The 52902-nt window shown below is 41.9% G+C and overlaps 2 protein-coding genes and 2 pseudogenes across 2 annotated transcripts; all 4 read left to right on the plus strand.

The window, feature by feature from the left end:
* The first annotated feature begins 14793 nt into the window (after nt 1-14793).
* LOC107505728 lies at nt 14794-15581 on the plus strand (annotated as a pseudogene).
* Nucleotides 15582-31561: 15980 nt separating this feature from the next.
* On the plus strand, nt 31562-33231 carry LOC107505731 (melanoma-associated antigen B2-like). The gene has a single exon (XM_016136018.2). The coding sequence runs from the start codon at nt 31719-31721 to the stop codon at nt 32748-32750; it is 1032 nt and encodes a 343-aa protein (XP_015991504.2). The 5' UTR covers nt 31562-31718; the 3' UTR covers nt 32751-33231.
* A 7116-nt stretch (nt 33232-40347) lies between these two features.
* On the plus strand, nt 40348-41296 carry LOC107510240 (melanoma-associated antigen B3-like). Its single transcript, XM_036227261.1, is given in 2 exon segments — nt 40348-40518; nt 40520-41296. Coding segments are annotated over 2 exon segments (948 nt in total).
* Nucleotides 41297-43769: 2473 nt separating this feature from the next.
* Nucleotides 43770-47248, plus strand: LOC107505730 (annotated as a pseudogene).
* The last annotated feature ends 5654 nt before the right edge of the window (nt 47249-52902 follow it).

Raw genomic sequence — 52902 nt, forward strand, 5'->3', positions numbered from 1 at the left:
ATGAAAACCCAGGATCTACAACTAAGAATACTTTATCCAGCAAAGCTATCATTTAGAGTTGAAGGACAGATAAAGAGCTTCCCAGACAAAAATAAACTCAGGGAATTTATCAACACCAAGCCAATATTACAGGAAATGTTGGAGGGACTTCTTTAGGAAGAAAAAAACATATATCAAAAACAGGAATAAAGAATGGTAACAACTACATTCCTATAAATAAGTACCTTAAATGGAAAAGAATTAAGTGCTCCAACCAAAAGATTGAGTGACTGAATGGATAAGAAAACAAGACCCCTACATATGCTGCCTACAAGAGACTCCAGATTAAAAGACAGACACAGACTAAAAGGAAAGAGATGGAAAAAGATATTGCCTTGATGGACCTAGAAGGTATTTAAATCAGACAGAGAAAGATAAACAATATATGGTGTTATCTATATATGGAATCTAAGGAATAAAAAGAACGAACTAATAAAAAAAAGACACAAATATAGTGGACAATTTGGTGTCAGACAGAAGGGAGGGAGCCCTGAGGGCTGGAAGAATGAGGTGAAGGGCTAAAGAAGTACAAATTGGTAGCTAATGGATGGTCACAGGAATGTGGAGCGCGGCAGAGAGAATGCAGTTAGAATTAATACATTGGCTAGGTGGAGGGTCAGGAGGGAAGGAGCAACTGAGATGATCCTTTTATGAACCATATAGATGTCTAACCAGTGTACTATATACTTGAAACTAATTAAAATAAATAAGTTTAATAAAAAACCAACCTTCCACTTTATTGATACTGTGTTGTATGTGTTTTCTGTTCTATCATTTTGTTCTTTTTCTTTTTCATGCTTTCTTTGACTTTATCTTGTTATTTTATTTCTAACATCTTAAAGTGTATGTCTAGTTCATTAATTATCTTCTATAATATACACATTTAAAGCTATACGTTTGTTTCTAAATATTCCTTAACTACAGCTCATCTGTAACAGTTTAAACTGTTAATTATTATTACTTCGAAATATTTTCTAAATTCCATTTTGATTTTCTTCTTGGACTAGAGGATTTAGAAATACTTCTCTTTTACAAACTTGTGCAAGTATTTTAGTTTTCTTGTTTTTGTTGCCACTATTGCTTAAGATCTCTGATTTAATTGTATGCTCTGTGTGGTGTCAAACTTTTGAAACCAATTGAAAAAATTATGAAACAAAATGGTCAATTTTAAAAAAATGTTTTATTTATGTTTGAAAAGAATGAGTACACTACAAGTTTTGGTATAGTGTTTTATATTTCTGTTAAGTAAAATTTGTAAATCATAGTTAAATCTTCTACATTCTTGGTGTTTCTTATTTGCTTGTTTTACTATTTTTGACAAATACCTTTTTTTCATTTTTTCACTATAATTTTATGTTTTATTATTTTCTCCTTTCTGTTGATTTTTTAACATTTTACCAGCTTTACTGAAATATAATAAACAATTAATTGAAATATAATAGACAAATAGTTGCTTGTATTTATATTGTACAATTCAATGAGTTTTTTCATGTATAATTGGCATACAAAAATATATTAGTTTCAGTTGTACAGCACAGTGATAAGAGATCTATATAACTCACAAAGTGATCACCCCACTAAATCTAGTACCTCTCTTCCCCCTTACATATTTATTGCAACATTGTTGACTATTTCTTTATTTTATACTTTACATCTCCATGTCTATTCTGTGATTATCCATTTGTACTTCTTAATCCCTAGCCCATTTTTACTGGCCCCCGAACCCCCTCCAGTCTAGTAGCCCTCAAAATATTATCTGTATCTATGAGTTTGTTTCTGTTGTTGTTGTTTATTTTGTTCTTTAGATTCCACATGTATGCAAAATCATGTGATATTTGTCTTTCTCTATCTGACTTCATTTAGCACAATACCCTCTAGGTCCATCAAGGCAATATCTTTTTACATCCCTTTCCTTTGGCATTTTTATTATGATGTGTCTTGGAGTGGGCCTCTTTGGGTTCAACTTTCTTGGGACTCTCTGAGCTTCCTTGTGTTGTATGTCTATTTCCTTCACCAGGTTAGGGAAGTTTTCCATCATTATTTCTTAAAATAGCTCTTCAACTTCTTGTTCTCCCTCTTGTCCTTCAGGTACCCCTATGACACAGACGTTTTTACATTTAATTTTATCCCATAGGCTCCTTAAAAAATTATTATAGTCTTGGCTTCTTTTTTCTTGCCATTCTATTTGAGTGTTCTTGGCTTCCCCATCCTCTATATCAGTGATTCGACCCCCTTTTTTATTCACTTTGTTGATTACCTCTAATATTCTCTTCCTCTCAGATAATGTGTTCTTCATTTCTGACTGGTTCCCTTTTATAATTTTCATTTCTATTTTTAGGGTTTTTTGTCGTTGTTAAAGTTCTCACTGAGTTCATCTACACTTCCCTTAAGTTCATTGAGCATCTTTATAACCAGTATTTGGAATTCTGCATCTGTTAGATTGCTCGATCTCATTTTTCCTTGATCTCTGTTCCGTTCTGTCACATGGTTTCTGCTTCTTTGTCTTCCTATTTTGACTGCCTTTCTGTGTCTGTTTCTATGTACTAAGCTAAGCTCCTAAGTCTCCAGGTCTCATTAGTGTGGCTTTGTGTGGTAGGTGTCCAGTGGCACAGTCCTGAGAGCGGTTCAGCTACAGGCCAAGTTGAGCCCCAGCATGTGACCCTCCAGGGCCACCTTGTTAAGATTCAGCAGCAATTCACAGATGCTGTGCTTATAGTTGCCTCAAGAAACCACACCAGAAACTGAGGCCAGCTGCCACCAGTGTGGGTCCTGGAGCTGCTCAGCAAGGGACACAGGACTCATCGAGGATACAACTATATATGGCTTGGGTGGAGCCATGAGTTGGGGGAGGTGGAGAGTCAGGGAATCCTCTGGGTGTAGCGATCTCTGTTACCCACTTTGATGGCCTATGAACTACGGTAGTGCTGTGTCCACACGCTGGTAGGAGGGGAGGGCTCAGTAGAGGAACAATGGATACCGCCAGCACTTCTGCCTGGGAGAGAGCCTCACCTCCAGCCCTCACTTTGACAACTCAGTGTTCCCCTGTAACTCCCTGTTGCCCTCCTGAGCATTTGACCTGACACCAGTGCTCAGAGCGAATGAGTCTATCACTGCAAAAGTCCACTCGCAAACTTGGCCTCTTTAAGAGGCATCTGCAGCTATTGTGGCCACAGCCTCTGTCCCACTCAGCTGCTCAGGACCTGGCAACCTTGCATCTTCACCGCCTCCTACCTTCTACTATTGCAGGGTGATTAAATTATTTCTCTCTCTAGTTATAAGGCTTATGTTCATCTAGATCCCAGGTGACTTTGCTTGCCGTTTGCTCCATGTTTCTGTCACAACTTTGATTTGGTCGCAAGAGGAAAGAACAAAGCCTCTATCATCTATGCCATTTTGCCCAATCTTCCCTCCTGTTGATTCTTGTTTCTTATGTTTTGAATCTATATTATTAAGTGTATACAAAATTATTTTTATAACTTCATCATGAATACATTATTTATTATAATGATGTGACCTTTTCTGTGAAAGTCTATTTCATGCAAAATTAATACAGGTACATAGACTTTCTTGAATTCGCTATTTGCATGCTAATTTATTTTTATTATATTATTTTCAACTTTTCTGTATTCTCATATTTTATACAAATTCATTAAAAATGACATATAGTTGGGTTTAGTTATTTTTTTCAGTCTGACAATCTTTGCTTTTTAAGTGGAGCACTTAATACTTCTTATTTAATGTAATTTTTAATTTATGTTTCTCTTCTTATCTTCTTTTTGAGGGGTAGATATTAATATTTTATCTTTCCTTGTTTTCCACTCACTTAAAAATTATACAATCTGTTTCTAGTCTATTATTTGTTACCATAGAAATGACAATAATATACCAAATGCATCAAATTATGAAATTGATCAGGACTTTTACCTTCCTCCTAGAAAATTTGAGTATTCTAAAATAACAATTTCACTAACACCCTTCCTAACACATTATTTAACTATATTTTAATTCTAATTTATAATTGCGTGAGACACGACATAATTATCTTGAGTTTAGTCAGCATTATTTTAGATTTACACTCACACTTACCATTCTTTGCAGTTTTCATTATTTTTGTATCTCGAGACTTCTGTCTGAGATTATATCACTTCTTTCTGAGTAACTTCCTTAGACTTAGTCTAGAAAATTAGGATCTGTTTTTGGTAAACTCTCCCATGTTTGTTTATTTGCTTCACTGTTTTGGCTTGAAAATGTCTTTATTTTAACCTCATTCTTCAAAGTTATTTTCCCTTTTTACAATCTTAGGTTAACAGTTAACATGCTAAAAATATCATTCTGTTGTCTCTGTCGTCTGTATTTTTTTCTGTAAAAGTCATTCTAACTCTTATGTTTTTCATGGTTTTTTTTACATATTACTCTTACTATTTTCTCCTTGTCTTTAGTGTTCTGCATTTCTACTCTGATGTGTCTAATTGTGGAATCTAGTATTTACTCCGTGGGGAATTAATCAGTCTTCCTAAGTCTATGGAATGATGTCTTTATTCTCTCCAGAATTTTTTCAGTCTTTAAATCTTCCAATATCTCCCCTGCCACATTCTCTTCCTTTTCTCTCCTTGACATTGTGGTTTTATGTATGTTGAACCTTCACACACAACCTTGTATGTTCTTCAACCACTCCTTCATATTTTATACCTAAATAGACAACCATTATGCAAATACATTCTGAACCTATATAATTCCTCTTGAATTATCAACAATATACTAATTTTCTCCTCAGTCATGTCTGCTTGTAAACTTGTTTATGAATTTCTTAAACTTGGTTATATTATTTTTATTTTCTAGAAGTTATACTTGGTTATTTTTTAATCTGATTTTTTAAAAATATCTGTTCCTTGTTGATACTTTTAATGATGAGGTTTTAAAAATTATAATAAGCATTGTTTATGGCCAATTTATCCTCCCTGCTTAAACAACTAAATTACTGAACAAAATATATGAAATAAGAGTTTCCAGACATTGTACAACATGTAGCAAGATGACCTTTTGAAGAAGAGAAATAAATGAGATAGTCTAAACTCACTGCCTGAAGAGAAATTCTAGGCCACAGTGCAGGAAGAGAGAAACCAAACAGAGCTTTTTTTCTATTTTAGTTTAGGAAACAGTTAATAATCCATGAGGTCAAGGTGGATAGGATTTGCAGGGTGGAGAAGCAGAGGAGACAACTGTTAAAAGGACAGCCCCGAAGGTCTACAGAGAGTTCTCCTCCAGTCTTCATTTGAATGCCAGTGAGCACGTGTATGTAAGGAACTACCTAAGGCCAGGGAAAGAAACTTTAGGGCCTGGAATAGTTCATGTAACCACCAGAAGAGTGGAAAAACCTCATTATTCCCAGGGATAAGGCTGAATGGTTAAGATACCTTAGTATCTAATTAGTGGAGTATAAAATAGCCCTAAACTAAATATTTGTCTGGTTCTGCTTCACAAAGCTTAAAAATAAGCCTTAAAGAAATCAAACTCTTTTGAAATAACTGTGCTCCAGAAAAAACAAACTTAAGGATAATTATAAGTATACTATACATATATAGATATATAAATCCATTTCCCAAGAAGGTAAAATCACAATGTCTGTATTCAATAAAAAATTATTAGTCATGCAAAAAATCAGAAAAAGATGACTTATAATGATGAGAAAAAAATTTATGGAAAGAACATAAATGACACAGATGATGAAGTTAGTATATAAGGACATTAAAATGGTTATGATGACTATATTTTATATATTTAAGAAGGCAGAGCAAAGTATTAGCATGTTAAGGAGAGACATGGAACGTATTTTTCCATGACCCAAAGTGAACATGTAGAGATAAATAAACAATTTCTGACATGAAAAATACATTAGATGGAATTAACAGCAGATTAGGCACTCACTCAGAAGAAAAGATTAATTATCTTAAAGACATAATAATAGAAATAAAACAAGAGAGAAAAAAATGAAATAAAAAATAGAGCACCAGTGAGCTCTGGACAGCTTCAAGTGGCCAAATATATGTATAATTAGAGTCCTCAAAGGAGAAGAAAGTGGGTGGGAGAAACATGTTAAAAATGGCCAAAATTTTTCCAAATATGATTTAAAAGTAGAAAAACTATAAACCACAGATGCAAGAATCTCAATGAGTCCCAGGATCTACAAATATTAAAATACCAAGGTATAGGATAGTCAGATTGTTCAAAACTAGAAATAAATATTAAATTCTTGAAAGCAGCCAGAGAAATGTGTACGGATAGAGATAAGAATGACAGATAACTGCTCATAAAATACTGCAGTCCAGAAGTTAGTGGAGCAATGTCCTAAAAATACTGAAGGAAAAAAAAAGGACAACCAATATGGGGTTGGCATAATAGAAATAGGTCTCATCTTAGCCTGAATAAGAGGGTCCCAGTTCAATATAAAGAGAATGTCTACTATAGTTCCTAAATAAGTTAGGCACCAAATTTTGTGGGTTTTTTTCCTCTTTTTCCCTATTGAAACATTTTTAAAAGTTCAAGGTAGCCTCTACTGATAAATGCCTAAAACAAAAGGAAATTCAGAGTTGTGCTTTTCTCTCTTAATTCCCATGTTCCCTTATGTTCTTGTCTGGTAATTATGTATTCTCTTAACATCACTTTGATATTTTTAGTTTATTTTCAGTGGGAGGATGGTCTGAATAACCTAGCTTCTCCTTATTTCAGGCAAAGTAATTAGTAATTTTCATGGCCATTCTCCATATTGTTATAATGTATAGTGAACATTTTATTATTTAAAGTTCATGGTTTATATAATTAATCATATTGGAGATATCCAATAACATAAACAGTTGAATACATAATTAAAAGGCAGAATATATGGAAAACAAAGATAGCAATTAGATACCAGTCTTCATTCCTCTGCAGTATAGCAACTTGTAACTCAAAGACCATTCCTACTGTGTGTGGGCAAGACAATCTGATATGTGGGGGACAGGCACCATTAAAAGAGAAAAAGTAAAAACTTTATAAAGTTTAATTTATTCCTCATTTTAAGTTACAAATAAATATTAATAAATTTCTAATATTGTCTACTAATCTCAGTAGTTCATATTGTTTAAAGTTGGACCATATAGATTGTGATTTTGAAGTTAAAATGGTCAAATATTAGCAATTTCATATGGTTTGACTTAATTCAACCCATTTCAAGGACCATTGATATAGTCAAAAGAGCATAGAATTGGGAGGTAGAACTTTAATTCCACCATTTAGCTGTCCTTGTAGCTTTTCAGACATTGCTTCTCATCTCTGAGCCTCTGAAATATTGTAAGGTTAAAACAATATGACTTTCCTAAAATGATTACCAAATTACGGCACAGCAGGAGATCCATTTAGAACGGTGGTTAAGATAGTGGTCCAGGCATCAGTCAACTGTGGGATCCAACTCTGACTCTATCATCCACTAGATTAGTCACCTTGGTAAAATTACATGAAACAGAGATAAAAATAATACCCACACCAAGGTATTGCAATAAAGATTAAATGTACGTGTTTGTAAAATGTTTATAAAAGTGACATGTAGTAAACAAGTAAGTATTTATTTTTTTATTATAGCAGGATATCATTTAAAATTAACAGCTTCCCTTCACCTTCTTCAAGTGGACACAATCGAGAAATGCAAACAGAAGCAAAATTAGTGTAAATGGGTATCATTATTCATCTATAATCCAGTGACATTATTGAAAAGAATAGACATCTGGAATTCCAATCGTGATTGAAAAAAAGGTTCATATTCATAAGAAGGCAAAGGACTATAAGTGTAACAATTATTCATTAATGTAGGAAATGGCCGTGCCAAAGAATACAAACATTTCCATTTACATTAGGTGCAAAGTCGAGCAACTGCTTTAAAAGTTACTTGGAGTTTTTCAATAATACACTTTGCTTTCCCAATGTAGAAATTTGGCACACTAAATTGTTGAAATCCTCTGTATTCTTTCTCCACATGGCTTCTGCTCTGAGGAAAATGTAGCATAAGGGGCTCACAGCTAGAGTTACTATCAAAAGCTAGGCAAGCAGAGAAATATTCATGCTCCTATAGGATGCTGCAATTATGGAATATAATAGCAATTTAGGCCAAATGTTGAATCCTGCAAGCATTCAGTTCGAAATGTTTGCCCCAACTTTGTTTTATACTACACATATTTTGCAGTTTTGTAGCCTTCTTAACAGAGGTTCCTAAATTGTCTTGGTTTATGGCACCCTTAGTTTCTGTAATTTTTTCATGGATCCCTAGGCCAAAAGAAATATTTAGTAGTTCTGTTTATTAAGAAGTTAGATTCAAACAACTTAATAAGTATTTATATCCTAACAACGTCTCAAAACTTGGAATCAGACTGGATACTGTGACCCTCATTTCCAGTTCCATATTTATTTTGGCAACAGCACCAACTTTTTATCACAACTATCAGAATTCTAGGTTTGCAAAAATATGACATCATCAATATGAATGTAATTCACAGAGTATCCCACAGAGGTCTTTGAGTTTGCCTTGAAATTTTAAACTAGCCTGTGGTGTTTCTGTAAGTTTTCTGTGTCACCCCAGGACACTTTGGCACATGGTTTGGAAACTCCAGCACTATACTATTTACTATATATTTAAAGTTAATTCAAATAGGTATTCACTATGGATGGACCAGTTGCAGTTTGAATCTAGATATCATTTTCTACCTTTTAAAGTGTATTTTATTTAGAAAGAGGCTGGATGATGGTATTTGAATAAGTAAATGTTAGGAGTTACATTACAACTCATTATAAAATATTTATTGAGACTGTTGAATGGCAAAGGTGGTGAAGGAGGCAAACAGAATTATATGTTCTTCTAAAAGTTTAGTGTATTTGAGTAAATAGTTTATACATATCTGATCTGATTGTGTCATTTTTCTTAGTGAACTTTGTTAATATCTTCCCTATATCTCCACTGCATAGTCCTTCACAATTTGGGTTCCCTTTTGTTCCTGCTCATCCCCTCTTTTTCTGATACTACATCTCTCCCCCTGCCTCCCATCTCTTCACATTCAAGTATAATCATCTCGCCATCACCCTAATAAGCAGCATGATTTCTAACTCCCTGTCTTTACCCATATTTCCTGTCTGGTGAAATAAATTTCCCCCCATTCTTCACTTAACAAACTCCCACTCACCCTTGTAAACCAGCTCAAATATTTTTCTTAGTGAAATCTTTCCCTACCCTTAACCTGACTACTCTTCTCCTTTCAGGAAAAACTGCTCATTCATTTCCATTTCTTCTTATAATACTCAGTACATATGTCTGTGCTTCTATCAATGTTCAATAAGAGAAGAACACTTGGGGAGAGGATAAATAGAGAAAGACATAGATCTAGATCTAGATCTAGATCTAGATATGCATGGGATTTCATAAAGGGATTCGACTTTTCATAAATGCTGGGGGAGAAGGTTAAACAGTCTGTGTGAGGCAGTTATCATGGTGATAACTTCATAAGGTATATAAATGTTGAATAATTATTGTACACCTGAAACTAATATAATATTGTATATCAACTATACTTTAATTTTTTTTAAAGAATGAATAATGACTGTGTCTAAGAATAATGCAAATGACCTTGGAGGGAACTGTTATGCCTTTCTAAAATTTACCCTAAATCCTGAAACCCTGCATAGTAATGGTAGATTGGGAAGCATTATGACATAAAAGAGAAAGTAAAAGCTTTGCCATTTTTAACTGGTTAAAACCCTGAGTTAAAATCCTGGCTTTGAATTAATTTATTAGTTGTTTAATCTTAAGATATTTAACATTTTTGAACCTAAATGTTCTTACCTATAAATGGGAATAAGAATGACTGCCTCATAACCTATGTTTATCACATAGTTGTCACTCTTTAAATTTTAGTTCCCTCTTGTTATTTGAAGACCCAGAAACAAAACTTTTAGGCAAGAAGTTACCTGCAAAGAATTTTTTAAAAGTGTCCAATGGATTCTAAAATATAATGTATATAAATGAAAATGAACTATATAAAAATGGTATTTAACTAGTAAGTCAGCATTTATTTTTATAATTTAATTGAAGCTAATTTAAAGAATGCTTTTATTGTCATATATGTCCAAAAAAGTAGTGACTCAATTATATTTAACTAAAAAATAAGTCATCAAATAACCCTATAAACACAATTTATAAATTTGAAAGTTCTATATACATAATAAAATTTTGATAGACTTAAATATTTTAATTTCATCCTTAAGGTATTAGGCTATATAAGATATGTTAAGTATATGCTTTTGGAAATAACAAGAAACACTTCTTGCTTGCTACCTTGTTATATAACCAAATGTTTAGTACTTACAATGTACTGTTTGATGCTATTAATTATTTTTTCCTATTTATACATTTGTTTGTTCATTTATTCATTATTCAACAAAAATCTGTGAGTCCCTATTATCTGTCAGGTTTTATATGAAGCTGTATGGATATATTGTAAGTAAGATGTGGTCCCTGTCTGCAGGAGCACATGTTCTAGGGGCAAAGTCATACACCAAAATGACTGACTGTAGTGAGGCAAATGCTCCCAATGACTGTGGTGTATTTGTGTTTGTCAACTTAGCCAAGTTTAAATTATGTTTCCCAGAATTTCCTCTTCTGCATAGGTCCATATTTATGTAGACCACAGGAGACATACCGTGGGAGATTTAGAAGGCAGAATTAAAGCAGCTTCCATCTTGGTTATATGCTTTAAAGGTCTGTGTAGGTCATGAGACTCTGTTGCAGCTCACGTAAGCTTCTCTGTGAGCTCACAGGATTGGTGTGGAGCACCAGCGGGGGCCGGAGCTTCTCCTCCAATTTCTCTGTCTCTCAGGCCAGATGAATGTTTAGCCCCATGATGATAAGCACCAGATTCTCCTGCAGAACACCCCCATTGCCAAAGTTGGAAGTTTGAGGTAGTGAGAGATCAACCTTGGCTCTAGTAAGTTCTCATTAGTTTAAGCTCGATTTCACAGATTCCACTGTGTCCTTACTTCCCCAATGTCTTCCCTTTTGTCTGCCTTCTCTACAGACTTCAAGCTCCACATTTTTATTTTTATTTTTTCTTTCTACAACATTCTAAATATTAACACACAGAACCATATGGATTAAATATTATTTTTGTCATGAGTAGGTAGGTTTAAAAGGGATCAGAAAGAAAAAAATGTTGCCTTGACACTATAGAAAAAAATGAGACTGGAGACAATCCTTATTTTACTATTGTTTAGCAAGAAGGCAATATAGCAAAGTGATCAAAATTCAAGTGAGATCTAACATCAAATTACCTGTGTTCAAATCACAGATCTGTTGGAGAGTGGCTGTATAATTTGAACAAATTACTAGACTTTTTGGAGTCTTCCTATGTGAAAGGGTATCATGATTGTACATGTCCCATATGTTCATTTTAAAGAATAAGTAAGATAAAATGTAGTCTCTCTAAGTGCTGATTTGAAAAATCTCCAAAATACATTGTTAAAGAGAAAAGCACGATGCAGATCAGGGGATATATAATATGTCACCTCCTGTGTGAGAAGAGGGGAAGGGACAAAATGTAATAATTTCTTATATTTGCATTAAGAAACACTAGAAGGATACATAGAAAAAAACAATATAAATAGTTATATCTACCTGTGAGGGTGGTTGAGTGTGAAGAACTGGGTGGAAGGATTAGGATGGGAGAGAGACTTTTCACTACATACCTTTTTATTTTGTTCTGATTGTTGAAAAATGTGAATGTACCAGTTGGTCAAATATAAATAAATAAATACAAAAAAGAAAAAAATGTAGTATTCTTAATATAGCACCAGGCACTTAATAACACACTAGAGATAGATTAGTTAATCTTATTTTCGACGCTAATGAGTAAATAGGCTTAAAGACAGATGGTATCTTTCCCATCTCATCTGGGAAACTCCTTTATATATATCAAAGCTCATCTTTAACATCGTCTTTCCTAACAAGTCTTCTATGACTCCCCAGGAAGACCTGGGTGCCTTTTACTTGTGCTCCCATAACACCTTGTTTCCAATTCTATGTTAGAATTGTGAAGGGTTACAGGCAACTCTCTTTCCAGTGGCTACTAAATCAATTGTCTTAAGTTTGCTAAATGCAAATGCTAAGGCAAAGATTCAGATGCAACTGATTGATTTAGGAAATATCCCTGAGAGAAACTGGAAAGGTGAATGGGGAGACCAGAATAGACAGCCTAACAAAGAAAGGTGTAATTTCAGGTTAAGTCTCACTCTCAGTCTGATTCTACAGGGAGCTCTGGCGTATAAATTATAACTTTGACTTTGTCATTCTTTAAGGTGAGAAAGCTAGGCTTTCATACTACCCTTCTAATTGTTAGTAGTTGGCAAAGGACTTAGGATGGGGCATAAATTTGCAGATACTTGAAGCTCTCTGCAGGCAGTGTTTTGAGGAAAGGTCTCAGGTGAGAGCCATTAAAAACAAAGCACACAGAAGATGGGCCATAGGGGCATACAAGTCAAAGAGGGGAGGAATCTGGATGTAAAACCAATGGTGTTCTTTCTTAATTAACTTTTACTCTTTTAATAACTTTATTCCCAACCTTCCTACACCTCTACATTGCTTCCAGTTCCTGGCTCAAGGCCAAGAGGTGTTGTCCTCAGAAGTCCCTTTCTATAATAAATATTATTCCAACTTACAGCAGTAACCAGAGTTCCTTGTGGCCGTCAGCCTGGAACAATGTTAACATACCCTGCAGGAGTCTCTCTGATGGCTGACATCTCTGGTGCTGCTGCTGCTGCTGTTGTTGCTGCTGCTCCCCACCCCCCACCCCCGGAACATCTGCTATGGCCTGGAGTTGTTGCCAGAATCCTTAGGCAGGCACTTTGCTACTCTTCTTGCCCCATTAAAACACCTTTCCAACCTTTATGGCTGATTTTATGGCTGCCGATGCCTCTTCTGCTCTACAATAACTGACACAGGGTAGTAAGTCTGGCTTCCTTTAAATACTACTAACCACAGACACCTAGATGGCCACTTGCCTCCTCTATTTTTTTTGAAGACTTGTTACCCAATATTTATGGCTAAATCTTTTTAAAGTTTTTTTTAAATTAAATGTATTGGGGTGACATTGGCTAATAAAATCATATAGGTTTCAAATGTACAATTCGATAATACGTCATATGTATATTACATTGTGAGTTCACCACTCAAAGTTAAATTTCCTTCCGTCACCATATATTTTACCCTCTCTACTCCTATCTATCTCTCTCCTCCTTCGTTCTCTCTGGTAACCACTAGTCCAGTGTTTGTGTCCCTGAGCCCCTGTTTGTCATGTTTGTTGCCTTCAGTTTTATATCCCACATATAAGTGCAATCATATGGTTCTCAACTTTTTGGCTGACTTATTTTGCTTAGCATGATAATCTCAAGATCCATCCATGTTGTTGCAAATGGCAGTATTTCACCTCTTCTTCTGTCTGAGTAGTATTCCAATGTATATATTTACCACATCTTTATCCAATCACCTATAGAAGGGCACTTCATTTTTTTTTCCATGTCTCGGTCACCGTGAATAATGCTGCAATGAACATCAAGGTGCACATATCTTTACTGATAAATGTTTTCAAATTTTGGGGTAGATACCCAGAAGACAGATTGCTGGGTAATATGAGAATTCTATTCTTAATAGTGACCTCCGTTACCCAATTCCATAACATCTCAGCTATGGTGGCGCTGTGTCTGTACACTGGGAGTGGGGAGGGCTTCACAGAGAGACAATGGATACCACCAGCACTTCTGCCCAGGAGAGAGCCTTGCCTCTGGCCCTTGCTCCAACAACTCAGTGTCCCTCTGTAACTCTCTGGTGCCCCCTGGGTAGCCAACTGGTTGCTAGTACTCACAGCAAGTGAGTCTGTCACTGCGAAAGTCTGGTCGCAGATACGGACCCTTTAAGAAGAGCATCTGCAGCTGCCATAGCCTCTGATCCACTCAGCCCCTAGGGAGAGGGCAGCCTCTTGTCTTCACCCCCTCCCACCTCCTACCATTGCAGGGTGATGTCTTATTTCTCTACATAGTTATAAGGCTTATGTTCATTCAGATCCCAGGCGACTCTGCTTGCTGTTTGCTCCATGTTTCCACCACAACTTTGATGTAGTCGCAAGAGGAAATTAACAAAGCCCCTGTTTTATGCCATTTTGCCTGGTGTCCTCTTAATCCTATATTTCTTTACTTGTCTGTCTCCCTGACTATACTCTAAGCTTCCTGAATACAGGATTTTGTCTGATCACTTTTGTATCCAAAACGTTAACTACAATTTTTGGCACAGAGTTGCTCCTCAGTGAACATTTGTTAAGTGAATGAATGAATGAACAAAGGATGGAGAGGGAAGACATTTTTGAAGTCTTTATATATAAATTTATATTTAAACTACTAAGGATCACACATTGTCCAGCTAAAATTCTGACACTCAAAATGAGGTTGAAAGGATTGCCTAATATCATGGGCTGGCCAAGATTTTTTCTTGTTCTAAGCTCCAGACTTTGCAAATTTGACATACCTGTCTGCATCCACTGTGCTAAAGTTCTTTAAAGACAAAAAGTAGCTGCACCTTCCAGAGTAGTGTGTAAGATGTACTGGAAAGATCTGAATATTTCCTATGTCAAGAAATGGGCTTTTAGAGTCTGTCAGCACTGCTGGAGAGGACGCACAGACCACCGCTGCGAGGACATGGCCTGCTGCCCACGAAGCCTCGCGCGAGTACCTGAGCCACTGTCATTCTGACATCCGCCCACCCTCCTTCTACTCCAAACCTGCCACCATGCCTCCGCGAGATGGAACCTCAGGCTCATGTGCAGAGCATAGGGCAGGTGCAGGAAGGCAAAGCCCTGGGAGGGCCCAGCAAAGCCATCAGACAATCGCAGACCTGACAGCTTTCCTATAGCTGAAGGCCTAAAGCCCCATTCTAGATGTACAGCCTGGGAAAGTGCAGCTGAAAAAATGAAATAAGGACTAGAATTAACAAAGAAATTGCAAGATATAAAAGAAAACTCCTCATAACTGACTTTAAAATAGAGAGGAAATCATCATCAGGAAGCTTAGATTCAAGGAGTCTACGTCTGCAGTGACTGCTGACTTGGATACAGATGAAAGTGGCCTGATGAGAAGACAGAAGCAAAACAACAATGGAAGGAACACCATTGCCTATGATAGCTATGTTAAAGAAGTCCCAAGGCACTTTCAAAAATTTGAGATTCATCCCAAGACCCTCAACAAAATCAAGAAGTATGGTCAACGATTGTGGGACCAGCACACCAAATTCTGGAAGGTGGCTCTGCATTTTGGGGATCCTTCAGCTGAAGAAGGATGTTTTTCAAGAAATACATTCTATAGACCTTGGGGAAATGGAGACAGAATCCACAGAAAGCAGCTCCAAGTCCCAGATGAGCTCTCACAATATCTTTGCTAAGTATCCTGGCACACCCACCAAAGTTAGACTTGGAAGCTTGTTCAACTGAATTCTTGAAAGATTTCTCAGTTATGACCTAACTGGTGCCATGTGGAGGCCTCTGAGAGCAAGCTGCTTCTACCTGGCTATGTGGAGGGCCATGCAAGCATGTGTCATGCATTTGTAATTGGGTGGTTTCTGTTAATACTTTATTATCTCATGGTGAATTGTTATTTATGCTTTATTTTCTTGAGAAACTTTTATGTATAGTGAGTGAATTTTGCATGTTTTGAATCATAAATGGAACTAAATCCCATGAAAATTGAACTTAAAACAATCTTGCAACAAATTTAATTGCTTAATCCCCACCATCCTCCAAGTTAACCTGACAAGCATACTTTAACTGGTTTTCCACAGGTATTTCAAATGCTAAGTTGCCACTTGTCAGATGACTGGTTTGGGTTTAACCGTATGTTTACAGGACCAATCTAGTATCAGCTTTCCTTACTGGTATCTGGTAAGTATTCTCAGAATCAGACAACTTTAATATCTTCATGGAAATTTAATTTTTGGCCTTTTGTCAGTATGTCAGGGTAGCTTTTTCCCTCATACAGAGCACAGAACAGTCAAAGATATTAAATTGAGCTGTTAAATTAATAGATTTTATGTAAGTTTTACAGCCTTAATTTGTTACTTGGAAATAGGGCTAGGTAGGCCTTCTACCAAGTATATTTCAAGAGTTAAGGTAGCAGAGGGATTTTTTTAATTTGCATATCTTCTTTTTTTATTTTTATTTTTATTTTGGACCCCTTTTACCCCATCTACCTTCCTCCTCCTCCCTCTCTGCTAACAGAGGGATCTAGAAAGAATATTTTTTACAGTTAACTTGCCATGTAAAATTTCTGTAAATGATCATGTATACAAATTTTCTGTTCAAATACTTAATTGTAAACTTCTTGCTACGACTGTTAGTGTTTCTCTCGCTTATATATGGAATGACATTGCAAAAAATAAAAAGTAAATAACCTTAAAAAAACAACATGAGCTTTTAAACACTTGTTGGATCCAATTCTGGTAATGTTTGGCTTTAAAAAAATAATCTAGAAGATTATTATTTTCTGTCCCTGCAGTGCCATTAGATGACTGCTGCCTCAGCCTTTTGCAAGCAATTATGACAAGTTTTAAAATCAAGTAGCAGTGCAGGAGTGCAGAGCTGGTTCTCTAATGCAGTTTGACTTCATGCCTTAGGATTTCTGAATCCTTTGTTATGTAGTTCTTGATGGACTTTCTAAAGAATATTTAGTAATAAAAGTATTCTGCTGTTGACTTTCATATATTCAAACATTTTTCCATTTTTTGAAATATAGTCTAAAAATTCTGGCTGCATGTTAGGAGTAAGTCTAATAACTTAAATACTCCCATCATAGAAAATAGCTATTCAGATAATCACCCTGTCCCTCTAAGTTTCATAAGCTATATTTACTCCCATATGCCTTTTTATAAGGTTCTATAAAAGAGTCTGAAAGACAAATGCCTTACTAAATTTTTTGTTTAATAATTCTAAAGGGGAAATTTAGGTCAAGAACAAACAGATAACACATATTTTCCTCCAAAATAATCAAGAAGTGAATTTCAAAAGTCTGGAGATTTGATACCCTCAAGTGGAGACAAACTTGCCTTGTATTCATTCTTAAGAAGCCACTCTAGATATACTCATGGAACAATATCAGATTGAGCAGAAATTCAGCTAACTTTTCCTTTTTTCATTCCTTTTTCACTCCTGAGCCTTCATCTCCTTCTCTCTTTCTCTATAATCTTGAGCACCTTCATTTGACCCTGCCACTCTTCCTTTTACTAAGCTCTTGCTTTCTGTGAAGAGAGCTGTTTCACTTCTTTCAATTCTTGCTTTGCAGGACTTCAATATGTTCAAAGGAAACAATGGTCTAACTTTCCCAAAGAGTTAAATCATTCCCCTGGTGAAAGGGGCCTGCTATGATAGTATTCCAAGCTGCTAGGGTATTTCCTGTAAAAGAAAGTTCAAAGTTAGTGGAAAAATAAGGAAAGATCCAAAAGTTGCACTGAGACTAAGAGTTATTTAGGAGCAGTTACTGTTCACATGCAGGTTTAAAATTCAGTTAGCACCTTTCTTCTAAATATCTGGTAAGCATAAATTGAAATGTGTATCTCAATCTGTAAAATGGCTAGGTGCTTTTTGCGAGAAGAAATGTAATAGAGGATTAATTTGGTGATAATATTCTTTATTGGCTTTTTAAGTAGAAACATGGCATATAATATGTTTATTAAGAAGGGACCTAAGAGATGATTTCAGACTCATAACCTCATTTTGTAAAAAAGAAAATTGTCCTCTAAAGAGATCATAGTGTCTTTTCATGGTAACTCAGCTAAACTGGGAGACGTGAAACTAAAACTCGGGACTCCTGATTCCTATAATAGTCTTCTCATTTGAACAGTCAAGTCGATGAATTTGCAAGCTGTTTGCTAATTTAGGGATTCTTACACTGGGATCTTTGGAAAGGATGCATAGGCCTTCTATCATTTCAGATAAATTTCAGTGTGAATGTGCATCTTCCCCTGGGGTGGGGGGAGCATAGTTTTCAAAAGACTCTGAGTGGCCCATACTCCTTGCCCACATGGAAAACAAGATATAAAAATTTTTAAGCTAAATAAGTGTTTGTTTGTTTGTTTTATCTTAATATAAATATCATAGATTCATGTTTTAATGCTATATCTTCCTTCTCTCATCCATCCCCATATGAAATTAATCTAGCTTCAGTTCTAGTTCAGTCATCCATGGAGAAGGCAAAGGACTTATAGAATGAAAAAAAAAATGATTCCATGTACCTTGATCATACAAAATCAATTCGTTAAGAGATTTTTGTTTTACACACTCTGACTACCATTTTCTTACCATTTATCCAACTCACCCTCCAACTGCAAACTCCTTCCTGGGGAACTGTCAAAAAAAAATCTAACTTATAAGTATACTATATCATAGTAAAGCAGCTCTTTTAGGCAACTAAAGACCTCTTGGAAAAAATTAGCAAAGGGGTTTGTTGCTTGCTATTTTTTATTTATCCATCTAAATTCCTTTATTATATGTTGTTAATGCTTGTAGCATAGTTGCCTTTTTGATAATTTTCTTTCCTCAGCTAATATGACACCATTCTCTCTCCAGTTGGCTCTGATTCCCCTTTTTCTCTCCCATCTGTTGACTCTAGACATCTCAAAATCTTTAGTTCTTGACCTTCTTTATATATATATATAATATGTTATACATATTTCCTCAGGTAGTTCATTCATTTTGAAGATTTAAATGTGTTCTTTCCACCAAGGAATCTCAAATACGTCTCTCCAGCCTCTTTCCTAACATATTTCCAGCCACTCAGATTTAAAGCCCAGTTGACTATATATTCCTCCACTTACTATGGACCATCTTCACATATCCTCAAAGGAAATGAATCTCTCGTTTACAAATTGAATCTCCCTTCTATATCCCAAGTATCTGACAGTAGCACCAGCATTTTCACTATTTCCAAATTAAAATATTAAAACTACTTTTTGAGATCCTATTTTTTTTTCATTGACAGCATCCAAAAACTGTCCACATCCTATTTGTTTTTCCAATGTATAACTTTTGTTTCATTAATTTATTTAATAAACAAAAATTTTTATGAGAATCTACTAGGTGCCAGATGATTATTAGGTGCTACATGAAGGAACCAAGATAAATGAGACTCCGTTTTAGCCCTCTAAGAGATTACTGTCTAACAATGAGTATGAAGCATATTTACAAATAGGTACAATGCAAGTCCTTAATAGCATTGACAGTAGCGATCCCTGGCTTCAATTATGCCTCAATCATGCCTTGATGTTATTGACTTTTGCCCAAATTCATACTCATTTATAGAGTTTATTCCAGACATTCTAGTTCTATATACCTTACTTTGTATATATTTTCCTACTTTTTCACTCATGATCCTTTCAACTATGTGACTTATTTGATGTTTTTTCTCTTCTGGGCCTATGTGTAGAAGGATATGAGTTTGTAATCCTCCTGTTGATCCAGTGGAGTTTTTTTTTTTTGAACCTGCCCTTTGGCAATCAGCATCACTCAGAGGATAACCGGGACATGTACTTTTTTACCTGAAAAGCTGAGTTTAATTAACTGGAGCTCCCTTTCTCCAACTCTCTCTGCCTTTGAAAAGCTGAGATTATTTACTGCTTCAGCTCTAGCTGTGTTTCTCTCATTGGAGGAGATCTGTCTTTAACAGTTAGGTTAAGGATATCCTTTTAGGCCTCATAAGACACCTAGGTCACTTCTGAGAACACTTTGGTATGCTACAAGCTGTGGTATAGTGATTCCTAGACCCATATTAATGAAAAGGGAATGACTGCCCAATAAATAGAAAAATAGGCCCAGTGTTTGGCAGCCAAGTGCAAGAAGGAAAAATGTCAAAACCTTAGCACCCATGCCCATTGATTTTCTACTCTTCTAATATTCATATTCTACAGGTATTGTAATTGAGCTCTCAGCTCCCTTGAAGTTCCTATACTGCTATCATGAGTGTTTTATGCAACATTCCATATTGTCTGTTAACTGCTATGTCACACAATTAGTTGAATGAAGAGAAGACAACAAATCACTCATGCCTAGTTTTTGAGCTTTGGTCAATTTCAGTTAACAGGCAAAAAGTTGTCAAAGTAAAAACCTATTCTTAAAACCAGGCATATTTGTTTATATTTCTTCTGCTATTAATTAACCCATGGAAGCATCATTTTCACATTTTTAAAAAATAAGAAATCCATTTTATTCAAATCCTGCTAAGATTTTATAAGAAAACAGTTGTTGAAACACGATTTTGTTTATTTTGAGGCTAAGATTTTACAGATCATTTATAAATAAAGAAGACAGAAGAGGTAATAGCTATATTCTTAGTTGAATCTTGTTTCTAACCTGAAAGATTACCAAATTGACTAATGAAACAAAGGTGGCAAATGTAATTATCTACCTTTGAAAGGATTCCTTCTGATTTGTGTGTGTGTGTGTTACTGCCTGATTTGCAATTTTATATTTTATCTTCTAGGAAATCTCACCTTTCAATTCTGTTTAGAAAACAGAAATTCAACATCCCTTCAAATATTCATTCCTGTAACTCTGATGGTTGGGGGTGGGGGAGGTGGAGGAGGTGGTCACTGAGAAGAATTGTAAGGGTATAGTGACATCTACAGGTAGCACGTTAAATAGGACGGGTTACCCTCTGCTGAAGAATGGCTTGTTCCAAGCCTCTCTGCCTTGATATTCCTTTAAATGTTTCTTGTCCATGGTAACCAACAGGAAAGGTTTAACCAATTAAACTAACAGCTGATGTTAGAGATCTTGCTAAAATTAAAATCCATGTAATAAATGAGGCTTTGTTTTACCTATTTTCTTAAGCATAGTTTATTTTCATTTTCAAAATGGGAATAACAGTTTGATCAGCAGTTCATTATGAAAATCTGTATAAAGCATACATGTATACTTGATAAAAGTAGCCACTGCTACTAGGAAGCATACATGTATACTTGATAAAAGTAGCCACTGCTACTAGGAATCACTTTGCCACAGCTTATAGCATACCAAAGTGTTCTCAGAAGTGACCTAGGTGTCTCGATGGAAATCATGGAGAAAGAACATGCCAATTAGAAATTCAGAAAGTCATTTTTGGTTCTCAATGATAAAAGAGTCAAAATAAAACTTTTTGGAAAGTCTGTTCCAATAGTAACGACTCAGGTTAACATTATGTCAGAAGTTATTCATACATTTTCTTAACGACAAGGGTCAGGAGAACACTAACAGTGCAAGTAACTGAATAATAAAGTGTAATCAAATTAGGCTCTTTGGTGTCAATTACTTTTGCTACATAACAAATCAGGGAAGGAAAAGGATAAAATTTAAGCTCCTTGTAGGGTGAGATTACGTGTTATAATTCTTTGTATTTCTCGTGGTGGCTAGACATGTATAGCAAGCATTTGGTCAATTAGAAAAAAATAAATACGGATTACCCTAAAATATATATCTTTCCTCCAACAATTTCTAGTGTTTTTTTTCATTTCTGTGCTTTTGTTAATAAGTTTTTGTTTTGTAACCTAGAATATCCTTTCTTTGTCTGAATATAATAACCTCTACTAGATGAAATGTATTGTTCTCTATGAAGTCTTCCCTGCATAAGTGAAAATAGAGATTTCTTCTCTTTGAATTCTCATAACACTCTCTTATGTCATCCGTCATCTTTTACCTTGATATTAAAATATTTATGTATCTTAGTTCTCCTTAGATACCTTGAGGAGAGGGGCAATTCTGCACATATTTTGGCCCCTCTTTAATTCTTCCCCCCTCCACTTCTACCCCTGACCTATAGATGTTGCCATTTCCCCTTAAGAACTGGATCTCTGAAGGCAGGGTGTCTCCTCCCACATGCTCACAGGGTGCACCCAGGGCATGGTTCATGGTTACACCTGGGGCACAAACCCAGTACTTTCTGCGTGTAAAGCAGACATGCCAACCACTACACTACAGAGCCACCCTTCTTGATATTTTTATTTATGTGCCTAGTACACCTTGGGTGCTTGATAAGTATTTGTCGAATAAATGAAGTAAAATATTCATCTTATGGAAGTTAAATAACAATTTAAGAATTAGACGATAAGGTAGTATTTATAAAAATGAGTTCACACAGCCAACTGGTCCTTGTTTCATGAAGTCTTCTTTATTTCAAAAGATTTCCTCTTTTGTCATAAATCAAAATCTTAAATACCATTTAGGATTTCACTTTATACTAATCTGAGTAGGAAGAATAGTATTAAACGCACATGGATGATTGAAGAGAGGGAGACAGCAGAGCCGTCTGAATTCCCTCCTTTTGGCATCAGAAAAAAATGTGTGAGCTTCCAATGGTCACTACCAAGATTACCTGGCTACAGCAATTTCTCTAATAGTCCAATCAAGGAAGCTTTCTATCAGGTGAGGCACCTCAGTAACAGGAGGCTATAGGATGTTCTACTACATGGGGGCCTCTCCTATCAAGGAACAACATGATAGAGAAGTTTCTTGAAGACTCATGAAAAACCTACATGTGTGTCCAATGTACATGTGTATCTAATAACAGGTAAGTATTTGGGCACTGCCACACAGAGGGCATCTTCAGCTTTTCAACATTAATCAGGGAAGCAAGAATAGCTACAGAGTGGATGAATTTTAGAGAAGAGAAAGAGGTGTCTGAGAGCCAAACCCTGCCCACACTTCACAGCACAAACCAAATAAGACTGCCACTCAAGTCTGATCTGAGGGTAAGGAAAGAGATGAGATTTAAAACAACTTTGAAATTTATACTTTGATTTGAACTAAATTTTAATAACCAAAAGTGGCCAAAAAGCTATAGAATCTTCGTAAGATCATATTGCTGTACTGGAAAGGCAGCTCCCACTGGCATGAGAGAAGACAGTAAATGGAAACCCTACAGCCACTATATCTTTAGATTCCACCAAACTCAACCTTCTCAATGAACCCAGTTACATTAGTCAACATAAAACTGTCTTAGTCTGCTAGGACTGCCACAACAAAATATCATAGACTAAGTAGCTTAAAAAACAGAAGTGAATTTGATCAGTTTTAGAGGCAGGGAAGTCCAAGATCAAGGGTCTGGCAGTGTTCAGTTTCTGGTGAGAGCTCTCTTCTTCGCTTGCAGGTGCCAAGATGCAACACCCATTCACGATAATATACCTCAGTCAACTAGGAATAGAGGGGAACTTTCTTCAACTTGATAAAGGATATCTACAAAAAAAAAGTACAACTAACATCATTCTTTTTTTAAGTTTATTTTTCAATTATAGTTGACATACAATATTATATTAGTTTCAGTTATACAACATAGTGACAACTAACAACCATTCTTAATGGTGAGAAACTAGATACTTTCCTCCTAAGATTAGGAACAAGGCAAAGATGTTCCCTCTCATCACTCCTTATCAAAATTTACCAGAACACCTACCTAATGCAATAAAACAAGAAAAGAAAGGGAAATAAAATGTATACGGATAGGATAGGGAAGAAGGGAATAAAACTGTCTTTGTTTGCTAATGACATGATTGTCTATGCAGAGGAAGAGAGGGAGAAAAGGAGCGAGGGATAAAAGGGAAGAATTTGTATAGGTCAGCATTGTACAATAAAGTTTTCTATATTGATGGAAATGTTCTATATCTCTGCTGTCTAATATGGGAGCTACATATGACTACTGAACATTTGAAACATGGATAGAGCAGCTAAAGAACTGAATTTTTATTTTTATTTAATTTTGATTCATTTAAATTTAAATAGCCACATGTGGCTAATGACTACTGTATTGAACAAAACAGATATACATAATTTTCTCAACTGAAAAAATTCAACGTTTTAAAAATATCCATTGAGTAAGTCATCACTGAGAGTCTACTACATTTCAAATATTAACTTTGAATTTTCTGAGTAAAAAAGAAGTAAAATCTGTACTCCTCTTAGAAATTCATTTGAAGGAAAAGGAAAATGGGTATTGAGCAATTAAGTAACAACTGAAATGTAACCTATTCTCATAACCACTTTCAACTGTCAGTATAAGGCTATAAAGAAAATAATAAGTATAGAAGTGAAAAGAGGTTAATAAATATATGAAGAATTCTTTAAAAGGAATGGAAAAAAATATTATATGTGACCTAAAACCTGTTTTTAGCTACCAAAAAATTCTAAATATTAATAGTGTCTCAGCAAGTTTTCAAGTAACATTTTGAGCCATTTTTATTTTATTTATAATGACACAAGTTGGACAGTTTGAGGCCTCTATTTTAATAAATGTCTACAGCTAGCTAAAAAATGTTCATTACCGAAGTTTGAAAACTTGCCAGTTGAAAATGATCACCAAAAATTTTCATAGAGTTCCAAAATAACTATGGGCTTCTGATCAGTATGTTTGAATTTAAATGGAAAACACTTTTTTCTTTTGGAGAAACCTTAATTTCCAATAGTTTAGTACTTCTTAATGAAATGCTAATAAGACATCAGTGTGGTAATGAGGTAACAGTGTGACTTCAAAATTGACTTCTTAGAATTTCTTGAGATTTCTTTTTTAAATCTAGATTACAAGACCCTCTTAATTCAGGAGTTTCAGTGGGCCTGGAAATCAGTATCCTCAATAAATTCCCCAAGTGATTTTGATTACCAAGGGAGAATGGAACCAACTCACAACTTTTACTGTCCATTGCTTTCCAACAGCTAATGCTAAAGAACCTACCACTTCCCCAGTGCCCTGTCATTTTGCCCATTTCAAGTGTTCCCATTTCTCATCCCACTCCTTCCAACACATGCAAATCCCCTTGTCCCCAACATTATTTCTGGGACTCTCTGCAGCATGATTCTGTACTCCAGACATGTGAAAGGACTCTGAATTTAACAAAGATCTCCTTTAATCTAAACAGCACTTCAGTTAAAACAGAGCTCCATTGGAGTTGGGGGAAAATGGCATAGATGATAGAGGCTTTGTTCACCCCTCTTGTAACCACATCAAAGTTGCGACAGAAACACAGCACAAACAGCAAGCAGTCTCCTGTGGTCTAGATGAACAGAAGCTCTACAGCTAGGGAGAGAAATACTTAATCACCCTGCAACAGTAGAAGGCAGGAGGGGGCAAACATGCAAGGCTGCCAGGTCTGAGAGGCTGAGTGAGACAGAGACTGCAGCAGCGACAGCTATAGATGCCTCTTAAAGGGGCCATGTCGACAAGCAGACTTTTACGATGATGCACCTGCTTGCTCTCTCTGAGCACCAGCACCAGGTCAGTTGCTTGGAGGGCACCAGGGACTTACAGGGAAACACTGAGTTGTCAGATTGAGGGGTGGAGGTGAGGCTCTCTCCTGCGCAGAAGTGCCTGAGGTATCTGTTGATCCTCTGTTGCACCCTCCTCCATTCCAGTACCCATACACAGCACACAGCACCCCCCATAGATGAGATATCATAAAATTGGATAACAGAGGTTGCTCTGGCCAGAGGACTCCCAGAAACTCTGCCTCCCCAACTGAAGGAGCAACCCGAGCCACATCCAGGCATAGCCTCAGTGAGTCAGGTGCTCCCTGCTGAGCAGCACCAAGACTCACACTGGTGGCAGCTGGCCTCCGTTTCTGGTGTGGCTTTTTGAGGCAATTATAAGCATAGCATCTGTGAATTGCTTGATGAATCTTAACAGGTAGCCCCAGAGGGGCACAGGCTGGGGCTCAAATTCACCCACACCTGAACCCCTTTTAGGCTGTGCTGCTGGACACCTACTACACAACACCATGCTAATAAGACCAAGAGACTTAGAAGCTTTGATTAATACATAAAAACAGACATAGAAAGGCAGACAAAATAGGAAGACAAATAAGCAGAAACCATATGATAGAATAGAACAGAGATCCACGAGTAATGGAATCAAGCAATCTAACAGATGCAGAGTTCAAAACACTGCTTGTAAAGAGGCTCAATGAACTCAGGGGAAGTGTAGATGAACTCAGTGAAAACTTTAACAAAGAGACAAAAAAAACTAAAAATGGAAATGAAAATTATAAAAGGGAACTAGTCAGAAATAAAGAATGCATCTTCTGAGATGAAGACAATATTAGAAGGAATCAACAAAGTGAATAAAGAGGATAGAACCACTGATATAGAAGATGGGGAAGGCAAAAACACCCAATCAGAACAGCATGAAAAAAGAAGCCAAGACTATAATAATAATTTAAGGATCCTATGGGACACAATTAAATGTAAAAATATCCATGTCATAGGGATACCTGAGGGAAAACAAGATGTCAAAGAGCTATTTGAAGAAATAATGGTGGAAAACTTCCCTCACCTGGTGAAGGAAATAGACATACAACCCCGGGAAGCTCAGAGAGTCCCAAAAAGAGATGAGTCCAAAGAGGCCCACACCAAGACATATCATAATTAAAATGCCAAAGGTTAAAGACAAAGAGAGGATCTTAAAATCAGTCAGAGAAAAGCAATTTCCTATAAGGGAGCACCCATAACACTGGCAGCTGATTTCTCAAAAGAAACTATGCAGGAAAGAAGGACCTGGCACAAAATATTCAACATGATGAAAACCCAGGATCTACAACTAAGAATACTTTATCCAGCAAAGCTATCATTTAGAGTTGAAGGACAGATAAAGAGCTTCCCAGACAAAAATGAGTCAAAGGAATTTATCAACACCAAGCCAGTATTCCAGGAAATGTTAGAGGGACTTCTTTAAGAAGAAAAAAACATGTATCAAAAACAGGAATAAAGAATGGTAATAACTACATTCCTATCAACAAGTATCTCAAATGGAAAAGAATTAAGTGTTCCAACCAAAAGAGAGAGTGGCTGAATGGATAAGAAAACAAAACCCCTATTTATGTGGCCTACAAGAGACTAGCTTCAGATTAAAAGACACACAGAGACTAAAAGGAAGGAGATGGAAAAAGATATTGCCTTGATGGCCCTGGAGGGTATTGTGCTGAATGAAATAAGTCAGATATAGAAAGACAAATATTGCATGATTTCACGTACATATTGAATCGAACAAAATCAACAACAACAACAAAAGTTGAAATAAACTCATAGGTACAAAGAATATTTTGAGGGATACTAGATGGGAAGGCATGAGGGGGCACAGAGAAAATGGGCAAAGGGATTAAGAAGTACAAATGGATAGTTACCATATAGATATGGAGGTATAAAGTGTAGCATAAGAAAAATAGTTAATAATATTGTAATAAATATGTGGGAGGAAGAGGTGCACTAGATTTAGTAGGGTGATCACTTTGTGATCTATATAGATCTCTAATCATTATGCTGTACAACTTAAAATAATATATTATTGTATACTAACTATAATAAAAAAATCATTGAATTGTACAATGTAAATATGAGCAACTGATTGTCTATTTCAATAAAGCCAGAAAAACAGAGCTCTCTTAATTTTGATATCATCTATTTACTAAATTATATTGTAATATCTCTTGTATATTTTGTTAATTGCTTGAAATTTTTCTAAATTTTGAATACTTGATGTTTTTTGTCATCAAGGAAAATCGTTTTCATGGCTCTTAGTGTAGACTCCATTTTGTTCTCCAAATAGCTTACCTGTGTGTTCACCTTCAGTCAGGAACTGAAAGCCAGGGATGTCTCAGTTCTACTACCAATTTGGGCTTGGATACATATTTGATGTAATCCAGAACTTAAAACCTCCATCTCTCTAGATCACAGACACTTGATCTAGACCCCAAGTTTTCAGTCACAAGTGTCATATCAAATCCAACTCTAAATAAATATCTAAAAAATGTAGGCCACTTAGTCATTGTGTAATTAAGAGATGTTGAAGTCTGGAGAAAAATTACATTCTGCATTAGGTGTTCTCTGTCAATCACTGACAAAGCCTGAAGTTCAAATCCTGATGATGGATTTTGTTTCTTTTATTCTTTCTCTTTGAATATTTTATGCAATTTTTAAGCTATTTTCTCCCTAGGGTTCCTTTTTTAGAAGAAAAATTACTGTCAACAGCTTAAGCAAAGCCCTGCAGTATTCAAACATGTAATCATTAAATGAAGAAAAGTAGGGAGGAATAATTTAAGGAGCGGCATTCTTTTCTTGGGGCTGAGTTTCTTTACCCATCTGCAAAATGAAAAGAAGTAACTAGGTGGTAGGATTCTGCCATTGTTCACTAGGTGATTTGTGTATGCCAAGCTGAGATTTTTTTTCAGTCTTCCAAAATTGCCTAATGACAAGTAAAAAAAAAATAGTTTGATAACAGCAGATGTTTCTGAGTAGTAGAGATTTATATTGTTATTGTTTAGTTTTCTTTGTGATTTTCCTATTTTCTTGAATTTCTACAATGATCATTTTAAACATTAAACATTAATATTTTTGAATAGCCTTTTGTAATGACAAGGAAAAAATTCATTAGAAAAAACATAAGAATGAGTCTCTAAGACAAAACTGGCACTTTGAAAAATGATTATCTATTAACCATCAACTTAGATGTTTTTTTGTTGTGGGTTTCTTGCTCTATAATGAGAGAATGGAATGTTGTAGCACTTTGTTAAAAAACCTGGAGTTGTCTCCCAATATCAATGGCTACTCTAAAGATATGTTTTCAACTCAACAGATTTTTAGAAGTCACAAAGCCCTGCTCCAATTCCCTGATGAATGATTTTATGATATTTTTAAATCATACGCATATGAAATTATCATAGAAGGAAATATTAAAACACTAAAATTCCATTGGAGAGGCATTGCTAAAATATGTGCCAGAGTCACAGGTTTCAGAAATGATTATATTTAATGTCTTTATTAATTAGCCAGTACATGATTAAAACACTGTATTACTGACATTCATGAGTTTTGTTCCACTGGAAGATGAAGACACTAATAAATACTAAAATTATCCAAGATATTCAATAAATATAGCTCTAACTATATTACTCATATGCTGTTTTTTTAAATGTCATCTATCTTGAACCAACATCTTATTTCTCTTTTATTTGAAAATGCTTTGAAATATAGCATTTAAGAAAGTAACTTGATCAAATTGACGTCTAATTGTCTGTATACCTTAAATCCAAATCACAAGATAAAGGCTGGGTTTGTGTTGTAGCTTTGCCTAAGAAATTGCTTTAGTTTTAAATTTTATTTGAACTGTAAAGAGGAAAAGGGTGTGCGTTTTCACCTAAAATGGACTTCTACAGGCATCTCTGGGTCATTGCTCTAAGACTCTGTGTCCATTCCTGGCCTTTGTCTTTCCCAGTTAAATCTACTATGTATGTCCTCTGCAGGAACATGGTTTGCTCCAGTTTCTGTATGAATCATTATAAGAATAGCAGAAAGAATATGAATAAGCTCAACATCAAAAGGAGCCAGGATTAGGTTATTTAAAAACTGCAATACCATGTACCACTTGGAGGAATTGTAGGTACTTGCGTAGCTTCCACCTTATGACATTCTTTCTCCACTTCCACTATGTAAAGCCAGTTTATAAGATGGAATTTCCCCCTATAGTTCCAAACACTCTCATTCTCCACTGAGGCTGAACACTGACCTGGTACTCACACTTTTCTGATTAGATTTCCTATAGCTGGCTGGCTCTAGTCTATTTTTCCCCTGTGAAGGTTTGGGGACTGAGAAAATATGCATCTACTTTCCTTTCAGTAGCCCTACTGAAGTCATTCTTTGGGATATTTAGGGTGATCTATATTTAGCATGACATTTAGATTGTATCTCCCAGTGACCAAGCATATGAAGCAAGTTTTTTTTTTTTTGGATGCGATTGAGTGCTATTGACTCTAAACTGAAATTTTGGGAAAGTAACTGAAGAGGTGATATTTCATGTCACTTCCTAAAGAGATACCATTGCACTTTAGATATCATCAATATAGGCACTAAAGGTGAAATTTTGTTTTAAAAATGTTCCTGGACTGTATTCTTGTCCTCTCCAAGGGCCACCACACTTTCACCAAAAACATTTGGAAAAAACATAAGCCAAGAATCTCTGTTCAGTCTTCTCATATGGTTTCTGCTTGGCAGCCACACTAATCAGCAAAATGGGAGTGCTGCCAAGGCTTAAAAAGACACACATTGAACAGCTTCACTAACAACTGAGGATGCGAACGCAAACAGGACAGAAAGGATCCCATCAGCCCTCAACACTGGGTGTCCCATGACAAGGAGGTGAACTAAGGCTACCGCCTTTCATTTGTATTCCTGGGTACCTTGGAGCTTAGAGGTGAAATTGGACAGTGGCAGGGGGAGGTTGCCCAGGAACTTCTCGGTGTTGTCAGGATAATACAGGAAATGAAGTCAAAGGACCACAAAGAGTAGAACACAGGGGTCACCACTACCAGACTTTGCTGTCACCTGAGAAAACCCAAGGAGAGCACATGGGATTCAAGATGAGACTTCCATGACAGGTGCTTCGGATCTCCGAAGGGACAGTAAGGGGACAGACTGGCCAGAACCGTATCAAGGGGGCCACGGTGAATTTTCTCTGTTTTCGGCACTGGTGGACCTCAAAAATACATGTGCCAGTCATTAGTGCCCCTCAGTCCCCACTCGAGGTACAGGGAAGTGGAGGTCTTGGTCTGAGCGGTGTGTTCCCACGGAGCAGATGGAGAAATCTTAGAACCTGTCAGAGTCCAGGTTTGACCCTGAGTTGGGATCCTGCGTGGGACCGCCTGCCGTAGGGCCTCCACCTGCTTGCAGCAGCTCCCACATTTGGGAAACCAGACTTGGTCAGATAAGGTCCGCTTCACTGTCTCCTATTGGGACTGAGAGTGGTTGGCTCTTACCATGAGGAGTTCTGTACCTGCACCCACGTTGAAGAATCTGAGTAAGGACTCAAGGTTACCCAACAACCCTGAACAGAGGGGACATCAAAGATGTATCCCAACCCTTTGAAATCAGCCCAAGGAATGTCGGGGAAGGGCCTTCAGGGTGAGCATGCCCCTATCTTCATATCAGGACTGCGGGAGGTCAAGTCCTTAGTGTGAAGGCAGCCACACCGGTCTTTGAAAGAGGAGTGCTGCCAAGCCTGCCAAGGACCCACGGTGAGGAGCTTGACTGACTCTGAGGATCCAGATGCACTCAGGACAGAAAGGATCCTGCTCAGCTGTCAGCACAGTGTGTCCCAAATTGGGAGGTAGATTGAGGCGTCCGTATTTCATTTGTATAACTAGGTCCGTTTAATCTTTGAGGTGTCAATATCAGAGTGGTAGAGGTGAGCGTACCCAGTTCCTGCCCAGTGTTGACAGGATAATACAGAAGATGAACACAGACGACCGCACAGGGCAGACACAGGGGCCCCCACTGCCAGCGCCTGCTGTCACCGGACTGAACCCAGGGCTGGGTGCGTAGGAGACAGCGTGAGGCTCTCACGATGGGTTCTATGGTTCACGTAGGGGATTGTCAGGGGACGACTAGCCAGGAGAACAGGAGCCTTGTGGGTTCCCAGAGCAGTGCCCACAGGGTAACCTGTAAAGGAGGCCTTCAGTGAAGTCAAGGGCGATCCTCCCTGTCGGAGGTGCTCACCTCAGGTCATTCTCTATCCAGCAGGTGCGAAATCACCTGCCCACCGGGCCACAGTCCTGTCTGCTGTCCGGGACCACAGCCACCATGCCTCGTGGTCAGAAGAGTAAGCTCCGTGCTCGGGAGAAGCGCCGCCAGAACAGAGCTGAGGCCCAAGGTCTTAAGAGTGCTCAGGAAGCCACAGCAGAGGAAGAGGCCACTGCCTCCTCCCCTCCTGTTACTGGGGATGGTGCCTCGAGCTCTTCTGCTGCTGGCAGTCTCCAGGCACCTGCAAGTGTCCCAGCTCCCACCAGTGCCGCTGCGGGTGTTTCGTGCAAAAGATCTGATGTACGTGCCAAGAGCCATGTTCAGAAGAGTAGAAAGTCCCAGGCCACACCGTCCGGTCAGAGCTCGGGCCACGACCTTCTCTCTAGGAAGACCGGTATGTTGGTGCACTTCCTGCTGTGTAAGTACAAAACGAATGAGCCCATTAAGAAGGGAGACATGCTGAAAGTCATCCACAAGAGGTACAGGGAGCACTTCCCTGAGATCCTCAAGAAAGCCTCTGAGCGCATGGATCTTGTCTTTGGCTTAGAATTGAAGGAAGCCAAGCCCAACAGTCACTCCTATTCCCTTGTCTGCAAGCTGGATGAGGGCAGGGATGGGAGTATGAGCAATGCCTTGAGATTTCCTACAAAAGTGATTCTGATGCCCCTCCTGGGTTTGATCTTCTTGAATGGCAACCGCGCCTCTGAGGAGGAGATCTGGGAACTCCTGAATATTTTGGGTGTCTATGATGAAGAGACACACTACATCTTGGGGGAGCCCAGGCACATTATCACCCAAGATTTGGTGCAGGAAAAGTACCTGGAGTACCGGCAGGTGCCCGGCAGTGATCCTCCACGCTTCGAGTTCCTGTGGGGCCCAAGAGCCCAAGCTGAAACCACCAAGGTGAAAGTCCTGGACTTTTTATGCAAGGTCAATGATACCTTCCCCACTGAGTTCCCACCCCATTATGAAGAGGTTTTGAGAGACGAGCGGGAGAGAGCCCGGGCCACTGTAGCAACCACGGCTGGTGCTACTGACAAAGCCAGAGCGGGCTCCAGGGCCACGTCCAGCTGCTGCCCTCCCCCCGAGTGAGCTCTGAGGTGGATTCCTCACATTCTGGTTAGAAAGGCCTGTTAAGCTGTGTTTCTATTATCTACAAATGTGTATTTTGTCTTTTTTTGCATTTTCAAATGGTGTTCTTTTCAACAGAAAGTTTATGTACATTCAGAATTTAAGTTGTGAGTGACACAGATCACACGTTCCTTGCCACGTGTCAGGATTAGGAGTAAGATTTTGGTTTTGAAATATGCACTGATAAACCATAAAATTGCTTTTGCGATGTAGAACAAGATAACATGTCGTTAGGATAGCAGTATCCTTGGAAATATAAATAACTCCACAAAAAAAAGTTTTGGGATCAGAAAATAGAAAGATATATTAATATACAGAGAGAGAGAGAAAGAGGTGGTTTGCTATGCATTGCCTTACTCCATTTTGTCTTTTTTTACACATTTAAAAGACGTTACCTGGGATTGCTAATGTTTGTCAAGCATGTTTGAGAATATAAAGCATTGTGCCTGTACCTCTTTGTTCATGGCTTTTTTTTTACACAGTCATTAATGGATCATCAGCTCTTTGGAAGTCTCCGTGAGTGCCCTGGGGGTGTTCAGTCTAAGAAGGCCCAGCCCTTGCCTGAAGAGTTATACAGGCTAGGAGGAAGTATCCTTTCAAAAGAGGGTGAGGTCTGCTCTACTTCTTAAGGAGCAGGTAAAAAGGAGAGTAAAGAGGGTTTAGAGAGTGCGGCTTATTGAGCTTTCATTGTTAAGGGGCATTTTGGCCCACTGGGAGGTCCCCCCACCCAAGATCACTGCATATTTCAGGACATGCCTTGGAATTAAGAGAAGAAAAAAGGAAGAAAAGGAAAAAGAAAAGAAAAATTCCAGCTGCATGAATGGTAATCTCTGAGGCAAAGATTTTCATAGAAATGTTTACTATTGCCTAATGTCTCAATATAAGACAGGCACAGTGACAGAGGCTTTCTCTATATCGCATATATGCTACCAGTCTCAGAAGACAGGGCCAATTAGACTTGCTGGACAGTGGACAGCCTGTCTCATAGACTTAGAGTTTGTAATGTGCCAAATGTCGTGGGGCTAGTAAATGGCAAGGATCAATCTACACAGCTGGTCTTAGTTACGGTAAGCCCACTATTCTACTCTACCACCGTGAGACACGATCTGTGACTCTTATTTCTTTTTTCTAATGATTTTTAAAATTTTTTTCAGTTACACTTTGTATGCAATATTATATTAGTTTAAGGTATACAACACTGTGACCAGACATTTATATAACTAAGGAACTGATCTTCCCTCTAAATCCAGTACCCATCCGACCATACATAGTTATTAAAATATTACTGACTATATTCCCCATGCTGTTCATTACATCCCCACGACTATTATGTAACTTATCAGTTTGTACCTCTTCATCCCTTCCTCTTTTCACCCATCACCGTGTCCCCCTCCCATCTGGCAACCATCAATAGGTTCTCTGTATCTACGAGTTTGATTCTGTTTTGTTGATTTGTTTTGGTGTGTAGATTTCACGTGTAAGTGAAATCTTGCGGCATTCGTACTTCTCTGACTTCCTCTACTCTAGGACCATCCATGTTGTTGTAGATGACAAATTTCAATCTCGTTTCTGGCTGAGTCATTAATATTCTATTATATCTATGCACCAGCTCTCCTTTCTTTAGGCATTTATTAATGGACACTGAGGTTGCCTCCATGTCTCGAAAACTGTAAATAATGAACATGTGGACTCACATGTCCCTTCGAAGTAGTGTTTTCGGTTTCTTGGGATAACTACCCAGAGATGGGATTACTGGGTCATTCTTAGTCTCTTGTGATAGCCTTTCTTTGAATGTCTCTTTTGTCTGATCTAAGCATTGCTACCCAGCCTTTTTTTTTCTTTTCATTTCCATGTTGGTGACCTATCCTTTCTCATTTCTTTACCTTCAGTCTGTGGGTGTCCTTCAATCCGAAGTGAGTCTCTTGTAGGCAGCATATGCGAGGGCCTTGTTTTCCTATCCATTGAGCCATTCTATGTCTTTTCACTGGAGCATTAAATCTCTTAACACTTAGAGTAAATATCGACGGGTATGTACTTATTGCTATTTTACTATTCACATATTTATTATTTTTCCTCCACTTTCTGCTTCCTTCTTTCTTCTCTTTTCTTTTCATTCCTTCTCCTTTCTACTCTTTCCACCCCCTTCATGTCCTCCTCCTCCTCCTCCTCCATCTTCTGTTTCTTCTTCATCCTTTTAACATTTCTTGTAATTGTGGCAAGGTGGTGATGAACTCCTTTGTCTCTTCCTTGTCTGGGAAACTCTTGTCTGTCCTTTGATTCTAAATGATACGTTTGCTGGGTAGAGGAGTGTTGGTTGCGGGTCTCTGCTTTCCATCACCTTGAATATGTCCTGCCAGTCCCTTCTGCCTGCAGAGTTTCTGTAGAGAAATCAGCAGAAATCAGTGCATGGGAGCTCCTTTGTACATAACTAACTGCTTTTCTCTTGCTGCTTGTAAGCTCCTCCCTTTGTTTTTAACATTTGGCACTTTAAATATGACATGTCTTGTGATCCTCTCTGGGTTCCTCTAATATGGGGCTCTCTGCACTTTCTGGGATTGGGTGTACTGTTATTGTATGTAAATCAATGCAAGGGACAGATTCCGTGACTCTTTGATCGTCTACATTTGCAATGTCTGATAAACTAAAAGATCAGGTGCTCTCAAAGTCCTCCTGGACGATCTCTCCACTTTTGAATGTAAATCTATCAGAACAGAAGTTACGTGAGCCTCTTCATCGGGCTGATATAGACAAGTAATAGTCAATGTATTTCCCACCCCGGACAACACACCAAGTGACCTGGGCTCTGGCCCTGTGCTACCGTTTCCCCATCTCGGATTACTCCTGGAGAGGGACCCATGGTCTGTACGGGTTGCAGAGTGGTACCTTCTCAAGAGTCTGAAGAGATGTGGAATTTACCAGGAAACCTTTAATCCAAGAGATGGGCACCTAGATGAGGGTTGCTACGAGAGGATTGGGAGACCAACTCCTCAGAATATTGGGGGTGGGAGGGTCACAGGGAGATGGGTCACATTGAACTCACATGCAGTCTCAAACACAGCTTTGATGCTGAGCATCCCATCCCTTCTTCAACAGGCTTTTCAGGGGCGTGAGAGCCTTGGTCTCAGGCCAGAGTTCTCAGATAAGTAGAGGAGGAGACTCAGGCTCTCATAGAAATGACATTGGTGAACCTGAATGAGGAAGGTGGAAGGACCCAGCCAGAAGAGTAGCCCCCCATAAAGTCTTCGTCCCAGTTGTCAGCCCTGTGAGGTTCAGAACAGCCCTGCCTGACCACTTATGTCGAACGGTGACTTTCGGTTGATGTCCACGGAAGGTGAGGATTTTGTGTGAAGGCTCTAGTCTCAGATCAGCAGACAGTGTAGTCCCAGCAATGATGCAGAGACCAAGAGGAGACCCTGCATGGGTACCAGTCCACCACAGCTGACAGGCCATACCTAACCACTCATCTGCCGTTCCCATGGGAGGCCCAGGCAAGAGCTGACAGGTTTGAGTCCGACTTGAATTCTGCCTGCAGGGTTTCAAAAAGGTGAGATTGTGTTTTCCAGGCTGACTTTTCAGCAGAGGGTAGAATCCAGGCCTGAGAGTGTCAAGGGAAAAATAATCTATGAGAGATGAGGCAATGGGCTACTCCAGAACAGACATGTCCACGAAATGTCCTGCTTTGCAGTTGCCCTTGCCAGATCACAGGCAGAGCTCAGGCCACGACTAGCTCTCCTTTCCAGAAAAGGAATGGTCTCTGAGACTTCAAGTCCTTGGACTGATGGGCGAAGCTCGATTCAGCAAAGGAAGGTACCTGGTTCCCGACGGCAGTCAATAGGATGACAAAGTCATGGAGAAGAGGGCCACTTAGGCCCTGTCCCCGTAGTCAGAATTGAGACCATGTCACCTAGTCTTGGTGACTTGATGAGTCATAATCACCTTCTCCCAGAACATCTCATGGATGTGCGGCACATCTTCAAAGAGGGCAGCCTGTGTCAGCAGAAGGAGGATTTCCAGCTTGTGCCAGGACCCACGGTAAGGACTCAGAAGGGGGAAAGGACCCTCCACCTCATCAGATGAGGAAACGTCACCTCTTCCTCAACATTTTCAGGAAATTGGGGTCCTTAGCGTGAAGGGGTAGGTCTCAAGTCAGGATAGAATATTTGCAGTTTGTGCCAGGAAACAGGGTGAGGACAGTAAAGAGTGGGAATGCCACCCACATCATCTGTGGGCAAAATGAAACTTCCCCACTGCCGGTTCTAGGGGACCAAATGCAGAGATGTCTGCCAGAGGGGCCCATCTCTTCCCACTCAGGAATAAGTGACAGGGAAGTGAAGGTTTCGATCTGACAGTGGCATTTCGATGTCATCACTATCCGATGGTGGCATTTCGATGTCCTACACCTGCCCAGATGTCAATATAGCACTTGAGTTGGATCCCTGAGAGGAACCATCTTTTACAGTGCCTGAACATACCTGCCGCACCTTTCATTCTTGTGAGACTGTGAGCAGCTATGGCCACATAAGGCCATCCCAAATTCTTCCTGCTGGACCACAGGTGGTGTGGCTCTTACTACTTACTGGACAGGCTTAAAGGCAAGAAAGTGGGGAGTCTTGAGCCATGAAAGGTGTCAAATCGGGAAGCTTGAGTCAGGACTGAGGGATCTGACCAACACCGAATAGAGAGTACAGGAGAGAGTCGGGTCCAGCCCGTTGATATAAGCTGGAGAAAGGTCAGGGCAGGGCTATCGGGTGAGGCTCCCCCTCACCCCATCATACCAGGTCTAAGGGAAGTAAAGCCTTTCATTTTAACGTGCGGCTACCAGGCATCAGAACGGACGAATGTGATACATGGCAGACACTGCAGCAGGCGCATTACATGTCCTACTCACCTTCCAGAAGTCGAACGGACAGGGCTCCTCAAATAAGGAGGTTCAGAGTAAAGAGCCTGAAGCTTGCTCACAGTGTTTAATAATCTGCCAAAGATCACATGGGTGGGTAGTGACAGGGATGGAACCAGACCCTTGATTTGACTTAGTCTAAAGCCCACGCTCTTCAATTCCCCGAGGCCTGAAGGCAACCTTGTGTCCCTTCATTCACGTTTCTTTGTCATTAAGCAAAATAAATTCCAAGCAATGAGAAGTTAGAGGCTGCATCCACTCTTGGACACCCAGACTTCTCGGCGAGGGGAAAGCCTTGGCCTCAGGGCAGTGTCCTCGGGTCAGGAGAAGGAATCCTGGGTTGGGGACATAGCAAGTTGAGGACCCCGAACGAGGAATGTGGGGAACACTGACTCCAGAACAGTGGTATTCCATAGAGACACAATTCTGCCGTCACCGTGTCAGGACCCAAACATCGCGGCCCTAATGTGGCTCACGCGAACTTCCACCTGGGAGGTCTCAGAGTGGGACGGACCTCGGTGGGAGCAGAGGAAGCTCATGTGAAGGAGGGTGGAGGCCCTACACTGACCATGAGTGAGGTGAGGATCCGGAGGGACGAAACAAGGAATCGCTCGTCCCACAAATGAGGGGCTTTTAAAGATCCCCGATCCTCCCCTCGGCTGCAAAAGGTTCCAGACGCAGCTATGAGGGTGCTAAGCTGCCGCATTTCTGCCCGGTTGACCTCAGCGAGGAAAGGCCCTCATCTGACAGACTCGGGTCCCACTTCTGCAGTGCGAGAATTCGTGGCCATAACAGGAGTCAGGGTGCGGACACCCAGGCCAAGGAGGTGATCCCTCCCTTGCACAGGATCTCTCCCACACAGAGGGAGCCCCACAAAGTCCCGTCCCACTCGTTGGGCATGCAAGGCCCCAGGCAGATGTCTTCGCAAGCCCAGCGTCCTGACTGCATCCCTGAGGACTCAGGACAGTGAAGGATTCCTGTGGGGCCTGGCGCGCTCGGGTCAGTCAGGGGAGGAGTCCCAGGCTCTGACCGAGGATCCTGAGTGAGGACCCCGAGCGAGGGTCTTGAGACCACCGAGTCCTCACCGATGGGGTCCCACAATGAACCACCCTGATTGGTAGGCCATAGGGACCGCCCATAAGTGTTGCCAGGTCTTTCTCACAACTGCTACAAGATGTGATTGATGAGGACGTTGGCTTCAGAGTCTAGGAGCTCGGACTTTTCCAGAGCTTTGGTTCAGAGCAGGCTGGCGTCCCACCTGCGGTCTGAACTCAAGGTGAGGATGTGATTGTGGGCGGACTGGACCAAGCACGTCCACATACCTAAGGTTGCTCAACAACGTCCCGCCCCTGAGACCCGATGCAGAAGGTCTCTCGGAGATCTCTCGCTAAGGTCTGTCTGCATAGTCTCCGGGAAGAAAGCTTTGGTCTGAGACATTAGCTCTGAATCTTCTGATCAAGGCAATGGCCCTAAGGAGACTCAAAGAGCGGGACCTGTGTGCCAATGACAGGCTCTCCCCACATGAAAGACAGCAACACAAAACAGCACCCCTACTCTCAGTTCTGGGAGTCTCCAGGCAGGGGCAGTCATATTTGGCAGGCCCTGACATCCACGTTGAACTACAGGGAGGGAAGGCCTTGTGTGGAGGCTGGGGGTTCAGGTCAACAGAGGAAGGAGACCCGTGCTCTCATAGATAGCAAATGAGGACCCTGAAGGATGGCTTAGAGAACCCCGGATATCAGTCAGGCTGGACCACCCACCCACACCACCCACACCCCGCCATGTTATTTCTGTCTGGAGTGTCTGAGACTGGAGAGGGTGATAGACTCATTGAGCGGCCTGAATTCTGTGGGAGGAGGCATCCCGGGGCTTCACAGAAGTCAGGGTGTGGACCGTGCAGAAAGACCGATGAACCCAATCACCCCACAGCCAGAGGAGACAAAGGAGAGTCCCCAGTCCTTCCTTGAAGCACGGAGGGGGACGGGGCATGGAAGTCAGGTGTAGGTGAACCCTCTTTTATTTTTATGGTAACGTGTTCCTGACAGCCTTTGTTGATTACAGGGTTGTCTGATCAGCAGATGGGGCTATCCCATGCCTTACCTAGAGTGAAGCCGAGGACGCAGAATGAGGCCTGAGGAGCCCAGGACAGTGATTCCCAAGGATCTGTCAGCAGTGGGTGCCCCCTGGCAGGGACTGTGGTTTGAGGTGCCCCTGAAGATCCAAGAAGATGAGGACCTACATTCGAGGTGTAAATTTAGAGTAGCACAGAGGAGGGCGCCCAGGCCTTGCCAAACGCCTATGATGGTATCGAATGTGAACTGAGAAGACCCCCACACCATAGAGGACACGGGGCTCCTCAAGGAATATGCTGCTTGCTGTTGCTGTCACCCCTGTTAAGCACCAAGTAGGACTGGCTGGCTGAGGCCTGAGGATCACTTTCAGGATTTCCATCCATTTCTCAGAGGACAGGTCCATCGGACCAGGACCCCTGTGGCTTCCTAGAGCACTGTCCTCAAGGACAACTGCAGAGGTGGCCTTCTTAAGGGCGTGGTGGCATATACCTCATGAAGGTGCTCACACCCCCTCATCCTCTCTCCTCTCATACCGAGAACATCTGCTGTCCTACCCACACTCCTGCCTGCTGCCCTTTCCACAGTCATCATGCTTCCGGGTTGGAAGAGAAAGCTGCGCATCCGTGAAAAAGGCCACCAGACCCACGGTGCGTCCCAGGTTCTCCCTGCTGCCAAGGGGAAAGCACTCCCCTCCTCTCCACGTCCTCCTTTGGGAGCCATTGTGCACGGAAAGCCTACTGCTAGGTCACGTAGCCCCCGGCAAGGTGCCTCAGAGAGCCCGATCGACCATCACCAGGTCTGAGGGTTTTTCTCACACAACACCATCCCCAGGCGCCAACTGCACAATGGAGAGGAAGCAACGTTCCTCCCGGGCCCCACCTTCCAGAGTGCCGTCTCCACAAGATCCTGTACGCAAGATGACGGGTATGTTGGTGCTCTCCCTGATGCAGATGTACATAATGAAAAGGCCAGCTAGGAAAGCAGATGTGATGAAGACTGTCAGGAGAAAGTACAAACATCTTTTCTTTGACGTCCTCCGAAGAGCATCTTTCAGCATGGAGGTGGTATATGGCGTTGACCTAATGGAAGTTGATGCTACGCAGCATTCCTATATCCCCGTCGACAAAATGGATCTCCCCAACAGTGGGTGGGTGAGCCGTGCCAGCAGATTCCCCAAGACCTGTCTCCTGATGAGTCTCCTGGGCCTCATCTTCATGAACGGCAAATGCACCACTGAGGAGGCCATCTGGGATTTTCCGAATAAGACGAAGGTGTATGCCAGAAAAAGACACTTTATCTTTGGGGAGCCCAAGAAGCTCATCACCCAAGATCTGGTGAAGCTTAAGTACCAGGTGCCCCACAGTGATCCTGCATGCTACGAGTTCCTGAGGGGTCTGAGAGCCCACGGTGAGACCAGCAATACGAGGGTCCTGGGGCTTTTCGCCATGATCAATCATACGGTCCCCAGTGCCTTCGCATCCTGGTACAAAGAGGCTTTGCACCATGAGGAAGAGAGAATCCAGGCCACAGTCCACTAAGGGCTGACCCCAAAGCCGTGGCAGCGAATGATTCAGAGCAGGACGCAGCAGGGCCTCCGACACCTAGTGAAGTCGGCGCGGATTCTTCACTTTCTGCTTGCAAAGAGCACTCAGCGGTCCAAGGAATGGCGAGCTGAGTGTGAGCGCGTGAGTGGGTGGCACCCTTGGGTTCCCGTTCTGTGTGGGTGCTTTGGAGATTGATCTCTGTTGTTACGTCATGCTCCTTTTCAGTGGAGTAAGTTCTACATGAAGGTTAATCTAGTATTATGTTCTAACATAATGAAATATATGGGTCACACACATGGTTGTTTCTCAGGTTGAAGAGTTTTCCTGTTCCCTAAAACAAATGTGGAAAACGTCCGTCTTCCTTAGTAATCTGGAGCCGGATAACACGGCATCGGCATATGCATTTTCTTGAACTGTGAAGAAATAAAGCAGTACAATATAGGGAATGAAGACATCGAGGGGAAAAAAAATGTTAAGATTGCAAATATTGGGCTTCCCAATGCCTTTTATTCTGTGTTTTATAAAGTTGTAACTTACAGCATGTTCTTGGCTACTTCAAGATTGTAGAATTAAACCATAAAGTATTAGACCCTGTGCTCACAGGTTCATTTATTCTCCAAATGGTAATTGAGGATCTACTCTACGAACACTCCGTGCTAGTGCTGCCGGAGCTGAGAAAAAGAAGACCTAGCCACGGATCATAACATTATGGAGTCGACGAGTCCACGAGCAGCTCGCATGATAGGGAAAGGGCGATACACACTCTCAGACCCAAAGCGCAAATGAAAAGACAGGATGAAATCCGAAACAGGTGGCTCCAGATGAGAGCACTCAAGTGTAAATGTCCTGAGGCGAGGCAGTGCCACCGGACCTTGGGAACATAGAAGTCCCTGGGTGGGAGGGCATTTCCTTTAGCTGCATGGTGGGCTGAAAGAAGTTGTGAAAGTCGTGAGCATGGGCCTGATACCCGGATAGATGGTGGGCCGCATACATCAAGGTCTACGCCTTATGTGGGAAACCGCACTTAACAGTTACTTTGAAATTCTGACCAGACCACAGAGAAATCACCGAGAACTGGAATGAACGTGTGCTGTGCTCTTGACCCAGTGCCAGAGAACATGGTGTGCCAATTAGATATTTCATGCACATCGTCTCCGGGGAGTTTCTGGGAAATACGAGTGATAGTCCCTGGAGGTGGGATGCCCAGATTTCGCTGGTCTGGCACTCTTTGCCCTGAGCTGGGGGAGACTGAGTCCATTCCTTAAACAAAAGGTGTTGAAACAGTTTCTCTTGTATATAATTTGGCAGCCTCTGGGCAAGGTTGTTGCTGGTGGTGCAATGAATGAAACTAGAAATGGCTATGAAAGAAAAGCAGCTGAGAAGGGGGTAAGTCTTTGGTCCGGGAAACATACTTTGGGAGCGTTCTGCTCTATCCACAGAGGAAGTCTACCTCCCATTGACATAGAATGATGTACTCTGATGGGGGAAGTTTTACGTAACTCTCCCTGGTAAGCAGTATTTTGCGTGATAGCATTTTCTCTGTCCTGGAGCGCTGATATTCTCGGACATCTCCTGGATTAAAAACTAAGGGGCCGTGAGGGGACCGAAACTCCAGGGGACGGAAGAAACATAAAACAACTGGCAGCCTTTCAAGTCTCAATGCAGGCACTCTGCGTGCATTCTATTCATTCCACCAGTCCCTGAGACAGAGCTTACGAAAGCCACTGCACACATGAACAGCCTGAGGCACACAGACTTGGGTGATGTGCCTAAATACACAAAGCTGTTAAGTGGCACGGATGGCAAAGGGGTGGTCTTGCCCAGGGAGGTTTTAATCCAGAGACAGGAGCTATGATGAAGATCCCCTTAAAGGAGGTGTGGGCAGAGCAACATGCCAAGCAAAGGTGTCTGCCCGGGCACTCCGACACATGTTCTTCAGGGTTTTCAGGAACTTCTGAGTCCCGCACAGGGAGGATGACCTCGGGTCAGGAGAGGGAGGAGTCCCAGTCCCCGAGAATTATGCAGGCGAGGACCCGGAATGAGGCCTGAGGGAAGCACCCACGCAGAACCGCGTGGCCCGCAAAAGCACAGGGGTCCAAACCGAGACCCAGAGGAGCTACCACTGAGGAGTCCCCACCTGCGTGGTCACGGGGAGGGAAGGACCTTGTCATAGGCTCGAACCCCACCTCTGCAAAGGGTGGAGCCTCGGCCATAACCGGAGTCGAGGTGAGGACCCTCAGTGCTAAGGACAGGATCTGGCCCCCAAGCGGGAGGCTCAAACCGTCCCGCCCTTCTCGTCAGCGCTGTGAGTGAGGCCCAGGGCACACGTCATAAGCAGTGCGCCCCACTTCCGCACCGGGACTCGGGAGGGTGGGGCCTCCGGTAGGCGCCTGGAGGACTCGGGTCCCAGGCCCTGACGTCACAAAAGCAAGGACCCTCCACGACGTCCTACGGGCCACCGACTCCTAAACGACGAGGACCCGCAGAGCCCCGCCCCAGCTGTCAGCCCTCGTACATCCGGGACAGCCCTGGCGGAAGGGACTCCCGGACTTCCGCTGCGGGGCGGGGACCGAGGACCGTTTCCTGCTGCGCGAGCGCGGCCTTGGCTCGGCGGGTCGTGGATTCGCGGGTGCGATCTGCGGGCAAGGTGAGGACCCCGCGTGGGAACGGGACAACGCCACCCCCATAGCGCAGGTGCCCCCGCCGAAACGCTCCCGTGCGGTGCGGCCCTGAGAGGCCCCAGCGGACTGCGTCGGACTGAACGGGGCCTGAACTGGGTCTGGAGGGTGTTAGGGAGAAGGGCTTCCTCTGCGGGAGTACCCCGATTGGACAGATGGAGGACATCTCCGTCCGAACTGGGTTGGAAATGAGGGCCCCGAGTGCTCGTGAGCAGAGCTCTACCCAGAGAGGGCGCCACGCGGATCAGCGCCCCTGCGTGAGCTCCGGGAGGCCCCAGGCAAAGGAAACAGATACAAAGCAGCTAAATTACCCTCTAGCTGCGAGTAACGGACTGGTGGGCTGTAGCCGACAACCCCCAAAGTGAGCACGGAGGTCCCGGGCAGAGTTGGCAGGCTGTGTGTCCGCACGTTGTCCGTGGAGATGGTTTCGGGGAGGGAAGGGCTTCGGTCGCATGGAGGAACACTGGTTGGGCAAACGGGACCCAGTCCTGAACAGGATTCAGGGTTATGACACCGAGCGAGGATGGGGGACCCCTCCCAGCAAGTAGGGGGCCACATAAAGCCCCAGCGGTGTTTGCAGCCCTGGGGACCTGGGCATGTGGACCTCAGGAGTTGCTCTCACTTACTCGAGCATCTCATGGAGGCAGGAGACGCGGTCAAAGGGGACAATCTCAGGTCGGAAGAGTCAGAACTTAGTGTTTAGCCAGGTTTCATTGAGAGAACTTGAGGCCTGTGAGAATGTCCCACACCATATCAAGGGGGCCACGGTGAATTTTCTCTGTTTTCAGCACCGTCGGACCTCAAAGATACATGTGCCAGTCATTAGTGCCCCTCAGTCCCCACTCGAGGTACAGGGATGTGAAGGTCTTGGTCTTAGCGGTGTGGTCCCACAAGAGCAAAGGGAGAAATCTTAGACCCTGTCAGAGTCCAGGTTTGACCCTGAGTTGGGATCCTGCGTGGGACCACCTGCTGTAGGGCCTCCACCTGTTTGCAGCAGCTCCCACATTTGGGAAACCAGACTTGGTCAGATAAGGTCCGCTTCACTGTCTTCTATTGGGAATGACACTGGTTGGCTCTTACTATGAGGAGTTCTGTACCTGCACCCACGTTGAGGAATCTGAGTAAGGACTAAAGGTTACTAAACAACCGTGAATAAAGAGGACATCAAAGCACGTATCCCAACACTTTGATGTCAGCCCAAGGAATGTCAGGGTAGGGCCTTCAGGGTGCGCATGCCCCTATCTTCATATCAGGACTGCGGGAGGTCACGTCCTTAGTGTGAAGGCAGCCACACCGGTCTTTGAAAGAGGAGTGCTGCCAAGCCTGCCAAGGACCCACGGTGAGGAGCTTGACTGACAACTGAGGATCCAGATGCACTCAGGACAGAAAGGATCCTGCTCAGCTGTCAGCACAGTGTGTCCCCAATTGGGAGGTAGATTGAGGCGTCCGTATTTCATTTGTATAACTAGGTCCCTTTAATCTTTGAGGTGTCAATATCAGAGTGGTAGAGGTGAGCGTACCCAGTTCCTGCCCAGTGTTGACAGGATAATACAGAAGATGAACACAGACGACCGCACAGGGCAGACACAGGGGCCCCCACTGCCAGCGCCTGCTGTCACCGGACTGAACCCAGGGCTGGGTGCGTAGGAGACAGCGTGAGGCTCTCACGATGGGTACTATGGTTCACGTAGGGGATTGTCAGGGGACGACTAGCCAGGAGAACAGGAGCCTTGTGGGTTCCCAGAGCAGTGCCCACAGGTTAACCTGTAAAGGAAGCCTTCGGTGAAGTCAAGGGCGATCCTCCCTGTCGGAGGTGCTCACCTCAGGTCATTCTCTATCCAGCAGGTGCGAAATCACCTGCCCACCGGGCCACAGTCCTGTCTGCTGTCCGGGACCACAGCCACCATGCCTCGTGGTCAGAAGAGTAAGCTCCGTGCTCGGGAGAAGCGCCGCCAGAACAGAGCTGAGGCCCAAGGTCTTAAGAGTGCTCAGGAAGCCACAGCAGAGGAAGAGGCCACTGCCTCCTCCCCTCCTGTTACTGGAGATGGTGCCTCGAGCTCTTCTGCTGCTGGCAGTCTCCAGGCACCTGCAAGTGTCCCAGCTCCCACCAGTGCCGCTGCGGGTGTTTCGTGCAAAAGATCTGATGTACGTGCCAAGAGCCATGTTCAGAAGAGTAGAAACTCCCAGGCCACACCTTCCAGTCAGGGCTCGGGCCACGACCTTCTCTCTAGGAAGACCGGTATGTTGGTGCACTTCCTGCTGTGTAAGTACAAAATGAATGAGCCCATTAAGAAGGGAGACATGCTGAAAGTCATCCACAAGAGGTACAGGGAGCACTTCCCTGAGATCCTCAAGAAAGCCTCTGAGCACATAGATCTGTTCTTTGGCCTGGAAGTGAAGGAAGCCAAGCCCAACAGTCAGTCCTATGCCCTTGTCTGCAAGCTGGATGACGTCAGTGATGGGAGTGTGAGCTATGCCTGGCAGTTTCCTACAAAAGGGATTCTGATGCCGCTGCTGGGGTTGATCTACTTGAATGGCAACTGCGCCTCTGAGGAGGAGGTCTGGGAACTCCTGAATGTTTTGGGTGTCTATGCTGGAAAGACACACTTCATCTTCGGGGAGCCCAGGAAGCTTATCACCCAAGATTTGGTGCAGGAAAAGTACCTGGAGTACCGGCAGGTGCCCGGCAGTGATCCTCCATGCTTCGAGTTCCTGTGGGGCCCAAGAGCCCAAGCTGAATCCACCAAGGTGAAAGTCCTGGACTTTTTGTCCAAGGTCAATGATACCGTTCCCACTACCTTCCCTCCTCATTATGAAGAGGCTTTGAGAGGTGAGCAGGAGAGAGCCCGGGCCACCGCTGCAACCGCGGCTGGCACTACTGCCAAGGCCAGAGCGCGCGCTCCAAGGCCACGTCCAGCTGCTGCCCTCCCCCCGTGCTCCAAGGCCCCGTCCAGCTGCTGCCCTCCCGCCGAGTGAGCTCTGAGGTGGATTCTTCACTTTCCTGTTACAAAGGCCTGTTAAACTGTGTTCCGAATATCTATGAATGTGTATGTCGTTGTCTTAGGTGTTTTTGTGCATTTCAAGCGGTGTTCCTTTATAAAAAGAGTTTATATAGATTAGATATATAAGTTTGTGAATGGCACGGATCGCACATCCATTGCCCTGTGTCAAGATCAGGAGTAAGATTTTGTTTTTGGAAATAGGCTTCGAAAGCCAGACAGAAAAAGTCGAAAATCCCATGATATCACTTATATGTGGGATATAAACCTAAAAACGACAAATGAACAGGACAAACAAACAGAGACTCATGGACATGGACAATGGACTAGTGGTTACCAGAGTGTAGGGGGAAGGGGTGTGAGTAGATGATGGGGAAAAAAATTCAAATTATTTCTTCAGTGAAATACAGAAATAATAAAAATTATACGCATTGAAAATCCCATAAATGCTTCCGTGGTCTAGAAGAAAATAATATGGCTTTAAGATAGCAATATCCTTGGAAATATAAATGAATCCACACAAAAAGAGTTGGGATCAGAATATAGAATGCTATAGAGAGCGAGAGAGTAAAAGCTGGTGTATTCTTACATTGCCTTACTACATTTGGTCTCTCTTTTTATACCTTTAAAAGATGTTACCTGCGTTCGCTTATGTTCTTCAAGCATGTTTGAGAATATAAAGAATTGTGCTTGTACCTCTTTGTTCATGGCTTTTCTTTTACACAGTCATCATTGGAGCATCAGCTCTTTGGAAGTCTTCATGCGTGCCCTGGGGGTGTTTAGTCAAAGAAGGCCCAGCCCTTACCTGAATAGTTATACAGGCTAGGGGGAGCTATCATTACAAAAGAGGGTGAGGTCTGCTCTACTTCTTAAGGAGCAGGTAACAAAGGAGAGTAAAGAGGGTTTAGAGAGCACAGATTACAGAGCTTTCACTGTTAAGAGGCATTTTGGCCCACTGGGAGGTTTTCTTTTTTCTAGATCACTGCATATTTCATGCCATGCTGTAAACAAACAAAAAATTCCAGCTGCATAAATGGTAACTGCTGAGGTCAAGGTAATCATAGCAATATTTCTATTGCCTAATGTCTCGGTACAAGACTGGCAGAGTGATGGATGCGTTCTCTATAACACATATATGACGACAGGGCTGATCAGACTCACTGGAGAGTGGGCAGCCTGTCTCATAGAGTTAGAGTTTGGTAATGTGCCAAAGGTCAAGGGGCTAGTAAGTGCAAGGCTCAAACTTGATATCTCGTCTAAATTACGGTAAGCCCACTATTCTACTCTCCCACCCAGAGACGTAATGCGTACTCCTTATCTCTTTTTTCTAGTTTTTAAAATTTTACGGTTACACTTTGTATGCAATATTGTATTAGTTTAAGGTATACAACACAGTGACTAGACATTTATATAACTAAGGAACTGATCTTCCCTCTAAATCCAGTACCCACATGACCATACATCGTTATTACGGTATTGTCGACTATATTCCCCATGCTGTACGTTACATGCCCATGCCTATTTTGTGACTAACAACTTGTACCTCTTAATCCCTTCCCCTTTTCAAGCATCACTGCGCCCCACTCCCATCCAGGAACCATCAAAAAGTTCTCCGTGTCTATGAGTTTGGCTCTGTCTTGTTTATTTGTTTTGGTGTTTAGATTTCATGTGTAAGTGAAATCTTTTGGCATTTGCCGTTCTCTGACTTTCTCCACTCTAGGACCATACGTGTTGTTGCACATGGCAAGATTTCAATCTATTTTCTGGCTGAATCATTACTATTTTACTGTATCTATGTACCAGCTCTTCTTCCTTCATTCACCTATTGATGGACACCAAGGTTGCCTCCATATCTTCAAAATTGTAAAGAATGCTGCAATGAACACATGGATTCACCTGTCCCTTCAAAGTAGTGTCTTCTGTTTCTTGGGATGAATACCCAAGGCGGGATTACAGGGTCCTTCTTCGTCTCTTGTTGTATCCTTTCTTTGAATGTCTATTTTGTCTGATCTGATTATTGCTACCCAGCTTTTTTTTTTTATCATTTCCATTTTGATGGACTATTTTTTCTCACCCCTTTACTTTCAGTCTGTGGGTGTCTTTCAATGTGATATGAGTCTCTTGAAACCCAGCATATTCGAGGGCCTTGTTTTCCTATCCACTGAACCATCCTATGTCTTTCATTGTAGCGTTTAATGTTTTAACGCTTAAAGTAAATGCCGATAGGTATGTACTTATTGAAATTTTTAATATTCATATATTTATCATTTTCCCTCCATCTTCTGCCTCCTATTCTCTGCTTTCTTCTTCCTGTTCCTTCTCCTTCCTTCTCTTTTCTCAGCCTCTTTCTCCTCCTCCTCCTTCAAATTCTTCCTCGTCATCCTTCTAACATTTCATGTAATTGAGGCAAGGTGGTGATGCACTCCTTTATGTCTTCCTTGTCTGGGAAGCTCTTATCTATCCTTTAATTCTAAATGATATCTTGGCTGGGTAGAGAAGTGTTGGTGGCAAGTCTCTGTGTTTCATCACTTTGAATATTTCCTGTCAACCCCTTCTACCTGCAGAGTTTCTGCGGAAAATCAGCTGAAATGAGTCCCATGGCAGCTCCCTTGTAGATAACTAACTGCTTTTCTCTTGCTACTTGTAAGAGTCTCTGTTTGTTTTTAACATTTGGCATTTTAACTATGATATGTCTTCTTGTGAGCCTCTCTGGGTTCATGTAATTAGAGGCTCACCGAACTTCCTGGGCTTGCATGTTTCTTTATTGTCTATAAAGCAAGCCAACAGATAATAGTTCTGTGACGGTGCGATCATGAACATTTGCAATCTTAGATACCCTCAAAAGATCGGGGGCTCTCAAAGTCCTCCTGGACAATCTCTCCCCCGTTGAAAGTAAATTCTTCAAAACAGAAGTTACATGAGCATCTTCATCTGGTCGATGTAGACAACTAGTACTTCAAGGTATGTTTTTCCATGGAAAACCCATCAGCTGTCCTAGGACTCCAGCCCTGTGCTACAGTTTCCCCATCCCACATTACTGCGGGAGAGGTACCTTCTCATGACCTTGAAGAGATGTGGAATTTAACAGGAAGCCTTAATGCCAGAGATGGGATCCAAGAGGAGAGCTGGTACAAGAAGATTGGGAGACTGATAACCCAAAAAATTGGGCGGATGGTCACAGGGAGATGGGTAACATGGAGAGTCTCAAGCACAGCTGGAGAGTCTCAAGCACAGCTTCGAGGCTGAGCATCCCCTCCTTCTTTCAGGCTTCTCAAGGGCATGAGGGCCTTGGTCTCGGGCCAGAGTTCTCAGGTGAGTAGAGGAGGAGTCTCAGACTCTCATAGAAGTGACAGTGATGAACCTGAATAGGCAAGGTGTAAGGACCCAGCCAGAAGAGTAGCACCCCATATAGTCAGCCCTGTGAGGTTCACAACTCCTGGCTGCTTGTGGCTACCGGTGACTTTCAGTTGATGCCCACGGAAGGTGAGGATTTTGTCTGAAGGTTCCAGTCTCAGATTAGCAGAGAGTGCAGTCGCAGCAATGGTGCAGAGTCCAAGAGGAGATCCTACATGGGGACCAGTCCCCCGTAGCTGACAGGGTCACACCTAACCCTTCCTCTGCTGTTGCCATGGCAGTCTCGGGCAAGAACTGACAGGTTCAAGTCCGCCTTGGATTCTGCCTGCAGGGTTTCTAAAGGCGAGATCGTGCTTTACAGGCTGGCTTCTCAGCAGAGGGTAGATTCCAGGCCTGACAGTGTCGAGGGAAGTTTCCTCTATGAGACATGAGGCAATGGGCTACTCCATAACAGATATGGAATGTCCCGCTTTTGCAGCTACCCGAGAGAGGTTACAGGCAGAGCCCAGGCGTGAAAGGGGAAGGTCTTGGGGACTTCAAGTCCTTAGACTAATGGGGGAGGCCCAATTCAGCAGAGGAATGGTACCTGGTTCCCGACAGCAGTCAACAGGATGACACAAGTGACAATGGAAGGATCCCTCCCGGAAAGAAGAGAGCCACTTAATCCCTGTCCCCTTTTTAAGAAGTCAGGTTGTGTCACCTAGTCCTGGTGACTTGATGAGTCATAATCTCCTTCTCCAAGAACATCTCATGGATGTGAGGCACATCACCAAAATGTACGCCCCGGAGCAGCAGAAGGAATTCCTGCTGCTTGTGCCAGGATCCAAGGTAAGGACCCTGAAGGCCGAAAGGACCCTCCACCTCAGCAGAGTGGAGAGCAACACAAATACCTTCCACTACTGTTAGCCTTGGTGGACCAGGGGCTACGGTGGCCAGACGAGGAAATGTCACTTCTTCCTCAGGGTTCTCAGGGAATTGGGTTTCTTCATGTGAAGGGATGTCTCAAGTCAAGATGCAATATTTCCGGGTTGTGCCAGAAAACAGGGTAAGGACAATGAAGAGTGTGGGAATGCCATCCCACATCATCAGTAGCCACGACCAATCCTCCCCACTGCCAGTTCGAGGAGTCCAAGGGCAGAGACGTCCGCCAGTGGGTCCCATCGTTTCCCACTCAGGAGTAAGGGACAGGTCAGTGAGGGTATCGGTCTGAGGGGGTCAGTTCAATGTCAACAGAGGTAGGAATCTGAGGCCTGCCCAGGAGTCAAGGTAGCACTTGATTTAGAGCCCTGAGTGGGACCGTCTCTTACAGGGCCTGAACATGCCTGCCACCGTTTTCATTCTTGTGAGACCGTGGGCAGCTATGACCAAATGAGGCCATCCTGACATTCTCCTGCAGGGTCACAGGTGGTGTGGAACTTGCTAGAAGGGCTTCCAAACAAGAAAGAGGGGAGGCATGAGCCCTGACAAGAGTCATAACGGGGAGCCTGAGTCAGGACTGAGGGTTATGAACAACAGCGAACAGAGTGTACAGCAGAGAGTCTGGTCCTGCCCGTTGGTATGAGCTGGAAAAGGCAGGGCTATCGAGCGAGGCTCCCCCTCACCCCATCATACCAGGTCTAAGGATAGTAAAGCCCTTCATTTTAACGTGCGGCTACCAGGCGTCAGAAGGGACGAATGTGATACATGGCAGACACTGCAGCAGGCGCTTTACATGTCCTACTCACCGTCCAGCGGTCCAACTGACAGGGCTCCTCCAGTTCAATTCACAGATGCTGAGCCCGAGGCTCACTCACGGAGTTTAAAAATATGCCAATGTTCACACGGCCGGGTAGGACAGCGATGCAACCAGACCCTTGATATGATTTAGTCTAAAGCCCACACTCTTCAACTCCCCGCAGCCAGACGCCAACCTTGTGTCCTTTAATTCACTGATTTTTGCCCTTACCGCAAAATGAATTCCAAGCAATAAGAAGAAGGATCTTGTGGCCAAACTGCTAGATTGGAATGCAGAGCCAAATCGACAATTATACCAAAATAAAAGTGAGGTGCGAATAAGGGGGGAAAAGAGGTAACATTTGCTGACAATAGGATCATCTGCTTATGTGACTTCAGCTATCCTCCAAGATCAGGGACTCAAAAAACCTGACCGACTCAGCCATCTTTGTATAAAAAGTAAATCTACTGGAACAAAAGTTCCATAAGACGTGTCGATCTGGCTGGGGAAGAGAAGGAATAGAGTAAATGTTTTATGTCTGTTACAGCTCAGCCTCCGGGCACCCAGATTTGTGCTGTGGCTTTCCCACACTGCATCACGCCCAGGACAGGGACCCATTCTCTGCAAGGTTAAGAGTAGGGAATCTGCTTAGTTATCAGAGATGTGTCAGTTCCCAGGAAGCTTGTTAATTGAAGAGACAAGGACTGAATGAGGGCACCTGGGAATTAGCACAGAGGAAATCAACATCCCAGGTTACAAGGAGCCCAGCCCCTGCCTGCTGTGAGACCTGGAAGGCTCTATGCAGAGCTGTCAGGCTGGGCCTCTCCTCACTTTTTCACCACAGTTGTTAGGGAC

Source organism: Rousettus aegyptiacus, unplaced genomic scaffold (genome assembly GCF_014176215.1).
Source record: "Rousettus aegyptiacus isolate mRouAeg1 unplaced genomic scaffold, mRouAeg1.p scaffold_m13_p_9, whole genome shotgun sequence".
NCBI lineage: Eukaryota > Metazoa > Chordata > Mammalia > Chiroptera > Pteropodidae > Rousettus > Rousettus aegyptiacus.

What these genes read in the sequence shown, in the direction of transcription:
- LOC107505731 (XM_016136018.2), top strand. Translation starts at nt 31,719, where the DNA reads ATGCCTCGTGGTCAGAAGAGTAAGCTCCGTGCTCGGGAGAAGCGCCGC.